The following is a 71,758-nucleotide window of genomic DNA, read 5'->3' as shown; positions in this document are numbered from 1 at the left end:
CTGAATAAGCTAAAATAGTGATTTATTGCACTGCCAGCATCATCTCAGCTTTACAAAAAGCCATGAGAAAATAAAGCCCAGAGAAAACGGTGCAAGGCAATATTTACCTGAATCTGGCGAATTTCTGGGACCGAAGCACAATCCCACAACTCTACATTTGGCCACTGTGAAAGGAGTTGAGCACCAACATGCTCATAGCAGGAGGGCTACCTAACGTACAAAAGCTGTGAGCACTATACAGGCCCAGACCAGACTCAGCACCTCTAAGGTCAGATGAGCAAATCAAGAGTGATGCTTGAATACTGCTTGTGATGGGTCATGAGGCAGTGCTGAAGGACTGTGCCGTTTCTTGTCCAACCCACTGCCTAACTTGGTGATTGCTTTCCTACTTTTAGAAGGAGCTATCACCTGGCTCCAGCAGCCAGACCTCATGTCCAAGCAGAAATGGGGCTGCTTCTAAGGTACAGATGGAGCAATGCTGCGGAAGAAGGTCGTTGGCTCCTTTGCACCCAGCTCACTTCAACCAGCTGAGAAAATTTTGCTGGTTCTGGCAGGGCAGGAGCAGGCAACATGTCCTGCACAGCCAGCAATCATACTGGACAGCCAGACGAGAAGAAAGCCCCCAGGCCCTGGTACATGCTGCCCATCTCTCACACTTGCATATTCCTCACTCCCCTGCCTGAACTTTCACTGCCTCTCCCCCCTCCATTACACACATTAGAAAAAAGGTTAACCTGTTATGATTTTTTTAATCCCTTAGCAATCTTCTACAGCCATAATTCTCTCTCTCTCTCTCCAGCAGAAAAGCCTGTGCTGAGCTCTCTAAATGCCAATAATCCAGGGTCCTGTCCTCTACACTTTACTGTGTCCAGGGACACATTAATAGTTATAAATTCCAGGGTCTTCAAAGTCCCCCAGCCTCGTGGGGCAAAGTCACCTATACAACTCCAGGGTACAGTGGGTGATTTCTGTCTTCGACAGCAGGTTAACACTGTGGCCTATTCCTCCAGTGCTTGTGCTATTTGGGGTCTGAGCTGACCCTGATCCTCTAAATGACCTCTACACTGTAGCTCAGTCTAGCGAGATACAATTCTCAGGGAATGAAAATTTATTTTGCCTCAAAGCTCCATGAGAGGAATGCTATTGCGCACATGACTAGGAAATCCATGGCTTTTGCTGATGAGGTTCTGTGATGTCTCATTGCAGCTGCCATCTGAGGCCTCAGTTTTTCTGCGGCACGGTGCGGTGTAATGGCAGTGGTGTGTGCTTGGCCAGGCAGGTTCAACCAGCCTCCAAAAACACACACAGAGGCTTTCCATTTCCGGTCCTCTCTGCACCAGCCTGGTCTCTTGTTCCTCCACCAGCACTGCAGAACAGAGGCAATACTTGGGAAGGTCACTAGCTCTGATATTACTGCATCTTGCCCAAGGATAAGTCTCCCATGCACAAGGCAGGTGCAGTTCTGGAGACAAAGATGGTAAACCATGTCCTATGGGTATCCATGTGTAGGACATGGTGAGTCTCCATGCACTCTGACAGAATTATGGATATAAGAACAGCCCTTGCATCACCTCCTGAGTGCTGGGTTCCTGAACTCTTTCAGCAATGACAAGGTCCATCAGGACACAGAGCCATGGCACAAGGGAACTAAAGCCTGTCCCAAGCAGCAGTCAAAGAACAAGATCGAGCTGGGAAGCTAAGTGCCAGCAAAGGACACTACCTCAATCATGTCCTGTGCTATAACTTGCTGACACAGAAACTTTATTGCAGGTGTGATGGCAATGGCTCAGCTGCTCTTTGCCACTCTGCAATAGCAATGACAAAGCCCAGATATAAAGAATCCAAGATAATGTGGAAATAACTCAGCTTCATGGCAGCCAGCACAGAGGAGGACAGTTAGTGGGAGAAACAGACAACTAGACGATGAGGCACAACTGCAAGCAAACCAACAGCTACGTATGATCCCTTGCCAAATTCCCTGATGTTACAGGAATTAAGCAAGAAGAAATACTCTTGATCTGTTCTGCTCCTCTGCCATGGCACACAAAATAGCTCCAACTCTTGTACTTATAATTTAGTGCTTCAGTATAGCCCTGTGCCTGGGCACTGCAGCATGTAGAGTAGATGTTTTTTGGATGCTTCCTGGCTAACTATCTATTACTTGCTGCCTACACCTGTCAAGCATTGAACCTGTGATCCGCCTTACCTCTCCCACACCAGTGTTCACCCTCTGCACTCTACTCTATTGGTGCTGGAGACCCAGCATGCTACAGCCAAGGGACAACAGCAATCAAAAAAGATTTACGTTTTTGGCAACTAAAAGTGCCATCCCTGCAGCCTACTACAAGCCTTTTCTTGAAAAGGAGTTGAAAAATCCTCCTTTGAAGAACTTAGGGAGCAATGTGGTTAGGCAGTCCCACCAGATTTAAAGCGAGGTTGATCCTCCAGGCACATTTCTGTGCAAGAAGGAAAAACATCAAGGCCTATGTGAGCAGAAGCACATGACAATTTCCACAGAAGGACATTGCAAGAAACAGCCTTACAGTTTCCATGGAGCAGACACTGGGGCACTGCACCCACACAATGTAGAGAGAGCAAGGATGTGAACCTTTCCCACTGCTGTGTCTCACCTAGTCTTTGCTGGAGGTCTTCACTTCAGGCTCAAAGGTGATCAGACTCTTCCTCAGAAGGATCAGGTACAACCTCATTACATGATGCTGTTTTGTATCCTCCCACATGAAAAGCACCCAACACTTGCTTCTGCTCTTAGTACACCTTAAGAAATGAAGCATTAGATGATTCACAGGGCTGTGTTACAGCTTCCAATACTTTAGTAACCAAGTCACAACTGTTAGCCTCATTGAAGACCATAATGATGAAAATCATTCTCTAGCTGAAAAATAAGAAAGCCAAAAGTCTTGATGTTACATTTCAACAGTTGAATGCTTGGGCATCAGGTAGTACTCAAAACAAAGTAGTTGTCTTTTTCCTCTTCCTACATGAGCTGTACCTGTTACAAATTCAGTACTGGAGAGCCTGGCTCACCACACTGCTTCCCAGGCAGTCTGATAAAGGCAGCTGGAATGGCCTTTGCTCAACCAGTTCTGCTTCAGCTCTAACACACAAGTTACTGCTCTGCTCAGGGATCTCTGCACCCTTCCTACTTACAGACTCATTGCAGCAGCAACACTGGCTGGCCAGAGAGGCAGCGCTCAGGTGCACAGGCCATGCGCCATCTTCTGCAGCATCTCTTCTCCATCCCAGCCAACAGTAAGACGGCAGCTTGCCACCCGTGCACACCTTGCAGCTGCTGCATTTGTTTAAAATCTTCCTGATATAAACCCAGATCCAAATTCTCCCAAACATCAAGGGAATTCACACTGCAGGTGACCTGCATCGCCAAAGGTAACCCCTAAGATTAGAGACCTGCCAAGGAAGCTAGATTCCAATGTCAGATGTTGAATTTCCAGCTCTCTACCACATACAACAGCAGCAAATACAGCATATAGGTCAAGAGGTCTCTGGATCGCAAGGCTTATGCTTTGAATTGCTAATTTCTGGGCTGAAACTTTCCACTTCAGATCTTGGCCTATCAGCAAAAAAAAAATTAGCAGTATTTCGAGGCAAGGCAGCTCAGCCGTTAGCCCGCGAGGGGAACGAAATACAAACATGTTTCCTGCTGCTGGAAATGTTAATAACTTTGTTGTTGTTTAACTTACTGTACAAGAGAAGTAATAACATTTTAGCTCAGCATGCTCTGTGTCCTTTAAGGGGAAAGGTGGGAGGCTCGTGGATATTTCAAAGTTCAGCTCCCATGTAGATGCTAATAAGGGAAGCATTCCCAAGCTGACAGACAGCATGACTCCCTCAATAGCAAAATAGCACATCCTGTTCCAGCAAAATTGTTTTCTACATGTGTAAATAAACAGCTTAAGCCTGAGAACGAGGGCCAGCAGATCTACTTCCCAAGACCCCACTAGGTTAAGGTTTGCTGAGAGAGAATCATAGAATCATAGAATGGCATAGGCTGGAAGGGACCTCAGAGATCATCTAATCCAACCTCCCTGTCATGGGCAGGGACGCCTCTCAACTAGACCAGGCTACTCAAGGCACTGTCCAACCTGGCCTTGAACACCTCCAGAGAGGGGGCATCCACCACTTCTCTGGGCAATTTATTCCAAAGTCTTACCACCCTCGTACTGAAGAATTTCTTCCTAAGATTTAATCTAAATCTGTTCTCCTTCAACTTAAACCCATTTCCCCTTGTCCTATCAGTGGACACTCTTGTAAAAAGTCCCTCCCCAGCCTTCCTGTAAGTTCCTTTCAGGTATTGGAAGGCAGCTATTAGGTCTCCCCAAAGTCTTCTCTTTTCAAGGCTGAACAATCCCAGCTCCCACAACCTGTCCTTGTAGCAGAGAAGGAAGAGAAGTCTTTGTCCCACTGGAACCAAGCACACAACACGACTCCCTCTTAGAGCATGGGCCCTTAGTCTCCATCTCTTTACAAACCAGGAATAGATACCCAAACTCACTCCTTAAAAAATCACCCAACAGTCTCCTGGTTCTCCCTACCTCCTGCATACAAGGAAAGGGGAAAAGGACTATGAGTTTTCACATGACAGGGTATTTACAACCCTGTCATCCAAGGGCTAAAAAACCCAGATGCCAAGCTGCAGCTGGGCTTCACACTGCACTTCCACCTAAGTACAGGTCCCCTTCATTAATTATAATGAAGGATACTTCAATAAGCAGCTATCCTTAAGAAGTAACATATAATCTTTGCCATATTCCATAGTGAGCAAGTGGCACAGAAGATGTTTTATTCACTGAGGGTGGGTGAAGTGGGGCACTCTCGCATCTAATGAGCTACATTCTTAATGGCCATTTAGACTTTGAGCTCATAACCAAAATGTTACTGTAATTCAATGGATAAATAGGTGCCACAGGTCCTAATAAAGAAGCAGCATCTCTTCTGCTGGCTCATTCACTCTCTGTTTTCTCAAGCAAAAGATAACAACACATTCACACAAAAATCCAAGCTGAAAAATGCTATCACTTAGTCTTGCACCAGGAAACTGGAAACGATGATGTCCCCAGCTAACCAGGTGAGTGTGGGTGCATACCCACAACAGGGCCGTGCAGAACTGACAGCTCCTCTCTCTACTTAAAAATAACTTATGGGGATTATTTAGGAACACTGAAATCTAAATTTCTTTTCACATGCTGTTTCAGACTTTCAGCTGAGTTTAAGCTGCCTCTCTCCAAAACTCACTTGCCTAGGAATTCTTCCCACTCTTCTCCTCCTCCTCTGATTAGACAAGTACTACAAAGACTACAAAGTCCCCAAGCACCTTGAAGACCCAGTTGTAAACACACAGCCCTAGTGTGACAGAGAAGTAGCTATCTGATAGACCTGACAGACAAAAGGAGCGTGGGAAGTAGCAAACATCCTCCAACCTCCTCAAAGGGACAACCAGGGGCAATAACTTGCCTAATGACCAAAAGAAGGTTGCAGCAACCATAAAAAGTGAATCCAGTTCTTCAGAGACTCGGCCTTGTCCTGTAGCCCTGAAACCAGCCTATTTAAACCTACTAAAATCCTGAGTCTTGTCTTTGTCTTTCTCCTCTAAAAACCTGAGCATTCCCTTCCCTGCTGCTAGAGGCAGGAATGAGTCTGCTGCATTGTGAAAAAACATAATTAATTTGCCACACTGTATAACTGATCAGTGATAGTGGGAAAGAGCACACTCACCACGCAGTGATAGCCAAGGCGATGCTGTGCTAACTTTTGGCTTCCTTGACGCTTTGTTTCTTATTTTCAGTGTCAAACTAATACCTGTTCTCTGTACTGAATATTCCATCTTGCCTCCAACAAGCTTGTCTTTATAATAAACTCCCAGTCAAAGCACAGAGTTCTCTGGCCTTCTGAGGCTATGCATTTCATAAGCAGGCTGTGTGCCACCTGAAGTCACATTCCTTTCCTTTCTTGAGATGTATCAGAGCAACCTTATTCTTATGCTAAGGGAAACAACAAAGGGAAACAGGATGGAGATATTTAGCTCAACTGAAAAGCTCAGTTTCATCTTTATACACCTGTGAAAATGAGGGTTTTCTGAAGGACTGAATTCTTTTGGTCAGCATGTCTTGTTTCATGAGACTTAAAATTTCTCTTCTATGTTTTTATCATAAAAATATATACTGGAGGCCTTGTATATACTTCTTGTATATATTTCTCAAATAGTATTATAATCAGAAATTCACTATTACCTCTCCAGAACTCAGGGCTTTTGTTTGAACCCATTCATTTAATCTCTTCGCTATCTCACTTTGTTTAGTTTTGAAGAGTCACTCCAAACTGACCAAATTCATTCACGGTTACAGTCCTGGCCAATTTTAACAAGCAGAATTGATCTATTTCAGATATTAATACAGACAGAGATGGTCCTCATCTTAATGTCTTCAATTAACAAAGAGGACCCTGAAACACAGTATCACATCACAGTGCCCACTTCAATGCCTTCCCATCCCAGCACTCCAAGAACCCACATTCCTGGGCACAGTGCTGCAAAACAAGATAGTTTGAAATTGCACATGTATAGTCTGGTCGATTTCCGGAGGTGCCATCACATGCTTGTTGTCACCAGAGCCTTGCCCTGGCCAATTCCTGCAGCAGCAGAGAAAGCAGCTTTTCAGCATGAGGAACTGGCAGGGGAGGATTGAGATGGCACCAGAGCCACGGCAGGCACATGCGCTACACACAGCTGCCAGAAAAACAGAACCTCCCCAGTGCAACTGAGCCTTGTCACTGGGACTTCGCATGGTGTATTGCTGTAGGGTACTACGGTCGGGCAATAAACGTCATTAAACAGAATAATCAAGCAAGAACTCTCATAGCTCCAGAGAGATGGGTAAGCAGCAGAAAGAAAGAAGGTGTGAACAACTTCAGATTAGGGAGCAGGTAAAACACAGACTGACAAAGATTTGACTAGAGATTTTTTACAACACTAAAAACCAAAACCCAAACAAACACTGGTTTCTCCCACAGACAGTACTGCGTTTAAAAGTGTGGGAGTAATTTCTTCCACACCCCTGTCACTACACCTGGGCAATCTCAGCGTTGAGACCCATTAGTAGGATGCTGGTGGAACCCAGCAGGGCTCTACACCTGCGATGTTGTGCCGGGGGGAAGACTGAAGGGAACAGGTTGGACCAAGGACCGGTAATAATCTGTTGTGCAAAGTGGCACTAAACTCTTGTGAACTGCTGCCCAGGCTGCCCTGTCTGACATGGAGAGAGAGGCAGAGTGCTGAGTCCTGGGGAGCAGGAAAGGTCCTGTGCCTCCTGTGGGTGATTCTGCAGCTGGTCAGGGCTGCCCACATCAAGGAGAAGGCCAGCGATGGCAATATAAGGCCTTGAGAAGGAGGAAGAGGAATGAGTGAAAGGGATGGGGGAGAAGCTGGGGGAGGGGAGGGAAGACACATAAAGGAGCAAGGCTGGACTGGGCAGGGTGGTGAATGAAAAGGGCAGAGCTGGGACTAGAGTCTGATCCCAGCGTACTATTCAAGATATATTTGGGTGCCTGCCTTGCCCTGCTGTCTAATCCTCCCAGGAGGATGCTAGAAAGCCACCATGTACCCTGCCCAGAGCAGTCCTTCAGCTCAGGCAAAAATACTGCCCAGGGTAAATAAGCCTTCAGTATGCAAAGAAAGCTGGTGAATCGGGATGCGGCTACTATTGTTTGCCGCATCACTTACAAGCCTCTCCCTGTGGAAATGGTCTTGGCCACCTCTCTTGTTCCCACTGTGTCCCCCTTAATAACACCCTTCTTTTCTCCTCTGCAAGTTTCCTCACCCACACATACATGAACAGTATTACTGTGAAAGCATATATACATGCACACACGCCAAAGAGTGTATTTCCCAGGTTAACCATCTGTCGATATTTCCCCTTTTCCAGCCCAGCCAGGATCTGAGTGGGAAACAAAATTCTGTCATGGCCTACCTTCCAGGTCCACCACGTCTGAGATGTGGGGGCAGCGGCCGATGGGCTTCAGGAGCACGGACTGGGGCTGCTCTGTGAATCAGCAAAGGAGTCCCTGTGACAGGGATGCATGCTGAGGCTGAGTGTCGCTGTCTGCACGCTCCCTGCCTCTCCTCCTCCACCTCCCGCACTGCTGTGTTGCTATGCAATCACATCACCAGGAGTACAGCATCTCTCCAAGCTTGCAACCCTTGACTCGGAAAATGCAGGAGGACCGAGGATTCCATACAGCCCTTTGGAGGTCCTCTTCAGCCAGCAATCTATCCGGAGGAGGGGAGGGAGTGGAGACACAAATAAAGAACAGGCACAGGAGGAGGAGACAAAATACATATGGAGAGGGAGAAGCAAAAGGGAGGGGGAGAGAAACACAAACACACAAAAGGCACTGTGGTCTGACCTCGGGAGACCTGACACAGGCTGCTGGGCTCAGACATGTTTCCCATTGCTTACCAACATCTCCCCACTGCCTTTCAGGACTGGCTGCTCTCATTTTAGGTTAGATGTGGCCCTGCATGTGCCAGAAAATGCCAGACACATTCACCTCCTTTCTTAACCACAATTTGGGTCACTGGCATAAGATTTAATAGCTTAAAAATAGCTGATTTTAAATTAAGTTAAGGAGCAAAAAATAGGATGATCACTTAATTTCAGATACGCTCCCTATTCTTCTTAGAAAAAAAGTAAGTAAAGGAAGAGACAATTCTCCAAGCTGGGGAGCAATCCTGATCCAAGATTTTTTAAATGTCGGGGTATCTCTCTCAGCTTATGACAAACAGAAGGATTTGAGCTGCTAACTTGGCTGAGGACACAAGCAGACCTGGAGTTGGGATTTCAGTCCCATACTAACAAATAGTTTGCAGTTCTTCAGATCATTCTACCCTAGGATTTCAAACTGCTCAAGATGCCAGTGATGTATACCTGTATTACACAAAAAGAAACAGATTTAAATGACTTGGTCAAATAGAGGAGTCAAATCCTATCCCAGCCTTGTGCTAGGATGGTCTAGCCTGTCTTGGCCTCTCCCTGGGAAAACTAAACTTGGGAAACATGGCTCTTCCTGGTCCTTGCTGGAACAACATTAAGGAGCCTTAGCCCTTCTTTTCCCAGAAATGACAGACTAAAGATGTTAATTTCTACTCATACAGTCATGTTGTGCAGAAATATCACTGCTCTTTATAAAGGTTGCCCATTTTTCATATATTTATTCCTGACAAATGATAAGTTGGGTGTACCTGAAAACGCAGGCTTCACCCAGCTTCATTCAGACCCAGTGAATGGATATGTAACAACAACTTCACAATTCCACTACATTCTGAAAATCATTTCTGGCCAAGACACCTCTCTTGCAGCAATGGAAAACACCCACTGGCAAACTGCTCACAGTGGCACTGGGCTTCCCATGGGCTGTGCATTGAGGAATGTTGGTCAAGAAATACTGTTGCGTAGACCAGCAGTGCCCAACATGCCTCAGTTGCCCACTGCTGTGACCAGCATGATGGGGAGGCCAAGTCAAACTTTCAGCCAGTTTTGGGACCTTAGAACAAGACTTTCTAACCTCACACTATTGTTGGAAGGTGGATGTGAACAGATCAAAAGCTTTTCTAGGTCACCAATTTAAAACTGGAAACGGCAGTCAAAATATAGTTGATCTTCAGTAAAATATGTTTGAGAGAGTCCTCAAGAAACCAGTGTCCTCCTCATGGAAGTACCAGCTAGAACCTCCAGCAGGTGGGTGGCTGACCCTGAGGAACCTCTCCTTTCATCCTGGGTAGGTGAACCAGGAGTCAGGAGCGGAGCTCATCAGCACATATTGAGGCAAGATGCACCAAAACCTTATGTAACTACGCTGAAAGAAGATTTTTGAACAGCAACCTCTTTACAGTTGGTTCCAAAAGGAGCAATGCTGAGTCCTAACCAAAGAATATGTACTTACTCTGCACACCTTCTGCTTTTAAAAGATTCTTCAATAACTTCTGCTTTCACAACAGCTGTACTGATACAGCAAAACTCATTCTGAAAAGCTGTATTTGGACAAAAAAAAAAAAAAAGATATGGATAGGAAGATAGAAATGAGCAGTTTCTGCTGGGTTATTTTTGTGCATGCATACACACACACAAATAAGTCCTGGGTAAAGTTAGGAGAGTGAAGGGAAAAAAAAAAACGCAACAGTGCTGGAAGGGCCATCCAGGCAACTCCGAACACATCATTCTACAGAGATCCATGACCAAATCCAACTGCTGCATGCATCTGTCACCAGCAGTATCTGTAAGGGACATAACATGGATAAACCAAGTGAGTACATCAAGCCAAGTTACACACGCACACAAGACAGACATCAGCACAGAGACATTAAACAGACAGCATGGACCACAACATCGAGGTGCTTTGCAGTACGTTGTGCTGGGGTATGTGAAAGGGTTCTGGTGGTGGGAGAGGGGATTCACTCCCTGTCCCTTCCCGGGCTCCAACGGCAGTCGGGCCGCTCTCTGCCCGCTCGGATCCCCCATCCCCTCGGGCCGGGCCGGGCCAGCAGCGTCTCTGCCGATGCCCCATTTAAGTCGGGACAAAGGAGCCGGAAAGGTGGTTTTGGAGCTGCAGGGAGGAGCGGGGAGAGCGGGGGCTGCCCCCTCCCCACCCCGGGCGGCTCTGCCCGCGCCGGGCCGGTGCCACCGGCTGGAGGTGGCCGCGGCGGGAGAGCGCGGGAGCGCCCCGTGCCGGGTGCGCGGGGCCGAGTGACCCGGAAAGGGCGGAGAGCGGAGAGAAACGGCCCCGCGGGCCGCGGTCAGTGCGGGGGGGCGGGAGGAGGTGCCGGAGCGGGGCGTGCCCTGAGCCCGCGGTGAGGGGCGGCGGCCCCGCTGCAGCCGTGACACGCTCGGTGGGGCACGGACCCACCGCAGCCCGGGGAGAGCCCGCGGTGGGCAGAGATGCTGAGCCTGAGGGAGGCCGTGGGGAGTGGGACTCACGGCGAAGCAGAGACACATCTAAAGTCCGTGGAAAAGCCCACGCCGGAGCGGGTGACGGCTCCCTAAGGATCCGTGACTGCGGTAACAGCCCGCGCCGGAGCGATCCGATGGGTCAGGATCGCATCCTGTGGGAAGGACTCACGGTCGAGAAGTCTGTGGACTGTCCTGTGAGGAGGGGATCCACTGGAGCAGGGAAAGAGTGTCAGGAGTCCTCCTTTGGGAAAGGAGCAGCAGAAACAACGTGTGATGAGCTGACCTGCAGCCCCCATTCCCCGTCCCCCTGCGCCGCTGGGGAGGAGGTAGAGCCGGGAAGAAGTGGGGGGGTGTGTGTTTGTGTTGGTTTTGACATCTGGCTTTGTCTCTCCTTATCCTCTCTGAAGTAACTGGTAACAAATTAAATTGATTTGTCTCCAGACTGAGTCTGTTTTGCCCAGGCCATGGTCGGTGGGTGCTTCCTCCCTGTTCCTGTCACCCTCAGCCTTCAGTCACGCTTCTCTCCTCTCCCCCTCCCTGAGGGGGCAGCGAGCAGCGAGCAGTACCGGAGCCACCGGCTGGGCTGAACCACGACATACATGCATCCTAAATTACTAACAGTTTAGATTCAGGAAAATACAGCAGGAAAAAAATCTCTTAGGTCAGTTTAACTTAAATTTTGAGACAAACCACAACCTCTGAGGAAAGAGTTGCTTCCATGGCTGGAAGCATCTTCCGAAGTCCCCCAATACCTTCTATTTTAAGGATATAATTAGGACAAACAGCCAAGCAATTCAGAACTCAAAGGAAATCAAGGAGACAAAATCAGATTTGTCATAAACGCAGACTTTCACATAAGCTTTACAAATTTTTAAACTGTATGGGACGGTTTATGTTAGATGGGATGCTAAACTTGGTGTGCTTTGAGTTCTGAAGAGAATTTAGTTTAAAAAAATCTTCCAAGGAATTCCAGGAACCCAGCTTCCAGGAGAGACAGTAGTACCTACAGTATGTCTTTCCCTAATAAAACATTTCAGACATTTTGTGTTTTACTAAATGGCAAATAGGTACCTTGTTACCAAAACTGAGAATCTCCACCTACCCAACAGGGACATCTCAACAAGCACAATGCTAAATACAGTGTACAAACATACCATACATAAAAATCAAGCCAGGTTTTATAAGGCATGAACATGAAATTGAAATCAGATTCTGATTTACACCAGAATCGCTCCCTTTAAAACACTGGAGTTTAAATCAATTTAAATCATTGAAACAGATTTCAGTTTACACTTGTGAAATCAGAATCAGCCACACTGACTAAACATACAAAGTCACAAAATGCAGAACACCCTGAATACAAATATGTTTGCTGAAAATGACTGGTGAAAACTGTGCTATATGGAAATATACCAACAGCATTTTTAGTTTGAAAATTTTAAAAAGCTAGAAGTAAGGTCTATGTCTGACCTGACCCTAAAGTCTCTGTTATTCAAAGTCAGTATTAATTTGGACAAATCAATTGTAAGCTGGAACATCCATAACACTAAGTATCTTGCATTACCAACCAATAAAAACATTAATTGAAATTCTAGCATTTGCATTTTCAACACAACACTTAAAGTGTCAATACAGTTGAAGGCTATTACTTTTACTTTTTTACTTCCCATAACTTCCCACCCATTAACTTCCTCTTCTAAATAGTCCTTGTCACACAGAATTGTTTCCCCAAATGCACACTGTCTCTCTCCTCTTCAGACAATGCAACTTCTCTCCTTTGAAATCTCATACCTCCTGAAATAGGAGGATCATCTTTCCTCTTGTACAGAAAAGGAAGTACTGTTACCATCTCTTGGAAACTTTGCTAGATTCTTTCCCTTCCTGAGTAAAGCCTAATTTATCCCAATTAAACTATTTTAGAGAACAGTGCTTTATCTGGGAACCTAGCATGTAGATAGTGCGAGGACGATTACAATTTAGCAGTGCGGAATAAATTCTCAAAAATTCCTCATATAGAGCACTACCAAGAACACACACAGAGAACGCAAAGTGAAGAAAGGCTTCAGGGAGCACAACGCAGCAGCAAAGGAAGGCAGTAGATTAGAGCATGTTCATATACCTGTATTCAACTGATCTTTGCTTGCACAAAGTGCCATGGCATTTTGACAAGCGACCTCTGATGAGGAACCCACGTGATATTTCGAGCAGAGAAGCAGCTGGTGGAGCCTGAATCAGCTTAATTCCCAAACTTCCAAGCAGTTGGAATGTTGCGAAGTTCCTATATGCACAAAAAATCATTGATACCCTATCAGCCTCCAAACCCAAACACCTAAACCAAAGAACAGAGCTAAACATTGACTGAGAAAAATATGAAAGCACATCCTTGCTAAAAGGAGAATACAGGAAGAGACAAAAAGAGAGCACTTTCCCAAGAGTCATACACCAACAGTGTCCTTGTGGATTCAGCTGCTGAAGAAGTATTTGGTGAAAGGCCTGTGAGCCAGGAAAATACCTCTTACGGCTTGAAGAAATTGTATTTCGCCCCCCAAAAGCCTACGAATCCCCTGTTTTTCTGGGACACAGGGCTCTCCCATCGGATCTCCTCCTAATTGAAGTAACAGATGAGACTGAGTTCTTGCACAGTCAACCCTACCAAAATGACAGTAATTTGGTTTTGCTGCAGGATCATTGATCTCAGTGGTTACGCTGTGCCTACCTGCAAAGGGAAAGACAGAAGGAGTAGATGTCACACACTTGTCCATCGATTTCCAGTACATTAGAAAGGCAAGCATGCTTCGTGAATAGAGCACACAGAGTCTCTTTCAACAAGAAGGAACAAAACTAGAATTAGGGGCCCTAAATTCAGCTTGAGAAGAATCTAAGAATGGTTGCCCAGATATTGTACCATCTTGTTCCTGTTTTTGTTAAATAACTGATGTCAAATAAATAACTGCACCTCCTTTGCTAGCACCAATAAGCACCAAAAATCTTCCAAGAATAGATTCTACCCTGCTGAAAGCATTTAGAAAAACAGCTGGATTACTTTGTAAAAGCACGGTACCTGGGGTGAGAGAAGAAAACTGATAGAGAACTGATCCAAGCAGACAGCTGACTTGTGCTCAGAAACAGAATGAATCCCTGTTTTCAGTTGTTCCTGCACGGGGATTGAAACAGTCCCCCCTGAATGAGAAATGAGAAGGACTATAGGGCAGAGAGGAAATCTTTTCAGAGCAGCAAGCATTGAAAGAACAAGAGGTTAGTGTCAAAAGGGTGTAAAAGAATTCAGGGCAGAGGTAGAGAAAGAAAAGAGAAAGGAGAAAATGGTAGAAAAGAAAGCAAAAACATGCAGGAAAGAAAGGGAAGGCAGACTGGTGGTTTTCAGGGGCCATTTTTTTTTCTTCAAAAGCTGTCAATGCATTTACAATGTGCTTTCCATCCCCCTCGTTATTTACTGGGCCGTGCACACAAAGGAGCAGGAAAGCAAATGCACAGGAGCTGCTGAAGATTCACTTAGACATACAACAGAGGTGCCCTAAGAGAAAGGAAACTGCTTAGTGATCCATGTACAACAAACCACGATGGGAATGTTACAGGCCTAGAGACTCTAGAGAGAGGGTTGGGAGAAAACCTGCAGAGAGCAGCCTCTTCCTGCAGAGATCACACTCTATTACAGAGCTACAGGCAGCACAAATATTGGAGGACACCAAGCCAAACTACACGGGAATACAGCTGCACATAAAAATGTACATATACACAAGAAGCTTATCACTGAATTCTTTAAAGGAAGAGCCCAAATGATTCAAGCAGAAAATAAATTTTTCAAAAGTATCCATTGCAATTTGCAGCTAAACCCTGAGCCTGAGGCTCAGGAGCTCAGCCACGTTCCAGTGACTTAATATCCCATCACCTAGCCTATACTAGAACAGTTCATTTTGTGCCACATTTCTGGCACGTACCAAAGCTTGCCTGATGCATGTTCAGTCATTAAGCTGCAGAATGGGATCATGTCTGAGTCTACAGATTTCTAAATGCTGTCAAGGATAAAATAGTATTTAGAGCCTGTGTAAGGTACCCACGGCTTTTTTTTTGGAGACCAACTGTTTCAGTTTCTACATTTATGAAAGACTGTAGTGAGACTAAAAATGGAAATTAGATAACAAAATAATGAAGGCATCTTACCCTCTGCTATGCAGACTTCTTACTCCTACAAGACAGGAAACTGAGAAGCAGAGAAATGAAGCAGCATCACAAGATATGCGCTTTACCGAGCATTCTTTATGCACTTCAGTACCTCTCTTGCCAACTATAATTACTTGGGGTTACTTGGCAGTTCTAACAGCTAGATACAGATCTCAGGAATTCTGTATGGAAAACCACATCACCATATGCTAAGAAGGTCATAAAATACATTCTTTGTCAAAAGCAAAGTTTGGTGAAATCAAACCATCATCAGACCAAAATCATTACTTTTACTCCAAAAAGCAGAGCCATAATGAGGGAAAGCCATCGGTACAACATAAATCATCTTTCCTGGAAGAAAACACTTGGAGACTATGTTCTTTCAAGATAGTCATCTTCCAGAGCAAGCTTGTTACAAACATCTGTTGTTCTTTACCCAGACTGGATGTATCCTCTGACTAAAAAGCACATAAAGAGCTTCCTCACACACTCAGGAGCCACAGCACTACAAATAAAAGCAATCCTGTGTGTATTATTAACTGCAAGTTATCAGAGGATATAAGACCACAGCCAGACAGGAGTTCCACTGTGCTGTGATTCTGTAGAGATGAACCCTTAGCCAAGTCAGATGCCTCAGTTTCCTGTGCAAAGAATTCATAGAATCATAGAATCATAGAATGGTTAGGGCTGGAAGGGACCTTCGAAGGTCATCTAGTCCAACCCCCCTGCAAGGAACAGGGATATCTCCAACTAGATCAGGTTGCTCAGGGCCTCATCCAACCTGGCCTTGAACGTCTCCAGGGATGGAGCATCCACCACCTCTCTGGGCAACCTGTTCCAGTGTTCTACAACTCTCATGGTAAAAAATTTTTTTCTAATATCCAATCTGAATCTACCTTCCTCTGTTTTAAAACCATTACCCCTTGTCCTATCACAACTGGTCCTCCTGAACAGCCTCTCCCCATCTTTCCTGTAGGCCCCCTTGAGGTACTGGAAGACCGCTATAAGGTCACCCCGGAGCCTCCTCTTCTCCAGGCTGAACAGCCCCAACTCTTTCAGCCTGTCCTCATAGGAAAGGTGCTCCAGCCCTCTTATCATCTTCGTGGCCCTCCTCTGGACCCTCTCCAACTGGTCCATGTCCTTCTTATGTTGGGGGCTCCAGAACTGGACGCAGTACTCCAGGTGAGGTCTCACGAGGGCAGAGTAGAGGGGAAGAATCACCTCTCTCGACCTGCTGGCCACACTCCTCTTGATGCAGCCCAGGACGCGGTTGGCCTTCTGGGCCGCAAGAGCACATTGCCGGCTCATATTGAGCTTCTCATCCACCAGTACTCCCAAGTCCTTCTCCTCAGGGCTGCTCTCGATCCATTCTCCGCCCAGTCTGTATTTGTGCCTGGGATTGCCACGACCCAGATGTAGGACCTTAAGGAATTGTGATAAACCATTTTGTCATGGCAGCCAGAAGGCAATTGCTCTGCCCTAAAGGGCTTACAACTACTGAGCTTTAACTAAAAGACAAAGAGAGCCAAGTGAGAGGATGCTGGGTAGAGGCACAAAAATCTTAAACATTATATAAAAAAGGGCAAAGTGAATTTTATTTTGGTGCCAGTTAAATGTTATTAGAAAGTTCAGGAGCACACATATCAGCTGTTGTTAGAGCTGCAGTATAAGCCTCAGAGGTTCAATTTTCTGAGTGGCTACAGCTGTATCACCTTCTAAATCCTTGGGTCCTGATTTATTCATGGAATTAAGAATGCAAAATGCAAGCAGAGGGAAGTAGGCCAACAAGAAAATAGAAAGCAGGGACACAGAGGAACCAGTTCCTTCATTGCAGTTGAAAACAGGTTGAAATTATTAACTCTTTCAGAGCAAGCTCTATCTGAAAGGGCAACACAGCCTGATGCATGAAAATTTACAAATGAGTCTCTGCCCACAAAATAACTTCATGATTAACAGAAACACAAAGCAAGCATGGCTTCAGAAAAAGAACGCAGCTTAACCCTAGCCCAAGGCGTTTGCATTTTCAGATGCACAATGCTCAGGGCACTGTATCTGGCAGGGGAGGGGTTAATGGCTTTGGTTCTGTGAACTGTGGACCAGATGTTCAGCTGGTGCAACTCAACATGGATCCATGAGAAATTAGTGGAGCTTTGCCTGCTTACCACAGACAGGATTCTGGCCCTGTACTTTGAAATGCTATCTAATACCCGTTCAGAGGTTTTTCTAAATGGAAAGGCCTCAGTTTTTGGAAGCATCTAAACAGGCTACTAGAAAAGCTGCAGAATGTGGTTAAGCTGAAATGACCACTGCCCTGGCCTGCTTGTAATATTAAAAAACCCCTAAACTGAAAGCACGTAGAAGCCTCCTGAGAAAGGAGGCCAGGCAGAAATTGGAGCAAGTCATTAACTTTTATTCCTGGGGAGACAGGACACAAACCAGCATTCCCTGAGATCAGCTGATACTAGAAATTTGGATGTTGAAACAGCATCCTCTAGAAAGAAAAAACACACTCAAGAGCAGACCCAATAATATGAAAGCATGCACTTTATTTCTAGTGAATTGTATTGAATATAATCCCCTCAGAGGGAGGCTGCAAGCCTGACCTAAACTTAATATTCTGGGGTGTTGGTTGACAACACGATGTGAGCCTTAAATCCTGCATTGTTTCTATTAATGGTACCACAAACAGTCGTTTCTGCTACAGCTTCATAGTGTATATATACAAGTGTGGCACTTTACACAACAGGCGGAAATGGGCACGAGAGGTAAATCAGTGATTTGTCACTTACCAGGAAATGGATGGGTCTTGACTATCTCCATTGAGTCCTCAGAGCAGATGCTGTGGTCAGTCAAGTCTTTGGCCATATGCTTGAAATAGAAAAGGGTTACAAAATTGTGATTAGATGGTAAAGAGCGAGCAGGGGGAGAAAAAAGGAAAAAAAAGGAAGAGGTACAGCACATTCCTCCCTAAAAGGATCATTCTTCCATTCAAGTGGAATATTAGTCCATTCTTCCATCAAGTGGAATGTTAGTGAAGTCAAAATTTAGAGCAAAAAGAAGAAAAAATGTCCATATGTGAAAGAAGACAGGAACTTGACCAAGGTGTACAAAGAGGCTAAAAGTCATCTCAAGTGCCCAGTGATGCTAGGCACACCAGTGCTGCACGGGAAGGATTTTGAACAACCATCTGGACAACAAAGCTGACATTAAGGCAAGTTACCTGCCCTGTCATTTCCACACTTCTGAGCATTCAGCCTGTGCATTTGAATGACAAATTGTACTCAATTTGTTTAAAGACTTTTGTAACACAGGGTATAATAAAAGACCTGTGATGCTGCAACAGTCTTCCATAACATGATTCCATGTTTTCTCAACCAAACATCAACCTTAAGGGAAACTGATCTTAGGGATCAATAACAGTGCTAAATGCTAAAGGATTCTACTATAAGCTTCTTTAAATCCATTTACATACATCACACACTGTCCTAGCTTTAGCTAGGACAGAGGTTTTTTTTAACAGCTAGAAGAGCTCCGTGTTTTGGTTTTACTCAGAGGCTCGCTCTGAGAAGAACGCTGATAACAAGCTGCCAAGGACTTTTCAGTGTGCCGGAGTGCAGAAACATGGCGGGATAAGGGGGGAGCATAGTTGGGACAGGGGGGACATGATTCCCCTTGTGATTTGTGTGGAACTTAAGACTGAGGGCCAAACTGGCCAATTAGTATTCCATATCATGCAGCGTCATGCCCAGTATAAAAGCGAGGGTCAGCCGGGAAGAAGGGCTTTTGCGCTTTGGCTCTTTTGCTCTTTTGCGCTTGCTGCGCTGTTGCTCTGCTGTTTTTCTTTCTCTCTCTCTCTCTTTCTCTCTCTCTGCCCCTCTCTATTTCGGGGCCTCGCGTTCATCCGGGATTGCAGCTTCGGGACGAGACGGGCTTCGCATACGAGGGGGTGGTGAGCAACCTAATTGTATTAAATCATCTGTATTAATCATTCTTATCTCAACCCACGGGTTCCAGTTTATCCTTTAATTCTCTCCCTCATTCTGGGGGTGGGGGAGGGGGAGTGACAGGCTGTGTGTGGGGGGGGAGTTTTCAACCTAACCCACGACAGTCTTAATTGACGCCCAATGTGGGGCTCGAAGGGGTTGAGATAAGGATGTGGGCTGGCCAGAATGCTGTTTGTTATGCTTGCGTACATGTACCGGACCATTTATAATTTATTGCCTTATTTACCCTATATGATGTTAGGTGGAATGTTTATGCGGTTTCTGGCTCTGGGTGTTGGACCGGCATGAAAAGTATGTTATCGGTAATTAAGGGTCTTGCTATACTGTACGGTTGTAACTCTGATAAGAATCATCGGTGCTGGGACCGGCTCAGTCCTTTGTATTCGGCGGTGCAGAGGGGGATGGTGATGTGGAGCTCGTTTATTAATTTTGAGCGTCACCTGGCGGATATTCATCGCCAATTATACCGGTGACTTTTCATTCACAAAAGCTTACGTTGATTTTGATAATGCCAACATCATTGGAATAATTTAACCGGTTTGATGTCCTGCAAGGTCTCCTGAATATATGTTTAATTATCTATATATTCAAAATCAATCGGCCATTTAGGGGTATTATCAATTTATTTCTCGGGTTATTGTGCTTGCCATCTCAACTCCCATGACAAGCACTATAGCTACTCAGACTACAACTGTATCAGTTGCCCCCGTAAGGAAAAGAAAATGTATACAAAAGTTAGAAGATGAAGAAGAGCAATCAGGGCCATCACAACAACCAAATGAGGAAGAGCAACCAGGGCATCATAGCAACCAGACAAAGAAGAGCAACCAGGGCCATCACAATGATGGAGGAAGAGCAACCGAGGAAATGTGTGCGAAAGTCAGAACGCAGAGGAGAGGATGATGATGATGAAGAGCGACCAGGGCCATCACGAGAAATGAAGCGGGAGCGTTCTGTTTTGCCCCAGAGAAAATCCAATGGAGGAGAAGTGACATCATAGATGAGACGATAACTACCAGATCTCTAAAATGGAGCGAGTTGCGAGATATTCGAAAAGGTTATGGCCGTCTTAAAGGTGAGCCCATTGTCTCTTGTTGCTCAGATGCTGGGACATGGGAGCCAATAGTCTGGAGTTAGATGGTAATGAAGCCAGGCAGCTGGGAGCCCTTGCAGGGATGGAGGCATTTGGTCGTTGTCCACCCAGAACGAGCTGAGGAAGGCTATTGTTCCTGCCTAAACGAGGGGGACAACTGCTGCAGTCTACAGCTCCTTGGACGGGATTTGAAGTACTTCATCTTATCAAGGAGTCATGGTGGCGACTCGGAGGAGGAAAAATGTGCTTTCAGCACCCACTCGAAGGGATGTGGGTGTTCAGATCACAGGCTGTGAGGAATGTCACAGCTTATCCTTGGTAGCTGGGAGCAACCCTGAGGATGGCTGCGTGAGGTGCGAGCAGGTTGATGACCTGCTAAGCCAGGTGGCGCTGTTCCAGGATGAAGTGCTGGAGCTCAGGGAGGAGGTGAGCAGGTTAAGAATAATTAGGGAAAGGGAGAGGGAAATTGACAGCTTCTATAACCTGGTTGTGGCAGAGCAGAATGAAGAAGTGGAGAGGGTAAAGGGGATCAGGGAATGTGAGGAATTAGGGGACAAGGAGCAATGGCACAAGGTCCCTGCTCAGCGTGGCAAGCGCAATTGCCTGGCAATTCCCTCGCCCCCCCAGGTGTCCTTATGTAACAGGTACAGTGCTCTGCGAGGGGAACTGGATGACAGGGAGGGTGATGGTTGTCCCTGCTTGGAGGTGTCTCCAAAGACGGGTCGGACTGCCGTCGGTATTAAAACCTCATCAAAAGAAGAAAACATAGACGAGGGCCCACGCAGAGGGTTGCCTAAGGGGAGTCAGTCTGCTCCACGATTTCTGACTGCCTCTGTTAAAAGAAAAAGGAGGGTAATTGTCATAGGTGATTCCCTTCTGAAGGGAACAGAGGGGCCAATATGTCGACCAGACCCAACCCACAGGGAAGTCTGCTGCCTCCCTGGGGCCCGCGTCAGGGACGTCACTAGGAAACTCCCTGGTCTGGTACGGCCCTCTGATTATTATCCATTACTGGTAATGCAAGTTGGTACTGATGAGCTAACAGAGAGAAGTCCAAAGGCCATCAAAAGGGACTTTAGGGCATTGGGGCGATTGGTCGAAGGGTCAGGAGCCCAGCTAGTGTTTTCTTCAATCCCTTTAGTGGCAGGAAAGAACATAGAAAGGAACAGAAAATCAGATTTGATTAACAGATGGCTCAGAGGCTGGTGTCACCGACGGAAATTTGGTTTCTTTGATCATGGGGAGGCTTTCGCTGAACCAGGTCTGATGGCACCGGATGGGACATGCCTTTCTCAGAGGGGAACCAGGGTCTTAGCTCAAAAGCTAGCAGGGCTCATTGGCAGGGCTTTAAACTAGGTTTGAAGGGGGAGGGGGGGAATATCAAGAATGATAAAGATATGGTGGAAGTACCTGTAGAACAGAAGAAGGGAATTCCAGCCGCTCCAGCCAAGAAGTCAGATTCATACTGCTGTCAGCATGGCACCAGTGCCAGCACCGAGGGTCCAGAGGCTGAGGAAGGATCGCAGGTATGTTCAAACGATCTTACACTGCCGTCCAAGAGAACCCCTGTCGCTCCAGCCAGCGAGTCGGCTTTGTCGGAGGCCCAGCTGAAGTGTATGTACACCAACGCACGCAGCATGGGAAATAAACAGGATGAGCTGGAGATGCGTGCACATGAGCAGGGCTACGACCTTATTGGCATCACGGAGACGTGGTAGGACGACTCCTATGACTGGAGTGTCAACATGGAGGGGTATAAGCTTTTTAAAAAGGACAGGAAGGGGAGACGAGGAGGGGGTGTCGCTCTCTATGTCAGCAACCGGCTGGAGTGCGTGGAGCTTCGCCTGGGGTTGGAGGACGAGCTGACAGAGAGCTTATGGGTCAAGATTAGAGGACGGGGACAGGAGAGGGGACGTTAGGGTAGGAGTCTGTTACAGGCCACCTGGCCAGGAGTACAGAGCAGATGAGGCGCTTTATAGCCAGATAGGAGCAGCCTCGCGGTCACAAGCCCTGGCCCTCATGGGGGACTTCAACCACCCTGACATCTGTTGGAGAGACAATACGGCAGGGCACAGGCAGTCCAGGAGGTTCCTGGAATGCGTGGACGACAACTTCCTCCTGCAGGCGATAGAGGAGCCGACAAGGAGGGGTGCCATGCTTGACCTTGTGCTCACCAACAGGGAGGGACTGGTGGGCAATGTGAAACTTAAGGACAGCCTTGGCTGCAGTGACCACGACACGGTGGAGTTCAAGATCCATGGGGCAGCAAGGAAACTATACAGCAAGCTCTGTGCCCTAGACTTCAAGAAGGCGGACTTCGGCCTCTTCAAGGACCTGATGGGCAAAGTGCCATGGGAAGCAGCCCTGGAGGGACGAGGGGCCCAGGAAAGTTGGTCCACATTCAAGGAGCACCTCCTCCAAGCTCAGCGGAGGTGCATCCCGATGAAGAACAAGTCGGGCAAAAAGACCAGGAAGCCCGCGTGGATGAGCAAGGAGCTCCTGGACCAACTGAAAATGAAGAGGTTAGCCTATAGAGGGTGGAAGCGGAGACAGATAGCCTGGGAGGAATACGGAGAAGCTGTACGAGTGACCAGGGATCAGGTGAGGAAGGCTAAAGCCCTGAAGGAATTGAATTTGGCAAGGGATATAAAAAGCAATAAGAAAAGCTTCTATAGGTATGTAGGGGACAAAAGGAAGTCCAAGGAGAATGTAGGCCCCCTCTGGAAGGATACTGGTGCTCTGGTTACCCGGGACATAGAGAAGGCTGAGTTACTCAATGACTTTTTTGCCTCAGTCTTCATTGATAAAGCCTCTTGTCTTACCACCCAAGCTGTGGAAAGAACTAGCAGGGACTGTGAGGATGAACCACCGCCCACTGTACTTGAAGAGCAGGTTCGGGAACATCTGAGGAACTTGAAGGTGCACAAGTCCATGGGACCTGATGAGATCCATCTGCGGGTCCTGAAGGAACTGGCGGATGAAGTTGCCAAGCCACTGGCCATTGTATTTGAGAAGTCGTGGCGGTCTGGCGAGGTCCCCGATGACTGGAAGAGAGGGAACATAACCCCCATATTTAAAAAGGGGAACAAGGAGGACCCGGGCAACTACAGGCCGGTCAGCCTCACCTCTGTGCCTGGCAAGGTCATGGAGCAGATTCTCCTGGGAACCATGCTAAGGCACATGGAGAGCAAGGAGGTGGTGGGTGACAGCCAACATGGCTTCACCAAAGGCAGATCGTGCCTGACCAACTTGGTGGCCTTTTATGATGGGGTGACAGCATCGGTGGACAAGGGTCGACCAACGGATATCATCTACCTGGACTTGTGCAAAGCTTTTGACACTGTCCCGCACGACATTCTTCTCTCTAAACTAGAGAGGCATGGGTTTGATGGATGGACCACTCGGTGGATAAGGAATTGGCTCAATGGCCGCACTCAGAGAGTAGTGGTCAACGGCTCGATGTCCATGTGGAGACCGGTCACGAGTGGCGTCCCTCAGGGGTCCGTGTTGGGCCTGGCCCTCTTCAACATCTTTGTCGGTGACGTGGACAGTGGCATGGAGTGCACCCTCAGCAAGTTCGCCGATGACACCAAGCTGTGTGGTGCCGTCGACACGCTGGAAGGGAGGAATGCCATCCAGAGGGACCTCGACAGGCTGGAGAGGTGGGCCCGTACCAACCTCATGAAGTTTAACCAGGCCAAGTGCAAGGTCCTACATCTGGGTCATGGCAATCCCAGGCACAAATACAGACTGGGTGGAGAATGGATCGATGAGCAGCCCTGAGGAGAAGGACTTGGGAGTACTGGTGGACGAGAAGCTCAATATGAGCCGGCAATGTGCTCTTGCGGCCCAGAAGGCCAACCGCATCCTGGGCTGCATCAAGAGGAGCGTGGCCAGCAGGTCAAGGGAGGTGATTCTCCCCCTCTACTCTGCCCTCGTGAGACCTCACTTGGAGTATTGCGTCCAGTTCTGGAGTCCCCAACATAAGAAGGACATGGACCAGTTGGAGAGGGTCCAGAGGAGGGCCACGAAGATGATAAGAGGGCTGGAGCACCTTTCCTATGAGGACAGGCTGAAAGAGTTGGGGCTGTTCAGCCTGGAGAAGAGGAGGCTCCGGGGTGACCTTATAGCGGTCTTCCAGTACCTCAAGGGGGCCTACAAGAAAGATGGGGAGAGGCTGTTCAGGAGGGCCAGTTGTGATAGGACAAGGGGTAATGGTTGTAAAATAGAGGGAGGTAGATTCAGGTTGGATATTAGGAAAAAATTTTTTACCATGAGAGTTGTAGAACACTGGAACAGGTTGCCCAGAGAGGTGGTGGATGCTCCATCCCTGGAGACGTTCAAGGCCCGGTTGGATGAGGCCCTGAGCAACCTGATCTAGTTGGAGATATCCCTGTTCCTTGCAGGGGGGTTGGACTAGATGACCTTTGAAGGTCCCTTCCAGCCCTAACGATTCTATGATTCTATGATTGATTCTATGATAAAGCAATTGGAAGGCAGACACAAGTCCGCAGCCTCTGGAGACGGCTCCTGGCAGCTATAAAGGAAGGTATCCCTACAAGGACGAGGTGCCATGTAATGTAAGCAAGTGGACCAACATAGAAAAAGCTATTCAGTATCTGAGAGAACTGGCTGTGCGAGAGATGATTTATCTTGACTCGAGAAGCGGACCAAGAGTCGAAGATCCAGATGATGTCCGGTGCACACGACCAATGTGGCAGAAGATTATACGGAGTGCGCCAGCAGCATATTCCACCTCATTGGCAATAATGGATTTCGGAGACGATGAAGCAGCACTATCCGTAGGTGTCTGAGGAGGTCCGAGAATTAAGAGAAAAAGTAGATTTCCCACCACCTGAACGTTCTAGAATTTCAGCTGTCAGAACCAGGCGTTACCCTCCTCGAGAGAGACAAGAGAGACAGTACAGATCACAGGGTGAGCTGTGGTTCTACCTCCGTGATCATGGAGAAGACATGAGAAGGTGGGATGGAAAACCCACCTCCGCTTTAGAGGGCCCTGCCTCCAGCCAGGTGGAGGAGAGGGATAATCGAGTTTACTGGACTGTGTGGATTCGGTGGCCTGGCACATCATACCCCAGAAAGTATAAGGCTGTAGTGGATACTGGTGCCCAATGCACCTTGATACCATCGAACTTCAGAGGGGCAGAATCCATCTCTATTTCTGGAGTGACAGGGGGGTCTCAACAACTGACTGTGTTAGAGGCTGAAGTGAGTCTAACTGGAGAGCAGTGGCAAAAACACCCTGTTGTAATTGGCCCAGAAGCACCGTGCATCCTTGGCATAGATTATTTTAAGAGAGGGTATTTCAAAGACCCAAAAGGGTATCGGTGGGCTTTTGGCATAGCTGCAGTAGAGACAGAAGAAAGCAGGCAGCTGTCTACTTTGCCTGGTCTCTCAACAGATCCTTCTGCTGTGGGGTTACTGAGGGTCGAAGAACAACAGGTGCCAATTGCTAATACAACAGTGCACCGACGGCAATATCGTACCAACCGAGACTCTCTAATTCCTATCCATAAGTTGATTCGTCAACTGGAGAGTCAAGGAGTCATCACAAAGACCTGCTCACCTTTTAACAGTTCGCTTTCACTTGGAGGGGCATCCAGTATACCTGGAATCGACTGCCCCAGGGGTGGAAACACAGCCCCACTATTTGCCATGGACTGATCCAGACCACACTGGAACAGGGTGATGCCCCAGAACATTTGCAATACATTGATGACATCATTGTATGGGGCAACACAGCAGAAGAAGTTTTTGAGAAAGGTGAAAAGATAATCCAAATCCTTCTGAAAGCAGGCTTTGCCATAAAACAGAGTAAAGTCAAGGGACCTGCCCAGGAGATTCAGTTTTGGGGAATAAAATGGCAAGATGGGCGTCGTCAGATTCCAATGGACGTGATTAATAAAATAGCAGCTATGTCCCCACCAACCAACAAAAAGGAAGCACAAGCTTTCTTAGGCATTGTGGGTTTCTGGCGAATGCATATTCCCAACTACAGCCAGATTGTAAAACCCCTCTATCAAATAACCCAAAAGAAGAATAATTTTGAATGGGGCCCAGAGCAAAAACAAGCCTTTGAACAAATTAAACAAGAAATAGTCCATGCGGTAGCCCTGGGACCAGTCCGGACAGGACAAGATGTCAAAAACGTGCTCTACACTGCAGCCGGGGAGAATGGCCCTACCTGGAGTCTCTGGCAAAAAGCGCCAGGGGAGACGCGAGGTCGACCTCTTGGGTTTTGGAGTCAAGGATACAAAGGATCCGAAGCCAACTATACTCCAACTGAAAAAGAGATATTGGCAGCATATGAAGGAGTCCGAGCTGCTTCTGAAGTGATTGGTACGGAAGCGCAGTTGCTCCTGGCACCCCGATTGCCAGTGCTCGGCTGGATGTTCAAAGGGAGCGTCCCGTCTACACACCACGCAACTGATGCCACATGGAGCAAGTGGATCGCGCTGATCACACAAAGAGCTCGGATAGGAAACCTCAATCGCCCAGGAATTTTGGAAGTGATCATTAACTGGGCTGAAGGTAAAGACTTTGGAATGTCACCAGAGGAGGAGGAGGTGACACGTGCTGAGGAGGCTCCACCTTATAATGAACTATCAGACAATGAGAAGAAATACACTCTGTTTACGGACGGATCCTGTCGCCTTGTAGGAAAACATCGAAAATGGAAAGCTGCTGTATGGAGTCCTACTCGACGGGTCGCAGAAGCTACCGAAGGAGAAGGCGAATCAAGTCAGTTCGCAGAGGCGAAAGCCATTCAACTGGCTTTAGACATCGCTGAATGAGAAAAGTGGCCAATGCTCTATCTCTATACCAACTCTTGGATGGTAGCAAATGCCCTGTGGGGATGGCTACGGCAATGGAAGCAGAGCAGCTGGCAACGCAGAGGTAAACCCATCTGGGCTGCCCCGTTGTGGAAAGACATTGCTGCTTGAGTAGAGAAGCTGATTGTGAAAGTACAACATGTAGATGCCCATGTACCCAAGAGTCGGGCCACAGAAGAACATGAAAACAATCAACAGGTGGATCAGGCCGCCAAGATTAAAGTGGCTCAGGTGGATCTGGACTGGCAACATAAAGGTGAAAAATTTCTAGCTCGTTGGGCCCATGATGCCTCAGGCCATCAAGGAAGGGACGCCACATACAAATGGGCTCGCGATCGAGGGGTGGACCTAACTATGGACACTATTGCAGAGGTGATCCATGAATGTGAAACGTGTGGTGCAATCAAGCAAGCCAAGCGGTTAAAACCTCTTTGGTATGGAGGGCGTTGGTTGAAATATCAATATGGAGAGGCTTGGCAAATTGATGATATCACACTTCCACAAACTCGCAGTGGCAAGCGTTACGTGCTTACAATGGTGGAAGCGACCACTGGGTGGCTGGAAACCTATGCTGTGCCCCATGCCACCACCCGGAACACTATCTTGGGCCTTGAAAAGCAAGTCTTGTGGCGGCATGGCACCCCAGAAAGAATTGAGTCAGACAACGGGACTCATTTCTGTAACAATCTTATAGACACCTGGGGCAAAGAGCATGGCATCGAGTGGGTATATCACATCCCCTATCATGCACCAGCTTCTGGGAAGATTGAACGATATAATGGATTGCTAAAAACCACACTGAAAGCAATGGGTGGTGGAACCTTCAAACATTGGGATACGCATTTAGCAAAAGCCACCTGGTTAGTCAACACTAGAGGATCTGCCAATCGAGCTGGTCCTGTGCAATCAGAATTTCTACGTACTGTAGAAGGAGATAAAGTCCCTGTAGTGCACATGAGGAATATACTCGGGAAGACAGTTTGGGTTATTCCTGCTTCGGGTAAAGGTAAACCCATTCGTGGGATTGCTTTTGCTCAGGGACCTGGGTGCACTTGGTGGGTGATGCAGAAGGACGGGGAAGTCCGATGTGTACCTCAAGGGGATTTGATGTTGGGTGAAAATAGATGAGAAAATGAATTGAATTGTGTGATATTAATTGCTGAATAACCCTGTCCCTGCATACCACGATTGCTATGGTTGTCACATTGTACTAGTGCCATTATATTAAGAATCATCCAGGTTAATGAAGAATGAACTTCATCAGAATCCAAACACCCAGCAACTTCTTCGAGATCAACATCTTCAACCTGCAGACAGCGGCTGGATACACCAACTACGAGCTCCAGGCGCCACACGCAACAAAGACTACATGTCATCCATTCTACCGACTGAGCGAATTCCACGTCATCTTTCCTGCCCTGAGAGACTGCTACAACAGATGAAGACACATTTTGGAGCGATGACCCATGGCTAAGGGAATAGTATATATGTAAGATTTGAGCATGACGTGCATGGTATGGAATAAGGGGTGGATACTGTCCTAGCTTTAGCTAGGACAGAGGTTTTTTTTAACAGCTAGAAGAGCTCCGTGTTTTGGTTTTACTCAAGAGGCTCACTCTGAGAAGAACGCTGATAACAAGCTGCCAAGGACTTTTCAGTGTGCCGGAGTGCAGAAGCACGGCAGGATACGGGGGGAGCATAGATGGGACAAGGGGGACACGATTCCCCTTGTGATTTGTGTGGAACTTAAGACTGAGGGCCAAACTGGCCAATTAGTATTCCATATCATGCAGCATCATGCCCAGTATAAAAGCGAGGGGCAGCTGGGAAGAAGGGCTTTTGCGCTTTGGCTCTTTTGCACTTTTGCTCTTTTGCGCTTGCTGCGCTGTTGCTCTGCTGTTTTTCTCTCTCTCTCTCTCTTTCTGCCCCTCTCTATTTCGGGGCCTCGCGTTCGTCCGGGATTGCAGCTTCGGGACAAGATGGGCTCCGCATACAAGGGGGTGGTGAGAACCTATACTGTATTAAATTATCTGTATTAAATCATTCTTATCTCAACCCACGGGTTTCCCGTTTATCCTTTAATTCTCTCCCTCATTCCTGGGGGTGGGGGAGGGGGAGTGACGGGCTGTGTGTGGAGGGGGAGTTTTCAACCTAACCCACGACACACACTCTTAAGAATCTAGGCACCTTTCACAACTGAAATGAAGTCTCTGACAGCACCCTCTGGTCTGACAGGAATGCTACAGAGTTCTGTTCCTTCCACATAAACGTCACATAAACAGCACCCAGGTAACATGAAATCTGCTTCTTTGAGATGTTCTGTATTTGCTCATTTCCCCATTGAATGAGCCTGCCATATACATAGATCTATAACTGGGTCCATGCTATAACTGGGTCCATGTCTTCACCTCATGTTTTCCTAGGACTGTCAATCCCTCCAGCCCTATTCCTACACAGAATCCCAGTGCAGCAATATGGAAGGACAAGTCTGGTCAACAGCTGAAGACAATTGCATGGTGTATGGACAAAAGCTAAGGATTAAGTTGTCTTTAAGGAATGCAGTACACAGGGTTTCCAGCATAAGTGCTAGCATTTCCAATATCTTTCTAAAGGTAGCTTCATAGAAAAATTATAACAACAACCATGGGAGCTCTCCTCCTTAGGTCCTTAGCTGAAACCTGTAAGGAGGTTACGAACAATAGGCAACACTCTGATAAGGATTGCCAGCCAGAGGTGTTGGGATAGTCCTCAGCCAACAAGCTGAGCTGGTCCCAAATAATAGGATTAGCCTTTAAAGGAGATAACTGGTTATATGTGAGGGCCACATCTTGAGACATATCCAACTGGAGGAATTTGTAATTTGTTGAGTTTCCCCTGTTGAGAAAATATAATCAGGATTTTTGAAAATCTTTTTCTCTTGACAGAAATTAGCAAGCAGCACTTGAATTAGCTGGAATAACAAGGCACAATGAGAAAGGGCAATACTTCTGTCTAAGCAGATCTCTCTGCAAATTTATCTTTCAAAGTCTTCAGTGAAAGATTTTCTTATTCTCTGGAGATAATATACATACACACATATAAATATGTATACATATTAACCAGACAATAGAATCATAGAACAGTTTGGGTTGGAAGGGACCTTCAAGATCACCTAGTTCCAAACCCCCTGCCTTTGGCAGGGACACCTTCCACTAGATCAGGTTGCTCAAAGCCTCATTCAACCTGGCCTTGAACACTTCCAGGGATGGGGCAGCCACAACTTGTCTGAGAAACCTGTTCCAGTGCCTCACCACCCTCACTGTAAAATTTTTTTCCTTCTATCTAATCTAAATCTACCAGTTTAAAGCCATTGCTCCTTGTCCTACCACTACACACCTTTGCAAAAAGTCCTTCTCCAGCTTTCTCATAGGCCCCCTTCAGGTACTGGAAGGCTGGTATAAGGTCTCTCTAGAGCCTTCTCTTCTCCAGATCGAACTACCCCAACTCTCTCAGCCTCTCTTCATAGCAGAGGTGTTCCAGCCCTCAGATCATCTTTGTGGCCCTCCTCTGGAACCTCTCCAACAGGTCCACGTCCTTCTTATGTTGGGGGCCCCAGAGCTGAACACAGTACTGCAGATGGGGTCTCCCAATAGCAGAGTAGAGGGGCAGGATCCCCTCCCTCAACCTGCTGGCCACACTTCTTTGAATGCAGCCCAGGATACAGTTGGCTTTATGGGCTGCAAGTGCACATTGCCGGCTCATGCTGAGCTTGTCAACTTCTCAACACCCCAAGTTCTTCTCAGGGCTGCTCTTGATCCATTCTCCTGTACTTGTGCTTGGGATTACCCCAACCCATGTGCAGGAGCTTGCACTTGGCCCTCTCTCAAGCCTGTCAAGGTCTCACTGGATAGCATCCCTTCCCTCCAGCATGTCGACCACACCACACGGTTTGGTGTCATCAGCAAACTTGCTGAGGGTGCACTTGATCCCACTGTCCATGTTGCCAACAAAGATGTCAAACAGTGTCAGTCTTAATACTGACCCCTGAGAAACACCACTCATCACTGCTCTCTGCTTGGACATCGAGCCATTGACTGCAACTCTCTGAGCGTGACCATCCAGTCAATTCCTTATCCCACGAGTGGTCCATCCCTCAAATCCACGTCTCTTCAATTTAAAGACAACGATGTTGTGCAGGACAGTGTCAAATGCTTTGGGCAAGTCCAGGTAATGATGTCAGTTGCTCTTTTCTTATCCATCAACACTGTAACCCCATTGAGGAAGGCCACCAAATTTATTAGGCACGATTTGCCCTTAGTGAAACCATGCTGGCTGCCACCAATCACCCCCTTATTTCCCATGTGCCTTAGCATAGTTGCCAGGAGGATCTGCTCCATGGTCTTGCCAGGCACAGAGGTGAGACTGACTGGCCTGTAGTTCCCTGGGTCTTCTTTTTTCCCTTTTTAAAAATGGGGCTATGTTTCTCTTTTTCCAGTCGGTGGAAACTTCATCAGACTGTCGCAACTTCTCAAATATGATGGATAGTGGCTTAGGAACTTCATCTGCCAGTTCCCTCAGGACCTGCAGATGCATCTCATCTTTGTGTTCCTTAGATGGTCTTGAACCTGATCTTCACCTACAGTGGGCGGTTCTCCATTTTCCCAGTCCCTGCCTTTGCCTCGTGTGACTTGGACACTGCAGCCAGAGCACTTGCCAGTGAAGGCTGAGGCAAAAAAAGTCCTTGAGTACCTGTGGCTTCTCCATATCCTGGGTAACCAGGTCTCTCGTTTCCTTCCAGAGAGGGCCCACATTTTCCCTAGTTCTCCTTTTATCACTGACATACCTACAGAAGCTTTTCTTGTTGCCCTTGATGTCCCTGGCCGGATTTAATTCTGTCAGGGCTTCAGCTTTCCTAACCTGATCCCTGGCTGCTCAGACAATTTCTCTGTGTTCCTCCCAGGCTACCTGTACTTGCTTCCACCCTCTGGAGGCTTCCCTTTTGTGCTTAAGTTTGTTCAGGAGCTCCTTGTTCATCCACGCAGGCCTCCTTGCATTTTTGCCCGATTTCTTCTTTGTTGGGATGCATGGCTCCTGAGCTTGGAAGAGGTGATCCTTGAATATTAACCATCTTGGGCCCTTCTTCCCTCCAGGGCTTTATCCTATGGTACTCTACCAAGCAGATCCCTGAAGAGGCCAAAGGCTGCTCTCCTGAAGACCAGGGTAGTGAGCTTGCCAAGTGCCCTCAGGATCCTGAACTCCACCATTTCATGACCACTACAGCCAAGGCTGCCCTTGAGCTTCACATTCCTCACCAGCCCCTCCTTGTTGGTGAGAACAAGGTCCAGCGTAGCACCTCTCCTCATTGGTTCATCTACCACTTGGAGAACGATGTTATCACCAACGCATTCCAGGAACCTCCTGGATTGCTTATGCCCTGCTGTGTTGTCCCTCCAACAGATATTGGAGTGGTTGAAGCCCCCCATGAGGACCAGGGCTTGGAAATGTGAGGCTGCTCCTAACTGTTTAAGAGGGCCTCTTCCACTCAGTCTTCCTGGTCAAGTGGCCTGTAGCAGACCCCCACTATAACATCACCTGTCCCTGTCCTCTTTTTAATGCTGACCTATAAGCTCCCGGTCAGTTCCCCATCCATCATCAGGCAGAGCTACATGCCTTCCAGCTGGTCACTGACATAGAGAGTGACATCTCTTCCTCGTCTCCTCTGCCTGTCCTTCCTAAAGTCTGTGTACTTCCATTCTGACACTCCAGTCAGAGGAGCCATGCCATCACACCTCCAGATCATAGCTCTGCAGGCACACACACATCTCTAACACTCTTGTTTATTCCCTATGCTACATGCGTTTGTAGATTTGTTATGCACATAAGTTGGGCCCCTGATGAAGTTGACTTACTGGTTGGAGAGGCTGGAATTCCTTTCTGCTGCTCTTCAGGTGCTCTCAGCTTGTCTTGATGAAGCCTGATGTTATCCCTCTCCCCCTTCAAAGCTAGTCTAAAGCCCTGTCAACAAGCCCCAGTAGATGATGAGCAGAGATCATCTATTTGAGCAGAGAAGTATGGTATTCAACTTAGAGGCGGTCTGATTTTGAGAAGATGAAGAGACCAAACACATCCTTAGCGGCTCTGGAGTCACTCTCAGGACTGATTCCTTTACTGGATCAAAGTACAGATTCACAATGCGAAATTCAGTATACTCTGACCCATCTTTCAAGTGGTTACAACTTCATTTTACAGCAGTGAAATAAAGTTCACTCAAATTTTGGAGACTTGAGTTCAGCTGAACTCAGTGTTAAAATGAAATGACAAGATACATTTTGTAGCAGAGTTCCTTCAAAATGGCACGTTGGAAACATTTTACAGAATACAAATTATATATATACTCACAGAATATACAACACATACAGAGCTAAAATCACAAAAAGGAAAGCTACATTTGCACTTATCAACAGAAAATGGTGAGCTAGTGGCAACACTGCTCAAGTGCTCAAATCATCAATAAACTATCAACTGAGAACCAAATTTTCCAGCTGCATTAAAAGAATGTTATCGGCAATGTTAGCAAAAAGTCTCCTTGGAAGCTTCATAACAAAAATGAAGTTCAGGAAGGTCAGTTTGGTCAGCCTGTTAAAAGTCAGTATCTACATGGTACAACAGGGAACCGGGAAACTCAACAACAGGGAACCGGGAAACTCAACAACAGGGAACCGGGAAACTCAACAACGCTCCAGTGCAGTACAAACATGGTATCTGTGAAAGGCTGATTAAACTGTTTCTCATTACTTTCTGTCAAGGAAGGCAATGCAGGTCAGGGATCAACATTACTTATAAATGAAGCAGCACTGCTCATCACAGTTTTTAGATGTAAAATGTTTGTTTCTCAAAGCAGATACTGCAACAGTTAAAAATGAGGATGAAAAATGTGGATGATACATATGAGCTCACCATGTTCAGATCAGAGAAGTTCAGCAGGGACAAGAGGAAGTTCAACATTAGTGAACCAAGTCAGCCTAAGCCTTCCTTCCGTGTTTTCACTTTCCTAAAACAGATGTCAGTACAAAAATGCAGACAATGGTAATTGCTGTTTCTTTCCTCTGAGGAAGGAAGAATTAGTGACATAGTTCATTATATTCTGCTTTCCTATTCCAGATGATAAAAAGGCTCCAGTGAGTCCCAGGGTCACACTTGCACATTCCCTGCTTTACTGTGAGGCCTGGGAAACACGATTGATGCTGCTTTCAATAAAGACCTTCAGGCCCTTTAAACCTTGTGCATAGAGATATTCCAGATACCAGTTCCACTTCTTTCCCTATAAAAAGGAAAGAATAGTCAGATGAGCAGGACATAGCTTTGTCTCCTTCTTAGGCCAATCTGAAAAGGTCTGCAAATACCACCTTCCACAGTTTGACAATATCCATCCTAGTCTGTAGATACCCACAAATATATAGGGTCACATCCTGTTCCCAAACACCCAAAGTTTTCACTTATGTATTACATATTCTTAGCTTGAACATGACAAATTATTGTTTTTTTTTTTTAATGCTGAAGATGTTTATAAATCCCAGTTCAAAAAAGAGTAAAGCCTATTGGATCAACAGTGAAGGTGTCAGGAACCAAATGAACATTGGTATTAAAGCCTTTATTCCAGAAGGGGGAGGGGAAAGGGGGGGGGCGGGGGAAAGCGGGACACCACTGTACTTGCTCAGTGGAGGATGCCTGTTCAAAGCTGTAACAAAGCTACACATGCATCTCAGAAACGTAATATTAAAGTTTATAGATGACAGAAATTCTGCTTCAAGTACACAAACTCCATAACTTTTTCTGGAGCCTGCAGAGAACAATCAACTGCCTTGTCCTGATGCTGCACTGGCTTGTGGAGGAAATATATAAAAATCTCAGATCACTACCCACAGATGGCTAGATACATAACTTCTCAGATGTTGACGTCCTCATATTTGGCCCTATTGAACCAAAGTCTACAGCTGGAATTTTCCCCTTTCAAAAATTTTATAGAGCATTTGAGAATTGATGAATATTATCACCTCATTCTTTTCTACATAGTTGCTGAAAATTGCCTGTTTTCACTTCACTAGAACAAGAAATCTTACCTTAATTAAACTGAAGTTGAAGGCGGTATCATCTGGCCAAGCCTTAAGGAGAGGGAATAAAAGCAGTATCAAGTCAGATAAAAAAAAAAAAAATGTCCAGAGTTGCTGGGCCTCTGTTTAGTCCCCTCCTCAACCAGAAATTGCTGGTGTGCAAAGAAATTCAGAGATTTTTTAATCATGCTTCAGAATGGGCTTTCAGTATCATACTGCCACAAGTGGCAAGGTAATGTGGAGACCCTCTTGTCCTGTGCAGCTGCATTACTGGATAGCAACAGAGAATACTTGTAGGTATGTTTAACCTTTATCTCTTCAAAACATTAGATAGATAATTCCCAGCAATAGGAATAGAAGGAGAGAACCTACTGACATTTAGATTATTCCTTGTGTTCTCCCAGCGTGCTGCAGAGCAGTGCCCTCTGGTGCTCAGCACTGAAGTGTTTTAAAAAAGATGGCACAGCAGCTAAATATTTTTTCCTGTCTCAAGATACATCTGTGATAGCTGCTAAGCAAAATCTCTGTCTTGTTCCTGCAGCAGGAAGAACAAAAAAATTCTCCACCAGAAAGGTTTGGGCTTTTTTCAGTTTAGTGGTGTTTTTTTTGTGCGTGTTTGGTTTTTGGTGTTTTGTTTTGTTTCTTTTGGGGGGGGTATGTGTTTGGGTTTGTGGGTTTTTGTTTGTTTTTTTCCTTACAAAAGTTACAAAGAGGAATCAGGAAGTCTCAGAACAGAAAGGATCTAGACAAAAGATATCAAAAACTAATCCTGCCACAACAGGAGAAAGATCAAGGAAAAGAAGTTGTATATAAGAAAAATAAAATACCCTCTTCTGGCAAAGACAAAACTTGGTTTTAATCAGCAGTAAGACACAAACTACCTAGATTCAGGACACTGAGTATATAAACAAAGGCAAATTTGTGAAGTGTTCCTAACCAGCATTCTTTGCTTCAATGTTAACCTCAGGTTTCCCTTGCTTCGTTCCAGGAGTCACACCTACACACACCTTCAGTCTGCCAGTGTTCCTCACAACAAAACAGCATCTGTGTGCACCCCTTGGAGAGCCTACAAAACCTGATTTTCTCAGAGCAGTACGCACATCTGGGAACAACAACTCTGGCAAGCTGCTCCCTCCACTATTCAGTAGCTGCATTGAACACATGATGGCAACCAGAATTCAAGACAACTACTACCAGAACTCATATCAGACAATACAATACTGCACCATATATCTTACTTCTGTACTTGAAGTAGCTGCTTCTGTTTCTTTTTTAATAAGTCATTCTCAAAAGCTACTGCAAGAGCCAGAAAGCCCTGCTAAAAGTACTGTGCGCACTCGTATACAATTTAACAACGTATTTCTTGATTTTCTAGAGTTTAAATGCTTAGGTCATGCTTCATATTTTGTGGGGCAGAATGCACTATAGGAAGCTTTTACTGAATTAGTCATTTCGTTATTTAGCTATTTCAGTTCTACCCTCAAAATGATCATAAGCACAAATTCGCATCTGAAACTGTTACATTCACACTTTCACCATGCAAAGACTACTGAAATTGTTCCACTGATCTGACGCAAACACAGAATGCCCTACCAGATTTTGAAAGCTCAGTGGACCCTGTAAGTCAGCCAGCACGCTGAGAGACACTTCTCTAGAGAAACCATGAAGATGGAACATCTGGTGCTGCCAAACGCCCACATGTTGGCCTACACCCATTACCTGCTGCAGGAAGAGGATAGCATAGCCCTCATGGCTGGGTGGTAGACAATGTTAAAGCTGGTTTTTGAATTCCTGCACTGTGGTTTTCTTCAGCAGTTCATCATTCATTTGAAGACCTTGAGGATGAACATCCTTCTGGAATGCACTGGATGTCCACAGACAACCCACCATAGCTATTATATACTGGTTGTACTCCTGGTAGTCTGGCTACTGAACTTGAATTGCAGTATTTTCTGAGGGACAAGAAAACAATAATAATAGCATCCTCAAAGCAGTTGTGTGCTCCCTCCAGTCTTTAAAGAATGCCATCAGAACACCTCATCTCCATTCAATTCAACTCCTTGCTAAGGTCCATTCTAGCACACAGCAGGTTTTTCCACAATACCTTTTTACTCAGCTCATTTTCTTTTGCAGCCACCAGGTTGGTTCGATACCTGAAAAAACAAACAAAAGAGAAAGACAGGTGCCTGTAAATTTTTACTACCTACCAGTGTTGAAAAAAGCTGGAGGAATGTATTAAAAGAAAGCTTATTTTGCCCATGAAAGAGATCTTCAAACTTTACTAGTCAAAAAGAGAGATACGAAAAAGAATTCAAAGGGACTCATCACTTGGCATAGACCCTACTTTTCCAGGCAGAGCAGGGAGACATCCAATAATATTCACCTCTTAAATGATTAAGACATGACCAGTTTTGCTTGGGACAGTCACCTTCATAAAGGCAACATGCAAGAATTGGCATACAGCCTTAAAATCAAGCAGAAAAATACAGTGTATTTTAAGGAGAGAGACTTCCATTCGCTAGGCAGAGAAACAGGAGCCACTGAAAGTAATGCAGCTTGACAGTTGTTCCACAGAACAAACACTAGTGCCTCCTATTTCCCAGAGACCATCATGTCATGTTAATTACCCTGCAGACTCCTTAGAGAAAAAGCCACATGGAGAGCCCCTGCACCAGCTGTCAGCAATTGGCTACTCCTCTTCTTCTCAGATGCAACCACTAAAACTAAGACGGCCAAGAACAGCAGCCATGGTGGTGGATCCTGCAGAGAGCTAAACAGGGCTGTCTTTGGACCTGCAGGCAGCACAAGGCAGTCCCTAATTCCACTAAGTTTGGAGGTGGCAGAAGTGCTTCCTACTCAACACATATGGAGACTGTAAGGAAAAGCTCAAGTCTAGTGGTCAAAGCACTGGAGTGAGGAGTTGTATAATTAACTACTAGCGATTCCAGCTGGCTGACTTAAATTCTCTCAAAATAATATAGCAACTCCTTCCTTCACATATCAAAGATATGGAAACGATATAGGAAAGAGGTCAGAATCCTGCTATTTTGGATAACAGACTGAGAAAAGAAGAGTAGGAACTACAGCTATGAATTCCTCTATTATGAAAGCTGGGCACAACTGCAACTTTCACCTTTGTCTTACATGGTAAGAAAAAGTAGATCTCAGGTTTTACACCAAAGTAATTTTATTTCCAAAAGACTGAAGAGACAACAAGAAGTCCCTACAGCTCACCCCATTTATAGTACCTGTACATAATATAGCAGAGCTGATTCAAGCTGACAGAATCCATGCTGAGAAGTGCTGGGTAGAAAACTCCAGCAGGAGGCATAATCAACAAAGGCAGACTGTACCTCAGATACACGTCACACACCTGCAGGAACAAAGCAAATCCAAGCAGATTATTACTGCCATTAACAAACCCCGAAGCATCTAAGAGCAAAAGAGGGCATGACACTCCATTTGAGCCAGCTCCATCAACTTGACCTAGGAGGAAGGCCAGGGTGAAGCAATTCCATTTGTTTCTTTCTCAGTATATGTTCATCAGTTCATATCTCAGTCTCTGCTTCAACGTTTAGGTATACCAGATGTTTTGACATGGTTACTTGTTGAGTCAAATCTACCCAGATCTCTGTAGCAGCCAATTTTTCTGATCTTTTAGATCATTCCAACATACATAGCTGGGATTGCATTAGACCTGACCTTGTTCCTAACCTAGTTTGCTGATAGCAGCAAGCCAAACAGACCATACATCTCTTCCAACTGGGAAATTAAATCTATTTGACTTTGCTGGAATTGCAGGAACACACAATTAAAGTTTTGCTCTAAGACAAGATGATATGGCCATAAAACATGGGGTTATTATCAGACTCATGCTTAGAATTCAAGGTTGAGTTTCGAGTAAAAAAGATATTTTAAAATTTCTGCAAATTTAACAAAATCTTCAGCTATAATGATAGTATGGATAAATAATTGAAAGTAATATTGCTGTAACTTAACACATTACTGTCCTCTATAGCTCAGCCACACTAAATATTCCCACAGGTATGCTTTTGAGGAAGGTAGGCATTGTTCTCAGAAGAGCAGTGGTCTAATACACGTATCTAGTTAAAACAGCTCAGACCATAAAAAATTAAGCTGTGACAGCCTCCATACCAAAGATGAATACTTTTTACATTTTCTTAATTAGGCGAACAGTTGTTTTAGGACTCCTTCCCTTAATCTCATTACAGACTTTAGTTCACTCAAGATTGTTTGCCAGACCTTCACTTTTCCCTCTTGCCTTCAGTACAGCCATACCATGTAAGAGACAGGCAGGTATCTGTATGTAACTGAATTACTGGTATTTTCAGAAATCTGGACTCTTTACTTAATCTCAGCTGCTTGATTTCAGAAATCTCTAGAGTTCTGAATTCAAATCCTAGATGTCTGCTAGAGCACCAATAATCATATATCGAAGGGTGTATGATTCTCTGTATGTTCCCATTAAATGAGCATTTACTTATTTTAAACACACTGCCTTACACAGATGTTGTTGCCCATTAGTTTTGTGCATTTTTACTGGACAAGTTTTAGTTACAAGTAGATCCCAGAACTATCATTGTTTTTTCAAATCTTCACAGTTTATCCAAATCATAGGAGCAACAACAGCATGGCTGGAGTTCACATGGCATTTAGCACATCTGCAGAGAGTATGTGAGGAAGCTAGAGAATAGGCTTAAGCCTATTTGGTGCTGCTTAGTTTGTTTACAGGACAAACTGGGAAAACAATACCATTTTTTAAGAAAACATTTAAAGAAAAATTCAGGATATGTTTTTTGAAATTGAACTGAACGTTGTTCTTTTCTATAAATTAGCATTAAAAAGCATGTTATGCCATATTGTTTCTTCCCTTTCCACAGTTCACCTCTGACTTAAGAGAAACCACTTTCTAGCAGCACATTTAGTTCTGCCTATGGATGCAACAGCAGCAGCTATCACCTGTAGATCTCGCAAGTATTTGGAACATTCTTGCATTTAATCACAAAGTTCTGTAAAATATAATGAGGAAGCTGTTTTAGCTTAAAAAAATGCAAACAGCCTTAGAGTACTGGGATTTTGAAAGCCAAATGAATGGGATACATACAGTCTCATAGAAATCCAAGATGAAGTACAGCAAGAAAGTAGAATTGTTTTCCAAACGCAACGCAACAGTAGAGATCCATCCAACAAAGTGGATCAGTTTCAGCCACCACATTCACCAGTCCAGAAAGGGTGGTATTCCTGCAGCAATGACATGATGCAACATTAGTACATACACCTCTTCATGAATGGTAAAAAAAAAGAAACTGAAGTTTATCCTTCCCCCTCGCCAAGCATTCGGCAACATGCATTTGTTCTTCAATATACCAAGTAACAATATGTTACCAACATTATTACAAATGTGACCCAGCTGTCAGTGTTACAAGGATTTTGACTTCTGGACATTTCAGTGTCTTCCTCTTCAAAGAAAAGAACAGGATTGACAAGGTAGCTTACAATATAGCAGAAACATTACAGCATTATTAACCTTCCAGTCAGTCTTTATGCTAGGTAATGGGGCTATAATATATACCTAAATACGCTAGTGAACAATGCCTAGAACACTGAATTGCATTTATTTCAGACAAACTTACAAGGAATGGAATTGAGAGTCAGACTCTGAATCCAGATTACTTACATGCCAATTTAACCAGTTCTGCAACAGCTGTTTCAGGCTCTCGGAGAACACTGCACTGCAAGAGGCAAAAGAAAATGGGTTGATGACAATTTGCACAAGTGAATAATACTAAACAAAAAATGCCATGACAATTGACATATACAAGGAAAGATATCAAGAGTTTCTCAGGACCCACAAAGAGCAGTGAGATAATTGCATGACCCCTTGAACTGAATGTATGCATTACACAGTATTTGAAACTCTCATACTCCAGGAAAAGTTGAGTTAAAAGTGCAATAAACCAAACCAACTATTGTCTTGTGTACTATCAGTTCTTTTTATTTCCAGTGCCCCAGTTTAATATTTTCAGTGCCCTAGTTTAATTTCAGTCAAAAAAGAAAATATATTAAAGACACTTAAATTCCTAAGAATTTAAGTTGTAAGTATGTATTTTACCCTCGTTGGGCACATACTTCCCCAAAAGAAGTCCACTATACAATCCCTAAGACTGCTACACCTGACAAGCACAGATAATAATATTAACTAGAAGTAAACAGCCACTGTAATCACTTAAATTACCTTAAAGTAAAGGGACGATGTGAAAAAGAGCTGTGCCAGAGGATCGTAGAGATGTGGACTTCATTTCTGAAACAAATGAGAAAGCAGTATATCTCTGCACAAATTCTATTCCCCAAGATCAGACACTGTCCAGTCTCACCCAAAGGATCTGCAACACATACCAGAGAAGCTGCTGAGGGGGATCCAGCTCACAAGTCTGAGGATTTGTGATCGGCAGCAGAAGCCATCCCAGAGAGGAAGGCTCTTGTACAGAAACTCTTCACAGGAAGAAAATCCTTCCTACAAAGCAGAAGATGAACATTCAAAAACTCATTTCATATGTCTGCACCTTGCCATGCTCACTTCACCCTGGAGCAAGAAAGAGGCTTACACCTCCTTCCTGCCATGACAATTTACCAGGACATTCAAATAATCACTCTCAATACCATTCTCAAATTATCTTTCCTGTAGAAAACAAGGCCATCTCCAGAATTTGACTCGCTATAGGAATATGTATTTTTATTACTTGAGATACTGTCGCTTCTCAGAGATACTGCAGGAAACAGGGAAGTCCCAAAAGTACTTTAATGGAAAGACTTTGTGAAACCCTTGGCTTCCACAAAACAGGTACTTACCTGCAAGAAACACTCTGTCTTGTAGACAGTTTCCAGGAAGTCCTTGAATTCTTCTTCATATTGGTTATTATCAGCCACACACCAGGTGCATTCTAAACAGGAGAGAATACTGTACTTGAATATGAGCACAGCAAGAATAAGAACAATCAGAAACAAAATTCAGTTCTCCAGCAGTTGTTTTAACACTATATGATATCAGTATAGATCTAAATAGGAAAGTACCATTACTGAAAGGTGAAAGCCTCAGACATCCTTTACCTCCCTCCCATGAAAGGTAATACTAAGTTCCTACCTTCCTGAAGAGTCTGCCCCATCCAATAGTAGAGCCTTAGGTAAATAGATTCATCTTTGATACAATTCATGTAGTGAAGCAATAAAGGGTTTGTTAGCACTGAACCCATCTGGGAAGGAAACTGCAAGAGAAATCAAGGAAAATAAAAAGAAAGAAATAAAGAGTTATTCAGTATTTACATCAGCAAATTGCCAGAGAATCTCATTTTATCAGAGCTGTCCAGTCCTTTTACTGGCAACAAGACCATCTCTAGGACTCATTCATCATCCTCAGGTAGGACTAGGTGCTTTGTCAGAACCAGGTAACCCACACACTATTCACATAGAAACAGGGAATAAAGGAATATCCTCTGATCTCTCAGAACATTCAGTGAGCTTACTAAGACCTTCCTGAAACTCACCTCTAGATGACAGATATTTTGTAGGAGCTGAGGAAAAGGTCTGCAGCTGCTCCACTGGAAAAGACTCATTTGTACTGTACAAATCAACATGGTTCTTTTCCTTGTCATCTTTTAAATTATTTTTGTTTGTACTGCTTGCAGGTATAACCAACTGGGTATTCCCATTTCTGTAGAAAAGAAACACAAATGAATAGCAATGACTCGGTTTCCAATGCAATCAAGTGCACTTGTAACCAGTGTTCCCATAAAGATCCTGTTTTGCAAAAAAAATATCCAGGCTTTCACTATAATGGAAAAGTTGCATTTCTATATAGCTACTCCACCCTTCCCAGTGCTGAAATAAAGCTGACTCTCATTATTTGCCAATATACATAATAAAACAGCTTTTTTGGCACCTTCTAGGGTCTACCTTAGGCCCATAACCTACCCTTTTTCGTGACCGAGGTTGAGCTGTGCCTAAAAACAGTGGCTGGGATACTGGAAAATTTTCGTGTTTTCTTCGCCTTACTGCATTGATTGCTGCTTTCCACGGGCCATCTGAATTCTTGAAGAAAGTCTGAAAACATAAATCAGACATCTATGCAAGAAGCCAAACTAAGACAAAGCAACAGAAAGATCAGTTTCTACTCTGATAAACGTCACCAGAGTGATGGATATACACTCAGCTCTGCTTGACAGACCAAGAAGCTGGGGTTTCACAGCACAGGACTCTCATCGTTCCTCAGTTTCATTACCATTTGACTATAGTTCAACAGTTACACTTCTATTTCTTTCTGAAATGATGTCCCCTTTTTCAGAACAGTTCTCCAACACTTCTGATTTATAATCCTCATTCAGATCAATCATCAATTCATAGAGTAAATCTCGAGTATCCATTAAAACAAAACATGACCAAGGTACGTTATGCAAGTTACTAGTAAAGCTTCCCAAATCAAGCATCAGTGATATCTGCCAAACAGAAGGATTCAATGAATTCTCAAATTAATATAGATACTACAGCTAAAAAGAAAATTGGAAAAATGAGCCTTTTCTGCACAAAACTTATGTTTTGTCACTTCAATTGCAATCAGTCTTTAAATACTAATTAAGTGCCAAACCATCACAAAAGTACTCAGATTGGTTTGGGCTTAAGTAATCAAACTTTTATTACAAAAGTTAACACAGTGTGTTCCTAAAACAGTTGAAGATGTATTTGGGTTTTAGTTGTTAGTTATTTACTTCACTTCCATGCATGCCAAAAAACAAATTCTCCAACAGATGACTGTGCTGTACAATGCAAAGTAGAAATTTACAGAGCAATGTAAGTACACAAGCAAATTGAAATAAAACAAATTTTCTTTTATAGAAACACAACTTGCCTACATATAAATTAAATGTCTCAAAAAAAATCCCTCAAAACTAAAAACCAACAAACCTTACACTTATCCCATTGAAGTACCAAAAGAAAAGTTGTTGCAGGATTTAGGTCTCACCTGCTGCTATTTTTCTGTTATATATTCAGTTTCTGCTACATATATTCTACCTGGTCAAAGGGCTAAGCATACACATAGACTTCTCTAAAAGCAAAGTCATATTTTTTGCTGTTACCTTGAGGCTCTGACAAATCAGCTTACTGCATTTTCCCACACCCTTTTTTTTTTTCCCCTTTCCTATGACATAGGCTTTCCAAGTGGGAAGTTACTTGCCGACTTCCATTGTTGTTTGTACTTGAGAAGCCAGCAATTTGGACAAAGCCTTGTACAAAGAAGACAGTTTGTTTCCTGAAGAACTTTACATTGTGTGAAACAAGTCAAACTCAGCAAGAACATCAAAAGGAGGATTAAAGTAATCCTCATAAGAATAAAGGTAGATGCCATTCCACTTCAAATCACCTCTTTATGCTGAAAAAGGAAACAAAAATCAAGGCGAGGAATCCTCATCTAAACCTGATTTTACTCAGTGAAAAGAGGAAATAGAATTGATTTTCACCACCAAATCATGCTATTGCTTAAATGGAAAGCTTGACAAAAATACTGTCATGAGTACTGGTTCCAAACAGATTTAATCTAATTCCTTACCTTCATTTCCCAGGAAGGGTTATGGTCACCAGCTCAGGACAGAAGAGTTTGTAAAGTGATAGTAGAGCCTGCAGATGAGACTGCATTCCCTGTCAAATAGCAGAACAAAAGGAAAAACATGCAAGGTATGTTTTGAATATAGAAATTGAATGCTGTATTCTAGAAGAAAAAAAAAAAACCCAGTGATTACTAAAAGCTTTAGAAAGCTACATATCAGTAAGTAACCACAGATGAACAACTGAAAATGAAAGGAAGAGCAGAACCTGTGTCAATGAAATACCATAGGAAGGGGATTGAAAAACAAACTTTCTGGAGTCATAACTCTAATAAAAAGGAATTTAACAATCAAAGCTATGAAAAATACAGTCTTCTGCTAAATGCTCCAAACACATAGCTACATTTTTTCTTATAAAAAAGGGAGCAAGATCCTCTACAACCTTATATTCTCTGTCATTTTTTGATACCACTTGAAAAAGGAAGATGAACAGAAAATTGAAGATGGCAATAGATAAATGAAGCTGCCCCTTGCTTCAGAGATTTTACCACACCTAGCCACAAAACGTATAACTTCATGCAGGTCATTGCATGTGCTCACAAAACACAAATGAAACTTAGGGATGAACATGCAAGACAGAAAAGCCCTGGTGCTACGAAGACTACAACCTCCAATTTCAAGTCTAACTCTATCCTGAGACACTAGCCACTTCACTCCATCTTGTAAGGACATTAGTCTTACATACTGCATTAACCACATTACATACATTATTAACCTACAAGATCTGAAATAAACTCACCATTTTTACTTGGAGGTCAAGCAGCCTCCTAATCCGAAAAGGCTTGACTGGAAATACAATTAAGAACATAATGGATTTAAAAACCACTTTATCAGACATTTAAGCAAAAATGCAATATCACTTTTATTATAGAAAGTCATGTCAAAGCAAGCAGAACGAAACAGTCATATTTCTAGGCTAACAGACAGCTTTCCAATTCAGAACACGTTACACAAATCAGGCTGAACCACCACTCATGCTTTCTTTCCTTAAAAGCAATATATTGGCTAGTCATTGTATCAGCTCCATTAGAAAAAAAAGATAGTGCCAGCAAACAGGATAAGAAACAAAACAGTATTCCATCTCATACAACTGGGTAGACTCACCACTTTCCTTCCTGGTCAGCAGGTAAAGCAGGTGGCAGACATAGGGGCACTGCAAAGAAAAGGTCGCAATTAACGATCCTGCTCGTGCAGACTGCTGACAAGGATACACCACAAGCAACGTACAGGCTCCACAGGCTGGTATTGCTTCATTCAGAGGGCTGCCTCAAGCCACCGTGATGTCCCCAATAGGGCAGAGCACACCTTCCTTCCCTTAGGAAGTAGCATGTTTTTTACATATCACATGGCAATTTTCTTTAGAACCCTTCTCTGCACTGTGAGCAGTCCCTACAGTAATCAAGCTATTCAGTGAGCTTGGATCTTTTTTGGAACATGATCTAGATATTTCAAGAGTCAGCAGTGAAAGTACCATTTTATTTTCGAAAATAAAGGCATCTTTGAATCAAAATAATTTATTAGAGCTTCTAACTACAGTTGAGGCTGTAAGGGTCTTAAATTAGTTTCGCACTGACTCTTGTGCACTTTCCAGTTGGCCCATCATGACTGAAAATGCTATTTTAAACAGTAAGAAATTAAATCCAGTTTTATGAAAAAATTGTAACTAATGTTGACCTAAAACCATTAAAAACTTGCAGGAAATATAACTCAGAACTTTAGGAACTTTAGAAATCTTAACCACAAAATATTCTAAACTGAAAGAATATTAACAATTTCCTATCTGTCTAATATGACTGCCAAGATCATCTTAATATGAACTAAACCCAAACACTTCAATATTCTAGCACCTGGATTTTACAGTTGCCATGTAGCAGAAATCTCCTGATAGCTTGTTCTCATTTAAGCTATACTTCAAACCAACTAAGTACAACAGCATTTAGAACTTCTTATCTTTAAATAAACATTGCTCTAAAAGGTTTTCTTCTTTTTGCCTAAGATATGCAAGTCAGTTTCTCCCCAGGAGTAGGAGAGTTCACCTGTTGATGTCTGACATCAAAGGCAATCCCAGAGACTGAAGCATCACGGTTACTCTTGGAAATTTAGACAGTATATAACGTCACTCTATTTATGAAGCAGAATAGCAATTCTTGGAAACATGTTTAAACAATCAGACCACAGCAGTGAAATTAAAATAATCCTACCATACTTCCGTGTTTCTGAATCTAAATTACCCAGCTATCTTAGAATGCAAAATGAAAAAAAAAAAATATAGAATAAATGCCAACCATCAGAAAATCGTCTCTAACCAACAGCTACTCCAGACTAATTCTAGCATTAATATGCATACTACTAATGAACACTTAGGTTTAATTTGTCAATTCCATATATTCTTCATCTCTCCTTACCATCTTCTCATCTTGCAGGAAGGAAAAGAAGAAACCATAGAGGGCATGAAGTTGTTCTTTGTGATCAATGAAGTCAAACATTGTGATTAGCCATCTTAAAAAAAGCAGCTGCAGACAGGAAAAAAGCCATATTAGATTAAGCGATGCACAAAAGCAAGACAGACCAGTCACCGGCCAATTTAAAAGACACAATCATTAGGGATACATTCCCCTCTCAAGGACAAACAGCTACAGATGAACAGTACGGGGATAATTCAGCTGTGGAAGAAAGCCTGCCAAGAGTAGCAACTGCCATATCAGAATGGAAAAACACAGCTCAGTTCTGAATATGTGCTAACCCTAAGATATGATCTGAGGGCCTCTCACTACAAGACAGACATTGAGGAGCTGGAACATGTCCAAAGCAGAACAACGAAACTGGTGAAGGGCCTTGTCAAGGTTTAGCCCAGCCAGGAACTAAACACCACATAGCCACTTGCTCATCCTTCCCCACTGCCCAGGAATAGGGAAGAGAATTAAAGGGGAAAAGGGAAGGAAACTCGTGGGTTGAGATGAGAGCAATTTAATAATAATATAAAATTAAAAGTAGCAGTAGTAATAATAATAATACATGTGTGCATATATATGTATAATGATAACATATACAAACAAGCGATGCACAGTGTAATTGCTCACCAACCAGTGAGCAATGCCTGTCCCATCCCAGCAACGATCTCAAAACAGGTAAGTCCTGACACCACAATCCTAGATGAACAAGAGGCCGGAAAAGAGAACGAGAGAGAGAGCACTCAGAGACTGAGAGTCCAAGAGCCCTCAGAAGAGCAAGAAAGTTTTTTCCAGTCAACCCCCATCTATACACTGGGTATGACATTGCATGATATGGAATACTCCATTAGTGAATTTAGCCCTCAATCCTAAGTCTAAGTTCTAAGGGGAGCTGTGGACCCTTTGTCCCAGCTATGATGTTCCCTCGCAGTCTGCCGTGCTCCTGCACACTGGCAAGAACACAGGAAGCTGAAAAGTCCTTGAGGTCTCAGTACCAACTATAAACCTCAGTGCACTATCAACGCTCTGCTCATAATGAGTCCCAGACTAAAACTCAAACACAGAGCTCTTCTAGCTGCTAAAAAGAAAAACGAACTCTGTCCCAGTCAAAACCAGGACAGGTCTAGAGCACAAGTCTGATGAGGAGCAGCTGAGAGAACTGGGGTGGTTTAGTCTGGAGAAAAAGGAGGCTGAGGGAGACCTTATCAATCTCTACAGCAATCTGAAAGAAGCTTGTAGCAAGGTGGGTGTGAGCCTCTTTTCCCAGATAAAAAGTGATAGGACAAGAGGAAGCAGCCTCAAGCTGCACCAGGGGAGGTTTTAGATTGGATATTTGTAAAAATTTATTCAAAGGGTTATCGAGCATTGGAATAGGCTGCCCAAGGAAGTGATTGAGTCACCATCCCTGGAGGTATTTAGAAGACAAAGACATGTAGATGTGGCACTTAGGGACATAGTTCAGTGGTGGACTTGGCAGTGTTAGGTTTACGGTTGGACTGGATGATCTCAAGGGTCTTTTCCAACCTAAACGATTCTACGATTCGATGATGCAAACATTTGAGCAGACTACACAAAATGAAAAAAGACTATTTTTAATTCATGCTGTCCTGGCCAAGGGACAGAACCTAAGGGATACCTTGCTGAGGTTGGTGAAGAACACCTCACATAGCCGAAGTATTTCACAGAAATATTGGTGGAGAAACAATTCCTAAGGAATTCAGAGATACAAGACAAGCAGGAATTCTGCAAATTTCCACTCACACTTAAAAAGTGTTCCTGAGTTCCCACTGCCGTTCCAGCAATGGATGTGTCTGTCAATCTTTCTAAATGACAGTATCTTATGTAAGAACCTTGTACATCAAGACCTCAGGATTTCTGCTTCCTGAAAATAATCTGTCCTCATCACTCCTGTGCAGAAGCAGTAACTACTGTAAACATTTACTAAGTTACCTGGATGTTGCCTGAGCATTTGCCAACACAGAACCAAGATACAGATGAAACCACAGAAGTTTCTGGTATTACTGAGGCTGGAATCAGGCTCTTCAGTAAACGAGTATTAACTGTATCAGCTGGAAAACAAACAATTTAAAATAAGATGGTGTTCATGTACCAGGTTCTTTGATATGGTTTTGCAGCTTAGGTCAAAATTCCCTCTGGACAAGATTATTTGGAGCTTCATTGCTTAAAGTAACAGTGCACAAGAATCTAGTAGGGATTTACCTATACCTCAAAAAATTATGAGAAATAATTATTTCCATCTTAAAGAAAATGGAATATTGAATATTTTGGCACTGAAACAGACAACCAACAGAACCACAAATTTCTGGTAATATTAAACGACCAATTCCTTCAACAAAAGAGTATATGACTGTCGTTCAATCATCAGCAGATTAGTGTTCTGGAGATAAACTAGTAATTTTAAATCAAGAAAAGCACTAAACTACTTGCATAATGAGGAAACAATCCTGTGTGCTCCTCTTCAGTTGGAGGGAGGGGAAAGTTTAGAGTTTTTTTAATTTAATATTTCATTATTTAGAAGTATAAATGGTGGCCACCATTTCTAAGAAAACAGCAAGAGGGCTGCAGTGACATTGCTGAATCGATTGTTAGGATGACATTTTAATTTTAGCAAATTTCACTAATACGACTATGTCAGCTCGTTCAATTATTTTGATCTTGGGCAAAAGGAGTTTACACGAACAGTTACAACAAGGAAAAGACACAATGGTTGCTAAGGTCACACTTTAAGCCTTTCAGAGGCCTGCAGTTACGAATGAAGGAAATAAGCTTTTAAAAAAATATTTGCCATAATATTTTTCTGGGTATCACTCCCCTGTAGCAATAACTGAGGTTATGAACTCAGAAATTAATCTTTCTGGCATCCTTCAATGTAATTTTACTCTAAAGTACCTAACAATACAGTCACCACAAACACATTATCTCAAACAGGTTTGGTTAGAGGGGAAAAAGATGTTCAGAGAAGACATGCTAGCAGTATATAAACATTTTACCAAGTTTGCCACTGAGTGCCACATTTAGCAAAACATCAAATCCTTCAGGGGGTAGTCCCCTTTGCAGGGCAATGCTTTCCACAGTAGTCAAGTGTTTCTGCAGAACATTGTTAACATTGTTCTTTTTCAGTGAAACATGGTCTTGTACTAGGACAAAAAAAAAGACAACAAACATAAGGATGAAACAACCTCTGAACTGAAAATGACCTATTTTAAACTTCTCTGAACTGTCCCTACATATATTTTTTGTTGTTGTGTTCTTTATATAGTGAAAGAAAGGGGAAAATCTTTTAAGATTAAGGAATATTACAAAGTTCATGCATTAAAGAGAGAAAACAGCAGATAAAATTAGATTTATTATTATTGTTGTTGTTGTTATTGTTATTATTATTATTAAGAATTCAATTATTATCTTTTCAATCCTAGGTAGTCAACCTTAAAACTGCTCTTACCTTTCTCAAAGTAGCTCAAAGCTTGCTCAAGGGAGTCTTGCTTGCTGTCATTTTTCTGATTGTTAGGAGACTGATTATTCTGGACACTTTTCTCAGGGTCAATTCTCCCTCCTTTTTGCCATGAAGAGAGATCAGTTTGATTTTTATAGTGAACTTGCAGAGGCTGCTTTTGGGTCTTAGAACTCTGTCTTCGCTTCATCTTTTCAGACTCCCAGCTGAGACTGGAGAATTTTACTCATTTGTCATGTGAGTTCCAATCCCTCATCACGAAAAGGCAAGAAAATAGATCAACCAAATAGAGCTGACGAACATCAGACAGTCAGTTCCCTGCAAGAAAAGAAAAATTTATTTTCCTGAAAAACAGATTTTAGAAGGATCCTGCATAACGTTATAGAGTAACTTCAGAGGAAATAATTTAAAGCCACCTGCTCACAAAAAGATGAGATAATATACTTAAAAGATGCACAGACAACAGGGTATCAAAACTCCATTTTTCTTTCATTAAAAAGGGAAGAAAAAAACTCATAAGTTAACACAAACTCTTTTCAATTTAAAAATTACCTGATAAAATTTTATATAGTATTTTGATGCAAAAATTAATATAAGCAGAAAGTTAGCAAAACATAATCAACAGTTTTCTTCTGAGATTATTCTGTGCATTATCAGTTTCATTACTTGTATTGTGTATGTCAGTGTAATCAGTCAACAAGTCATGATTACCTGCAAGGTAATGCCCAGATTTTAGAGAGTCAAAACAACGCTTTTTTACAAAAATTAGATTCTTCTGCAGCCTTTGTACCTAGCAGCTAGGATTGAAAATATATTGAATGCTCAAGTGAAGCACGAGAGGTACCAATGCTGCAAAACTGTCTAGCTCTGGGTGAAATACAACTGTGAGAAGTGGCATTTTCTCCTCAGTATGCTGGAGAGATCAACCTTTTATCCACAAATCTGAAATTTTGCTACAATTTCAATTTGGTAGAGTATACATGCATGTCTCTGGACTGCTGGAGCCTATCTTTTGCTTCCCAGGTTTTCTGACACAACAAACCAGAATGATTTTCAATTCATGCTCCCTCTTCAGCTCTCACTTCCTTAAGACGTTAGAATCATCCCTATTTTCACAGAACCACAGAATGTTAGGGATTGAAAGGGATCTCAAAGGATCATCTAGTCCAATCCCCCTGCCTGAGCAGGACCACCTACATCAGATCACACAAGAACGCATCCAGGCGGGTTTGGAACATCTCCAGAGAAGGAGACTCCACAACCTCTCTGGGCAGCCTGTTCCAGTGTTCTGGTACCCTTACTGGGAAGAAGTTCTTCTTCATGTTTAAACGGAACCTCCTATGTTCCAGCTTATATTCATTTCCCCTTGTCCTATCATTGGATGCCACTGAGAAGAGCCTGGCTCCATCCTCATGACAGTCACCCTTTACATATTTATAAACATTAATGAGGTCCCCCCTCAGTCTCCTCTTCTCCAAGCTAGAGAGACCCAGCTCTCTCAGCCTTTCCTCATAAGGGAGATGCTCCACTCCCTTCATCATCTTTGTGGCCCTGCGCTGGACTCTCTCAAGCAGTTCCTTGTCCTTCTTGAACTGAGGGGCCCAGAACTGGACACAATATTCCAGATGCGGCCTCACCAGGGCAGAGTAGAGGGGGAGGAGACCCTCTCTTGACCTACTAACCACACCCCTTCTAATACACCCCAGGATGCCATTGGCCTTCTTGGCCACAAGGGCACATTGCTGGCTCATGGTCATCCTGCTGTCCACCAGGACCCCCAGGTCCCTTTCCCCTGTGCTGCTCCCCAGCAGTTCAGTCCCCAACTTGTACTGGTACATGGGGTTGTTCTTACCCAGATGCAAGACTCTACACTTGCCCTTATTGTATTTCATTAAATTTCTCCCCACCCAACTCGTCAGCCTGTCCAGGTCTCTCTGAATGGCAGCACAGCCTTCAGGTGTGTCAGCCACTCCTCCCAGTTTGGTGTCATCAGCAAACTTGCTGACCATGCATTCTATTCCCTTATCCAAGTCATTGATGAATATGTTGAACAATACTGGTGCCAGTACTGACCCTTGAGGGACTCCACTGGATACAGGCCTCCAACTGGACTCTGTCCCATTGACCACTACTCTCTGGCTATATTTTCCTATAGGTTTGTTTGTCACTAACTTCCCTGTGCTGCACACCAAGAAAAAAATGTCTGGCTGGCTATGTCAAGACCTCCTCTGAAGCACACACTGATATATCAACACAGGGCACTCACTTTTGCAAATGAAATCCACTGATGTCAGATGAAACGTTCCCCCTCAGTGCTACAGGACAATCCTAAGTACATCGGAACTCCTACCAAGATGCTTCTGAGCATCTAATGCTCTGACGCTTCTGTTTTGCTAAATGTGGCACTCAGATGGTGACTGAGATGCTTCAAAACACTGAAAATTCCTGATAGCAGCTACGCCATGCTTAGATTGACACGAGCTGGGCTGACATGTGAGAGCTGCAGAAAACCCCAGGTGCTCTGGAATCCTGCCTGTTCCATCCTGAACCATCCCAGCACAGTGTCAGCACCTCAGGAAGCAGATCGCACTCAGTCCTCGGCCACCACACTCTGGAAGGACAACAGCAGCGTTCCCACGGGTTCCTCAGTACCTGCTCCACCTGATTTTTTCCTTTTGCCTTGCAAGAGCTCTACCAGAGAGGTCTGGTGGGGAAGAGCGCGCTGCCAGACCTTAAAACGGAACGAACATACAGGCTGTAACGTCGGTTGTCACTAACAGCGACCCGACCATTGCACAGTTGTACAGTACCAGACATTTCCAGGCGGACACTGGGCACGAACATCCCTCCCACTCCTCCCCAGACCACGCCCGCCCGCCCTTCTCCCTCCGGCTCCCGCAGCGGCTCCCCGCGGACGCCCTCGCAAAGGCCTCTGTGATGCTCCGGCCGCCCGGCGCCAGGAGCGGCCCTGCGGGAACGGAGGGAGCCACGGTCGGCCCGGCTCGGGCCGGGCCGGGCCGGCCCCGCCGCCGCACTCTGGCATACCGGCTCCGGGGCCCCAAGAGCGGCGGCAGGGATCCCCCGGGGAGGCCCATCCCCAGGGCCCTCCACAGCGCGCACCGCAGTTACCTCCCGCCAGCATCGGCTCCAACCGCCCCGCAGTTCAAACCTCCGCGCCACACAACGCGCATGCGCAAGCAGCCGGCGGGCCCATCTTGCCCTCCTCCTGCTCCTCCTCGTTCCGCGCATGCCCAGCACAGCCCGTTCCGGACGGGAACGGCCGCGCTTCCGCCCCGTCCCGGGCGTTTCGGAGTGTGCGCGATCCCGCGGCGGTGCCGCTCGGAACGCCCGTGGGGGGTGGGGCTAAGCGCTGGGAAATGGAGTCGTGTCGGTGGAACGCAGCGCTCTTTTTCATCCTTTTCATCCCTTTTCGTGAAATTATCGGTTTGCCGATAAAAAATAGAAAGAAAAGCGCGGGGGGAGGGGGGGGGCGGGGAGGGAATAGGTAGAATAAATTAGCATTGTGGCCTTAAAAAGAACTCAATCAGTGCGTGGCGCCTCACCACCTCTAGCAAGCAAAGGTGACCGGTAGCTCCCAAAATAGTTGGCTGATGCTGAGGGGCAATGATGGAGGTCCACCCATTACAGATGAATACGGAATTCTTGTTACCGGACTTAAAGAAGCGTCTTGTCTGCCCCTGTAGTGAAGAACATGTCGCCGCTACTGCAGAGCAGTAACTCAACTGTTGCAAATGTGGAAAGGGGGAATTTATTAACACGCTGAAGTTTTTGCAGGTTTTACGTTTTGTATCTTGGCTCCTATACAGGTTTCAATGAAGAGTGTTACAAAAGACAAACATTTCCAAAAGTTTACTGAGCTGGATGCGCATGTGAGGGGCAGCTGGCCAAAAGGTGTATGAATACACATCATGGTGTGGTTGGCAGTATTTTTATTTGGTTTTGAATTAAAAAGTGATGTAATACCTCCAGTCAGGGCATGGTAGATGAAGTGTGTCTTTTGGGAAGTGAAGCAAATTCTGCATACATTTGGCATGACCTTGAGGTAATCTGTAAAGATGAGAGATTGTCCATCAAAGGTGGTCCATTGATAGTTTCCTGTGTTCAGGGCACACATCTGATAAGATAAATAGTCACTCTTTGGGGCTCTAAGAGGAGATTTTTCAGCATGTATCTATATTTACAACTACACCTGTTTTAGCAGCAAACTTAGGAAGAAAACTGGATATGTTGCATATGAACATCATCAATTTTTATAAAGACATAATACTCACATGTTACTGGTGTTTTAATATCTTTTCTCGCTGCCACATTGTACTGAAGCAGAAATTTATCTGAGACTGTTTCATGAAAATGTTCAAACATCTCTTTTAAATGCCTGTGGTTATTAATATATAGCCTGGTAGTGTTCATATGGCTTCCATCCTGCATCATCTTGTCTTTCTCTGAAATTCCCTTGACATGATTCTGCCATTTTAGGTGCAGTGTTTGAGCACAGGAAAAATATTTTCAGATGTGTCTCTTAAAAAAGACATTTGTTTCTGTCAAGACATTTTTCTCCAAATTTCAAAAAGTTTATTTTCATGAATAAGTAAGAAAAGAAGGAAAAACTGAAAACAGACATACATCAAGAAAAACAAACTCAGAGGTAACACATGCTTCTTATGACGCTCTGTAAGATTTCAGATACAACAGATGGATTCAGGCTCTGGTGACAAGACTTTACCTAGCGCACTGAACCTGTATGTGGGATGAACTATGAGGTACCTGGACACGTTCAGAACCTCATCTATCAACAATAACTGACAATTCTGTAAAGTTGCAGTAGTTGTGGAAAAGAATGTTTTTCTTGCAAGGAAATAGGGAGCATGATGCTATTTTCCAACAGCAGACAGATATTTTGGAGTTCTTTGGGCAGTTCTGCTCCTCACCCCCTCATGAGGGAATCCGTACTCTCTGCCAAGAGGGATAAAGAGATGCCATTGCCTTGTGTGAAGCAGGCAAAAAATTACTGTTACTAGGCCACTGTCTCAGTTTCAGAGCCTCTGTAAAGTGTGGAAATTGAGGAAGAGGCAAATAGTGCCTCCATGTTTTCCCTGGGTAACCAGTTGAAAGAAAGGACTGGGCACAGAGACAGCAAAGACTAAAGGATCCCATTCTCAAACACAACAAACAGCACTTTTATGCTCTGTAAGGTCCTTTCCCCCCTCGACTATGGAAAAGGAAACAGATTTGTAGATGGGGCTGCACAAGCCAGTACAGGGACACTATGGTTATGTTCTACCCAGCTGCTGTTGCCGAGACTGCCACACAGCAGAAGTGCATCCAGGGTAGGTTTCAACTCCTATGGGGCTTGAGGCTGATGCTCAAGGACTAACTTCCCCTCTGCAGCAATGCCGAGTTAGCATGACTACCTGCCCAAGTCTTCGCCTATGCTCTCAGGCTGGTTTTGCGGCTCCTGCTGAGGCCAGCACTACTTCAGCCAGGCTGCTAACTGCCTCCAAGCTGTCCTGGTTAAAGCTAGCTTGTATTTTTCTACCTTACAGGGCAGCAGCAAAAGCAAGACTACAGTGTAGACATACCATGTGTGTCTCAGACCCCAAGTGCAACTTTATTTAGACAGACAAAAAATATAAATATAAATAGGTAAATAAAAAACAAATCTTCTGGGTGATTTTGGAGAGAGCTGCCTCGAGGGTCTGTATTTCTCACACACACTCAACTAGGATACCTTCATTTTGCCTTTCTCAGGAGCTGCTTCATGGTTGATTGGCTGCTCATCCCCATTGACTGAGAGGATCCTCTTTTCTGGCAGCTGCTCCTCAGGCTGGCGGGCAATCAGGAGACGACAGGTAAGCAGGATCCCAAAGACTAGGGCATGGGCATAACGCTTGAGTGGATCCCCCACTAGCTGGTGGAAAAAGAGCACAGCCAGCACAAGGAGGAGGAGGAGAAAGTTGGCCACGTCTTTGGGGCGACCAGGCACCAGTGTCATGACAATGCCACACACCACTTCTAGGGCACCAATGCTCTTGCGGAGAAGGATGGAGCTGACTCCCATCTTCTTTAGCATGGGGAGGGCCCGCACGTAGCTTTTATATGCTCGTTTCTGAAATCAAGCAGTAATAGTGGAGAACACCATAATGTGAGAGAATAATGGCAAAGGTGACCTCCAATGAAATAGATTGATGTCAATATGACCTAAAGATCACTTCATTCGTCACAGACCCCTCTGGCACAATATCCAATCTGTACCCCTAAAGCTTCTGTTGGAGGGATATTGACACCATCAATGTGGAATTCCCTCTTTTTAAGCTGTTGTCTCCTCACTGGAAAACAGTTCTGCAATCTAGCACCTGTCTTTGGAGCTAGGACTAGGCCAGGTGTACCTTCTCCTGAAATCTGAAGTTACAATTGCTAGAATTAGCAATGCAGAACCATGTTGTTAAAAAAAAAGTCCCTCTCTCTTTTGCATCTAGTCCCTGTAAAGCCAAGGCACAGCAAGAAATACCAGAAATCTATTTCTACCTCAAAGCAACTTAACACCATCCCAGTGTTTATGGGCAGTACAGTCTTAGCATGGGACTATACATCGTAGCTGAGCTTCACCAACCCTATCCTGTGCTTACATATCTTTATGATCCTTTTTCTCCTCAGATGAAAGCAAGCTGACATTTGACATCCTTTGCTCCCTGGTCTATGCTTGATTTAGATGCAGTACAAGTTGGAAGACTCAGCCTCCTTACACAGCTGCCTCATTGTTTAGGGAAGAAACAACCTTTGTGCTTACACATGTTCAAGTTCTTGCATTTGAATGTTAGATGCTCGTAGGTTTATTGGTTTTGTGTGTTTTATTTTTCTTTTTCAATCAAGCATTTCCCTTTTTTTTTATATTTTAATAAAGCTCCTAGTAATTGGAGACACTGAAATTATTTCTGCTTACACTTGGGTATACTATCTCTGCAGATATTCTTGCTATTATGTTCTCTGCTTTCTAATCAGGGAGAGGGAAATGGAAGCCAAATCTCACATAAAGAGTTGTTAAGCTCTCACAGTTGCTGATCAGATTGTAGATTTACTTCCATGTGATTTTGGAAACCCGCACTACAGGCATACAGAGCTTCCTTGCTTCTCTAAATTTTTCTGCTTCCTTCTAAGAGGAGCTGACACTGCAGATGTAGTTGAAAAATATACAGCACTGTCATTTTTCCTACTAAATAATTGAAGATCTCATGACACATTTACTCTTAAGTGTATGCATTGTAAGGATGCATTTTAAACCTTCAGTGAATAAAACCTCTGAGAGCAGTGTATTTTTAAACAGTTATAAAAAATACACCTTTACAAAGAAATGTACTATCAGCATGTCCTACAGTACTCTGGTATTTGAAGTATTTTAATAGACAAACTAGTGTGTCTGGTTTTTTGCTGAATGAAAAACTGCAGGTTTGGTGTTGTGGGTAAATGACAGAGGTTCTCTATTTGCGCAGGGAAAGAAGCCATGCTTATTGATTGGCAAGATCAGGTTTTCACTGTCTCCATTACATGACAGGCCACACTGGTATGCAGCCCAGCAAAAGCATGAAAGCCTAGTGAGCCGTGAACATGTTACAATATGCGCTATTAAGTATGATGGTGCTGTGGAGTACGTGAGTGTCTCTGCTTTCCCTTTGTAAAAACGGAGATCATTCGTACATGGAGGCTTGACTCTTGATAAAGCAGAAAGGGCCAGAGAAGCGAAATATTTTACAGAGCACGGACCTTGCAATGCTTCTAAAGTCTCAGTGCTTTTTTCTGTCCCTTATGTAGCAAAAGCTTAATAGCTTTGTTTTCTGGGCATTTTATCTCAGTCTCTTGCTCTAGAGTTACTTCTTGGTGATTCTTCTCTGTGAGATCCCTGTACTGGGCTGCAGACGAGGCACTGCAATTCAGATGTTATTTGAGAGCTAGGGAAAAGCAACTGGGCAGATGGAGCAAAGGGAGAAAACAGAATGTGCTGGAAACTTCCAGAACTACTTTTTCAGGGGCACAAAAATTATACCATTGCTTTTTAGCAGGGGCAGCAGGGATGGCAGCAGGAGAATAAACAAACCTAGACAAGGAAGCAAAACGTGGCAGCCAGTCCCTCACCTGCCTGCAGCTTGCAGCCAGCAAAGCTGTATTGCAGGGTTAGCCCTGGGCAGAGGAGCATAAACTAGCTGAGAAATGCATACAGTGACTTCTTCCTCTCCCCACCCCTTTCCCACTAGGCAAGAGGAGGAGAGGCTCATTTCACAGGCTAAAGGGAATAATAAAGTGACTATTAATAACATCTTCTTCTGCCAGCTAAGAATCTAAAAGTGTTTCATGGTCATGAATTAATCCCTGCACAAGTCTGGTGACGTAGGTACAGTCAGTGTCTTACCCTTGCTTTGAAGCACAGAATTTGGAGGATGATCATCTCGCTGCCAAAGCCGGCATCTGCTTTTCCTACCCACAGTCCAGGGGGTAGGTATTCTCCCAGGGATCAGCTGTACCTGCCTGCTACATATATGGCACTTTTCAGACCTTGCTTTTCAGAGATCCTTGTGTCCTCATATTTTTGCAGGCATCAGTGTGCTGTGCTACCCCATCCTGTTCACCTCCCCTCCCCGTCCTTATCCAAGAGGTTTCTCCATGGATAGGCTCAGACAGAGCCCAGGCAAAGGCTGCCAGGATATCCTCGGCACTGTGCATTATTTGTTTCTCTCCATATCCATCAAATAAGGAGACAGATAAGCTTCTTCCCTCTCCCTCCCGTTGCTCAGGGCTCCAGAACGGTCACCCTCCGTGTACCCTGCTGCAAACACTGCTTCTGCTGCAAGGTTGAGAGGAGAGAGCCCTAATATGGCTCCCTTCATGCTGCCAATGCCATACTCACCATCTCATTGTAGGCATCTCTGCTGAGCCGAGGGGTCAGTTTGATGGTCCCCATAAAGATGAAGAAGAGCCCCAGGGCCACCGAGAGGGCAACGATGGTGATAGTCCTGGGAGATGCCATGGAGCTGCTGGGAGCCGGTCCTGGCTGCCAGCCCAGGCGGCAGGTAGTCCGTCACCATTGAAGGAGATGAGGAATAAAGCTGCAGAGGCAGTGAGGATGACAGCGGGAGGGGGATTCAGCCTCCTCCACTCAGCAACCTCCGGGTCCTAATGCCCTGCAGCCGTGCAGCCGGAGCCAGGCAGCTCTAGCACCTGAGCGATAAGCATTCCCACTGCTCGTACCGTTAAGTCATCCTCTGTTTCCTTGCCTGTTCCATTAATTACCCACAAAAAAGCAAAACTGAGCCAGTTCCAGGGATGCAGGATGGCAGCCAAATGCATAGCACAATTGCTCACTAGTGAGAAATTGAGGACAAGTTAGCAGAGGGCACGGGAGTAACATGCTATGGAGAAAAAGTGGTCAGAGGTCTCTTGTACATAGGCAGCTTTCACTTTCAGATGATCAGACGCTAATACACACCAGACAACATATTGCTTAATGTATTTGCCCCAGAAAAGCAAAAATGATGTCTTGCCCCTGTGGCTGTCCTGGAACCTGATTCCCAAAAGGGCCACTCTCTCCCATTGCAGATAAAGCCTGTCCTGTATGTTCAGCTCTCCAGAAACTAGTGGAAAGGTTTCCTGATCTATTACTTTCAGATGTAAAGTCATTATCTTTCTCCCTCTACTTTGCAGCAATTTTCCTCTTGACAAAAGCATAGCCAGGCTAAGCAGAAATCCATTCAGATCTCACAGTGAGAAGCCAAGGTATAATTTTACAATACAGAACTGCTAGAAAACTGCATCCCTCGCTATGAACTGAAAACAAGAGTCTGTAACACTGCATAAATCTTACACTCCTGGGGTAGTACAAAAGTGACGCTTCCTGTGCTTGTCAGGAATCTCCCCCATGACCTTCCTTTCTGGTGTATAAGTCTCAAGTCCTAAACTCATGTATTTTAAGCCCCCATGGCTTGAGAACTGGTGGTTGTCATTATTATTCCAAGCTCAGGGTTCCGTAAGACTGGAGTTAAAAGTCTGAAAAAATATAGGCAGCTCTTCCTGTTTCCTTGGGAGTTTATCAGCCTTGATTCACCCAAATCAGACAGGAAACTCCTCTTTCAGAGGAAAGAGTCAAATTTAATAGCCTGACTATAGAAACATGTTCTGCAACTGGTCTGACCCAGATGACCAGGATACATCAAAGGGTAACTTCAATACAACATAAAAAGTAAAAATTAAAAATAAAAGGAGCCCTCAAAAAACCCTGGAGTTCACAAAACACAAGGGAACTCTGCTTACTCAGACCTACCTCCAGGTTGTAGCAGTTCCATGAAGAGCTGGAGAGAACTTCGTATAACATTGAGGCTCACAGCTTACCAGTCAGTGAGCATGGCAGGACAGATACAAAACACATCAGATTTTTGAATTGGCTACTGCAGAGCAACCTGATGAGGAAATAACTTGTTGCTGCTGACCTTTTCACAGGGCATTTCATATTTAGGTATCAACAAGCATTAGTGGAGAAGGGAGGGCAGGTGTGGAAGAAGATACACTGAAATATGTTCTCTATTTTGTTTTATAAAAAAAAGTAATTTTTTTCTCATTGCCTCCAACTTACCCACGCAACTGACAGCAATTCAATATTGGTTTTGGAAGTTTAAAAAGGAAATATTTCCCTGATCCTAAAAGTCATTATTTTCCCAGTGAAGCATGAGGATTTCTAGTTCCTATGGTTTCTTCATATTAAGTTCACTATCAACTTGAAAAACACTTGAAATATCCTTGAAGCAAGCAGAGAACTAATGGCATGGCACTATTAGAAAGTACAGTGGATTTTAGTATTCATATATTACATATATTCACATATTATATTCATATGTATTCATATATTGATGGTGAAAACTCACAACGCCAGGGAGAGAGTATTTCCCAGGCTGCTTTAACCAGCAGCCCAAGAAGAGGTTTGCAGGGAGGGAAGGGTGATGAAATGCTACAGAGGACTTTTTCAGCCCAGAAATCTGAGTGTTTCTGTACAGAAAAGTGTAGTTAGACAACCCAAAGTAAGAGCAAAAGCAAAATTATTTATTTTTATACAATTTTCAAGAAAATAAGATAAAATCCTAACTACATCAACACTGGTCTTCAGAACAGTAGGAGGTTGCTTCCCAAGCTCTCAGAACTGGCATACTTATCTCCTTGTCAGCGGGTGAACAGCAGCACCAGCTCACAATGAACAGTATGAGGAAACATGTCAAAAGGTATAGCCAACATGGGGGCAAATGGCTCTCCTACCAGCTTCTTCCCTGGGTCAGATGGGCAGCACAGCCTGTGGAAAGCAAAGAGAGCATCCTTTAGACCAATAGCAGAAACCTTCCCACCATTATCGGTAGCACAATAGCACAGAGGTATGTGATACTAAGGAGGTATCGTGTATTTGGCTAACATCCCTCGGAGTCTGCAGCTGACACTGGCTGAGGTCTGCAACCATCAATACTGAATCCCAAACCAGCTCTGAAAACCTCACAGACAAGCTGAAGAGTCAATGGCTGGTTTAAAGCCATTCCCTTTCTCGCAAGCTTAATACCCTTAGGAAATAATCCTCAGTTTTGCACTACCTTCATAGGTTACCTGCAGACAGATTTATCACCTGCAAACGGACCTGCCCCAGATAAAGACTTAGCTATACGATTAATCCTAAGCAGGTGACTAATCCCCTTGCGTGTACAGGAAAGATGGGGAGAGGCTGTTCAGGAGGGCCAGTTATGATAGGACAAGGGGTAATGGTTTTAAAATAGAGGGAGGTAGGTTCAGGTTGGATATTAGGAAAAAATTTTTTACTATGAGAGTGGTAGAACACTGGAACAGGTTGCCCAGAGAGGTGGTGGATGCTCCATCCCTGGAGACATTCAAGGCCAGCTTGGACAAGGCCCTGAGCAACCTGATCTAGTTGGAGATATCCCTGTTCCTTGCAGGGGGGTTGGACTAGATGACCTTTGAAGGTCCCTTCCAGCCCTAACCATTCTATGATTCTATGATTCTATGATTCTACTTTGTTGGCTAGGGGCCAACATCCCTGCAGTGAAGTCACTGGACTCAGTATCCCTCATCCAGATGCGCTGTTCTGTTGGGGAAGGATGCACAATGCTATTATAGTATGTTTGCATTATTTTCTACTCCTTACTGATGCACTAAAGCATCCTTCTGGAACATAAACCCCAAAGAATACCCACTACCTTAAACCAGTGAGTGCAGCTTGCAGATAAATGCAAAGTAAAGCAGAAACATAAAACACTTCTGACCATGCACTGACTAGTCCTGGATCACACCTGCAGAACTCACCCAGTGATATTCAGCTGCAACCAAAACCTTCCTAAGTGAATGTTCCAGTTTTAGCTGGGACAGTGTTAGCTCTTCTTTTTTTTAACAGCTAGAAGAGCTCCGTGTTTTGGTTTTACTCAGAGGCTCACTCTGAGAAGAATGCTGATAGCAAGTTGATGTTTGTGGTTGGATGTGAAACTCCAAGGACTTTTCAGTGTGCCGGAGTGCAGAAGCACGGCGGGATAAGGGGGGAGCATAGCTGGGACAAGGGGGACACCATTCCCCTTGTGATTTGTGGCGAACTTAAGACTGAGGGCCAAACTGGCCAATCAGTATTCCATATCATGCGGCGTCATGCCCAGTATAAAAGCGAGCGTCAGCCGGGAAGAAGGGCTTTTGCGCTTTGGCTTTTGCGCTTTGGCTTTTGCCGCTTTTGCTCTTCTGCGCTTGCTGTGTTTTTCGCTCTATTGCTTTTCTTTCTTTTTTTTCTTTCCTCTCTCTCTCCCAGTACTCCCACTCTCGGAGTACTATCTCTCCCTCTCTGCCCCTCTCTATTTCGAGGCCTCGCGTTCGTCCGGGATTTTGCAGTTTTCGGGACGAGACGGGCTTCGCATACGAGGGGGTGGTGAGCACCTACATTGTATTAAATCATCTGTATTAAATCACTCTTATCTCAACCCACGGGTTTCACGTTTATCCTTTAATTCTCTCCCTCATTCCTGGGGGTGGGGGAGGGGGAGTGACCGGCTGTGTGGGGGGGGGGGGTTCAACCTAACCCACGACAGTGAAGGTCAGATATTTATGCCCTTGTCTGGACATAATAAGGTCTGTCACTAAGGTCAGTGGAAAGGAAGAAAGAAGATTGCTCACTCAAGGAAGTTCCTCATGGCTTCACCCTCTGGCTTGCAGGAAATGTAGAGCAGCCTTTGGATGGACTTGCAGTTTCGGATGGCTCGCACAACCCTGTAATCTGCAAAAACAGATACCGTGCTTTCGCAGCAACCCACCACCACGAGCTTTCCAGAAGGAATGACTGCTTAGCAAGCATCACAGAACTGCACTGAACTGTCAAAAATACAGGCAAAAAAGAATATACACATTTTGCCATTTCTTGTCTCAGATGCAGGCTCTCAGGAAGCCAGGGATACGACCCACACTGATAACCGCTTAGCTGATTCAGCAGGGTAGAGCAGCTGGAAAAATCCCTCTGCTTCCCAGGGGGATGAAGGAAAAGAATTGTCATTTAATTAAGCAGAAGCACGTAAAACCTTCCACACACGCTTCTGAGACCACATCTGGGCACCAGGACCACTTTGGAACTTCCCTGTACACACTGGAGCGAGTCCAGCAGAGACCACTACGACAGTCAGAGGGCTGGGGCTCAGCATGCATGAGGAGAGTATGAGGGCTGGGGATATTCAGCCTGGAGAAGAGGTGAGCAGGCATCCATTTGCTATCTTAAGGGTCCTCACAGGGGATTATAGAGAAGACAGAGCCAGAATCTTCTCAAAGGGGCATGAGAAGAGGATGAGAGGCAACAGATGCACTGCAGCAAAGGGAAATTCTGATTACATATATTAGGGAAAACGTTTTCAGGAAAGGGTGTCCACCCTTGGATATACTGGACTTTATAGCCCTGTGCAACCATACACAACTCTGAAGATGGCCTTGCTTGGTGCAACTCTGAAGTTGGGAGATTGCACCACAGACCTCCACAGGCTCCTTCTCTCCTAAATAATTCTGTGAGCCTATGAAAGATGGAAAAGAAGATTAAAGCTGTCTGCTTTAAAGAGAAAGCATGATAAAGGCACTGAAACCAGCAGACGCTATGGGATTTTAGCTGCCATCACCAACAAGGTAAGAAACTAGAGACTAAGTGAGCAGCAGGTTTGGAGCCAATATAACAGGTCTCACAGAACTTGTTCAAAATTCTCTGTTTTCAAGATGAAAATAAATAGCATATTCTCTCACGGAGCCCAGCCCGAGATGGGTTCACCACAGCAACAACGGGTCGGGTATCGTCCCATGACAACAGGAGTTGTGGTAGCACAGCCTCTGCCTTTCCACTGTGAAACTCACAGTTTGAGATTCCTGTGAAGCAAAAAGCAACCACATGAAATGATCAGAGTCAGTCTCACCAAACATTAGGCATAACATGAAGGTAACTTGCTGCATGAAGGTAACTTGTTAGGATCCCTTTGATCACTTCTGCTTCCAATTTTTCAGCAGTTAGTTTGAAACTTTCTGCCATAGTGAGTTTGAACTCACCATTGAATGCTGCATTCCACCTGGCATCCTCTATTGCCTTCTCCACCACCTCAATACCAATAATCTTGGACACTTGGTGAGCCAGAGAGAGACCAATTGTGCCTGGAAATGAGGGATACAAAAGTGCTCCTTACATCCATGCTCAAGAAACAAGTCTTTAGATAGCAGGGTTCATTTTTGGCATGCAGGGCACCAGCCCTGGGAGCCAGGCTCACACAGCCACTGCTCACCTGTTCCACAGCAGATGTCGAGGAGGACAGTGTCCCCCCCAGCCTGACTCAGCTCCGCGACTGCCTGGTACAGAACTTCTGCTCCACCTGTGTTTACTTGGAAAAAGGCATCTGGAGAGATGCGAAACTTCAGGCCAAGCATTTCTTCAAATATGTGTGGTTCTCCATGCAGTAGTTGGAAGGGGGACTGCTCGTGCGAGCAGCGTGTCATGGTGCTAGCAGAGCACACAAAAACCAGCCGTTAGAAGGCAGCAGAGAGGCAGCTGATTACCATTTCCATTCCCAAGGTGCTCATGTGAGGGGAGGATGGTTCTCCCCCTGACCCCTCCACCCTTTATTTCATGTGAGCCTTTCAACACGATCAAAGAATTCTGATTCTTTGTAAGGGATCTGTAACTTGCACAGCCTAGAATTCATTAAAAGGATTAAAATGACTTCACAGGTCTGTTCCCCAGTTTTGCTGCTAACGTGATTTACTGTCTTGGGAAAGTCACTGTAGGTTTTTTTTGTTTAGTTCCCAGGCTCATAACTCCCATGAGGTAGAGCCATAGTGTATTCAAGTATTTCAGATGTGGAAAAACAAAGATGTGACCACATCTGCAGGAGGCATCCAAACATCTGTCATTCTCTTTAAGCACTCCTTGAACTGGCAAAATTTAAATTTGATCAGAAAGGTAGGAGAAAAAGGGGGTGGCTTTGTTTCCACTCTTTCCCTGCATCAAGACATATACCTCTCTTGGAAATAAAGTGAAGTCAAGGCACAGGCTGTTCCAGGTCCACATGTGAAGAACTCCTTAAGCAATGCTTTCTGAGTAGCCAGTGCCTCCTGTCCAGAGCAAGAAAGGAAAACCTAGCTGTTTGGGTAATTTGATTAGACGCTTCTCCACAGCGAGACACCCATCAAGCTCAGGTCAGCCAGATACCCGATGCCAGGGATCCTGTCCTCCACGTACTCACCTGGCCCAGCTCCTGGGGGTGGAAGGTGATGATAGCCATAGCGTGGCCACAGCTGGTGGTGCGTACCACGAGCTCCCGCCAGTGTCCACCTTCGTGGAAGAGGATGCAGGGGTCCAGGGGGGAGCAACGGATGAACTCCTCATAGCACTGAGCAGAGGGGAAACAGCACTTGTAGGACAGCAAAGACAACTGCTGTGGTCTCAGCATAACTGTGCACCCCAAGCAGGTGGCCCTTTCACCAGTATCATCTGTTTCTTTCTGTTTGATTTCAATACATTGAGTGAAAGCTCTTTCAAAGTTCTTGGAAGGCAAGATATTTTAATAATTTTAATTTGTGATTCTTATGTATTGTAATAGATTGGCAGGAATTCATTGTCACATGATTAACTTGATTCTTTGGGACAGTTTAGAGGCTACAACATTAACATGCAAGCTTTTTAAAAAAATATTTATCCATCCAGGCCCAACCAGAACCAGGCCTGAAACTTCTCTGAACATGAAAGTGGACTTGAAAATCCACCATAACTAAAAATACAACGTTCTCCCAAATAAGAGTTATGGCAGCCGCTCTATCCCACAGTCTAAGGACAGACATGACATTTACCTGGGCTACTTGTTTGTGTTTTGGCGGTATGTTCTCCATGTGGTCAGCTTTCACACAGACAATATTTCTTGCTGGAGAAAGACAGACCGGTATGTAATTATTTTGTTTCAGGGCATGTAAAACTGTAGCATCTGACATGATAAACTGTGGAGAGACCTTTCCCCTGAATTCTCTCATTGTACAAAAAAAAAGGAAGAAAAAAGAACAAAATGTTATCCAAGCACCCCACTAAATCCTGTGATGTTCTAGGTACCCGCAGTCTGCGGGACTGCCAGGATTCCCTTTGCCGGTGGTTACTGTCACTAACTTCCATGAAGAGGCTGGCGCTCTGGAAGCTTTTTAAATGTCCTCTAGCAACTCCCAAAGGAGTCACTGTACTGTTCTTAAACTAAGGGAGCTAGAGCAGAACAAGCTGGTTTTCTAACTGGAGAATAATGGTGTGGGCTTACAGCAGCAAAGCAGTTTAGGTTGCCTGGAAGACAGCATTCCCACTGCAGTTTAAATGCTAAACTTCTGCTGTCAGAGGTAAAATGCATCCATGGAATTATTTTTTTCAATGAGAAAAGCATACAGCAACCACCGCAGCACCTCTTGCTTTGGATGTTGAGAGGCAAAAGCTACTATCAATGGTGTGAAGGAGTTCACCACTAAGCAGCTTGCAAGGGGCACATAGCTCACATCTTCATTGCACAAAACCAAACTGCCTCACACATCCCAAACGCATCCTTCACTTTCCAACATTGCTCTGCTGCCTATGGATGTGCACAGCCCACCATGCTTTCCCGGCTCAGCACAGGCTCCTGGAGCATGTCAAAACCACAGGAACAGCATAATTAAGAAAAACAAAGCTAAATCCTGGAGGGGCTGCTACCACAGCTGTTGTCCTTACTGCTGCATTTAGCAAATTAGAAGCTCGTGTTAAGAAGATAAACTGAGGTTTTAAAATTGCTGCCCCAGACTTTGCGGTGTTTTTGTTGGCATCCATATGTAAAGGGTGACTGTCATGAGGATGGAGCCAGGCTCTTCTCAGTGGCATCCAATGATAGGACAAGAGGAAATGGATATAAGCTGGAACATAGGAGGTTCTGTTTAAACATGAGGAAGAACTTCTTCCCAGTAAGGGTACCAGAACACTGGAACAGGCTGCCCAGAGAGGTTGTGGAGTCTCCTTCTCTGGAGATGTTCCAAACCCGCCTGGACGCGTTCTTGTGTGATCTAATCTAGGTGGTCCTGCTCAGGCAGGGGGATTGGACTAGATCATCCTTTGAGGTCCCTTTGAGGTCCCTAGCATTCTGTGATCCCCCAGGATTCAGACTTCTAACTCAGATGGAGACTGTCACAGCAGAGCTTTGCCCCAACCCAGCCCATGCCAGCAGTTTTCTGTCCAGCTCCTTGTGCTGCACTGACCTCTGCCAGTTCCCACATACAACCCCACGGTTTTGGGGTTCCCATCCGGTCCTCGGTTCACAGAGCAAGTGGATTTATTTCAGTAGCCATTGATGATGGGCTGAGAGAGAAGAGAAGAAAAAGTAATGGAGGAAAGCCAAAACCCAGCCTGGTTGTTCTGTTGGCAACATGGGAACGTGCACACAAACGTGCAAAACGCAGAAATGGAGTTTCTGTGAGAGACTCCTACTACTTCCCCTTGCTAAGAAGAAATGGCTCTCTGTGACAGAATGGTGACAGGTTTATCAGAGAAGGCTTGGGCACAAAAAAGGGTTCCTAATCACTGGGCTTGTTTCACTCTCTGGCAGTCACAGGCTGCAAAGCAGAAGCTAGCAAGGACTGCCACAGATACATTCTCTGCAACCAAGTAATCCTCACCGTGAGACTCTTCAGGAGCCAAGTGAGAGACTGTTGCTGGCTCAGAGGGGACAGTGTTCCCGTGTGATACTCACTGAAGGGACTACAGGCTGAAGAGGACAGCAGAGTCCATCAGGTTTCTGTGCATCTATGCCCAGCTCCTCAAGACGAGATGTCAGTGTCTGCAAAATCTTCCTCTGGCTTTCATACTTCACCTGCAGAAGAGTGATAAGCCAGAAACACTCTCATGGGACCACATGATGGTGGGCAGCTCTTCATTACCCACCTCTGGGAAGGCCAACAGGAGGGAATATAGCAAGTGGGATATAGCCCCAGAGGAACTCTGCCTTTCTCATCACTGCAGCTGCTTGGAGCAACTGGGAGAGAGAAATCCCATGTCCATGGTCCCCAAGCACTGGCCTGAAGCACTTGGTCCAATGTGAAGCCCCAGTGAACCTGCTGTCATGCACTAGACAAGATCACTGTACAAGTGCCCATCCTCTGTGCTGCTAGTGATCACACGCATGACCCACAGGGATCCTCCCAGTTCTATCCTTCACAATAACTGAAGAATTAAAGCAGCAGTAAATGGGGTCTGAAAAGTTTACAGCATTAAGTGACTAAGATGCTAGTGGCTTTGCTCAAGGAGGATAGAAGGGACAGTTGGGGCAACATGACAGAGAAAAGTCCACGTAAGCACATCTTACCTGCAGCTGCTCTTGACAGAGAAGTCTCCACAGTGGAGTCGCTGCATTTGCCAACCTGGAAAGCACAACATCTGGGTAGTGTCCAGCACTACTCACCTCTTGATACTTATGGCATAACATCCTTGCCAGCTGCTTCATGGGCAGGACTGTTCTGGTACAGGCTCTGCACAATTGCTGGCTGTGAACATCCAAACTCTCTTTTCATGGCACCTTCGTGGTGCACGATACTTGTTGCTGGAACAGGAAACCCAGGAACCACAATGACCAGCTCTCCAGAGGAGAGGCTGAGCCTTTGGCAAAAGATTGACCAGTAATGTCTGGGTATCCTGGGTAACCCAGGTATCTTTCTGATCCTCCTTTAGGGGACAGGGCCAGGAACAGCGTTTCCCCCTCACAGGGACCCATGGAGGCCCTGCCAAGCCCTGGGTGAGATCTGACTCTAGGCTGGTAAAGCCAAGGAAATGAGTATTCAAATGTTACTCAGGTCACAGGGGGAAAAACAAAACAAAACAAAACACAAAGTGCAGGCAGAGAACGGAAAAAAAGAGATCAAGTTGTAGCTTCAGATAGGCTCTGTTGCTTTCTCCCACTGAATCAGAGGCTTTGGCCATCCCTCGGTGCTCCGAGGACAGCCTTAGTCCCGTCTGCCTGGAATTTTCCCCTAAAAGAGCAAGATGCTTCTCTCATCACTCGATGCCTCCATCCTGCGTCATCTACCTGCTCACATTTCCAGCTACTAGTACACTTTTTTTGCTAATGCTCTACTAGATTAAATTAATCACAGTGAAATGCAGTTTGTGTGTGGCAGGCAGGGAATTACAGGCTGCCCACTCTCACTGACCAGGCCACCCACACAGTGGCATTTTAGAGATAAACCTCAGAACTTGACACTAATTGTATTTGAGGCAGGGCGAGCCAGAACAAAACACATAAAAGCCAATTTAAAAAAAAAAAGACGACAGAGTAAGGGGAAAGGTTGATAATGATCCAAACTATTATAACTATCCATCAACTATTGACTCACTGAGCCCACGGAGAACCTCTCCTCATAGCTGGATAAGGTGTTGTTACTGCTTACTGGAATTTTTGGAGCTGCTTCTAAAGCATCCAGTGCCAACTACTTTCAGGTACGGAACTGCAAATCAAGTGCACTATTACTTTTCACTTGCCAGTACAGCAACTGCTCTGCTCCTGATCCTTTCTTCTTAGACCTTTTCATTTATCTTTTCCATTATTCCTATCCCCAGGCCAAGTTCCAGGAAAGCCAGCTGAGCCCTGGCTCTTCTATTCCTACTGGGGAGAGCTAAGTGGAGGTGAACCCCCCCAACCCACTGCTTTAAACACTTCAGGTGCTTAGTGCTTAGAAGAGTGCTTGGTCATTTTGGAAGAGTCATACCTCTCCTCCCAGAAGGCGCCCGGCAGGCTGCTGCCCTCTCTAGCCGTCTTCTTTTCCTTCCGCTTTCCTACCGTCTTCTTCGCCGTCAGCAGGCTGCGGTACCGACCCGGCAGAGTGCTCAGGAGAACACTCGAAGGGCGAACGTGCCAGCACGGCAGCCTCAAGGCGCAGGACAGAGCCATGGTGGGAAGAAGAGGGGACGCGCCCAGGCAAGAGGCACAGCAAGCCCGCCGTCAGCCTCCCACAGAGCAGCACATCAGCTACGCACCTGAAGCTGGATTGAGAAAAACACCATGCTCGTGGGCAGCTCAGCTCCAGAAAATGAACCACTTCGTTTAAAACTACCCGCGGCCAGTCCGACCCAGCGGGTGTTTCACTTGCAGCGCAGCGAGTGCCCGGCTCGGGCCGGACGGGAAGCACGGGCGGCAGAGGCAGCTGAACGCGGAGGTTCCTTCCTCAGCCGCTGGGAACCGGTCTCCAGCAGCACCACCCGCTACGCGCCCCGCTCACCCCAGGCCCTGCCGGTGCTTTCATGGCGCAGCTCTTCTCTCGCGTCACGCAAAAATCGCTCCTTCCGCGCGCGGCCGGCAGCCTCCGTGGGTGTTCGGGTCTCCCGGGGCGGGATGCAGCGCGCCGCGTTTGCGCCGCGCTGCGCAGTGCTTACG

General features: G+C 45.0%; 3 protein-coding genes across 3 annotated transcripts; all 3 read right to left on the bottom strand.

The window, feature by feature from the left end:
* Nucleotides 1-34,298: 34,298 nt before the first annotated feature.
* Nucleotides 34,299-50,982, bottom strand: CENPI (centromere protein I). The gene is given in 28 exon segments (XM_086619903.1): nt 34,299-34,406; nt 35,206-35,247; nt 36,916-36,941; nt 36,944-36,974; nt 36,976-37,118; nt 37,121-37,148; nt 37,301-37,349; nt 38,445-38,569; nt 40,322-40,417; nt 40,419-40,458; nt 40,851-40,936; nt 40,938-40,949; nt 41,453-41,506; nt 41,508-41,518; nt 41,614-41,731; nt 42,067-42,158; nt 42,359-42,479; nt 42,759-42,794; nt 42,796-42,918; nt 42,920-42,925; nt 43,186-43,314; nt 44,827-44,904; nt 45,610-45,656; nt 45,975-46,023; nt 47,276-47,383; nt 49,271-49,389; nt 50,332-50,478; nt 50,784-50,982. Coding segments are annotated over 28 exon segments (2,223 nt in total).
* A 5,524-nt stretch (nt 50,983-56,506) lies between these two features.
* On the bottom strand, nt 56,507-59,829 carry TMEM35A (transmembrane protein 35A). Its single transcript, XM_009988530.2, has 2 exons — nt 59,710-59,829; nt 56,507-56,919 (listed from the first exon to the last, which is right to left on the bottom strand). Exons 1-2 carry the CDS (start codon nt 59,827-59,829, stop codon nt 56,533-56,535), a joined length of 507 nt encoding a protein of 168 aa, XP_009986832.1. The 3' UTR covers nt 56,507-56,532.
* Nucleotides 59,830-61,850: 2,021 nt separating this feature from the next.
* Nucleotides 61,851-71,492, bottom strand: TRMT2B (tRNA methyltransferase 2B). The gene is given in 12 exon segments (XM_086619700.1): nt 61,851-62,136; nt 63,999-64,098; nt 65,100-65,219; nt 65,397-65,498; nt 65,627-65,841; nt 66,358-66,452; nt 66,584-66,730; nt 67,188-67,258; nt 68,595-68,694; nt 69,086-69,205; nt 69,698-69,752; nt 71,094-71,492. Coding segments are annotated over 12 exon segments (1,434 nt in total). The 5' UTR covers nt 71,276-71,492; the 3' UTR covers nt 61,851-62,009.
* Between the last annotated feature and the right edge of the window lie 266 nt (nt 71,493-71,758).

The sequence above is a fragment of the Tauraco erythrolophus genome, chromosome 13 (assembly GCF_009769465.1).
Source record: "Tauraco erythrolophus isolate bTauEry1 chromosome 13, bTauEry1.pri, whole genome shotgun sequence".
In the NCBI taxonomy this organism is placed as follows: Eukaryota; Metazoa; Chordata; class Aves; order Musophagiformes; family Musophagidae; genus Tauraco; species Tauraco erythrolophus.
The sequence above is the reverse complement of the archived record's forward strand: the minus strand, read 5'-3'. Positions and strand labels throughout refer to the sequence as shown.

Excerpts from the sequence above, each read along its gene's own strand:
- TMEM35A (XM_009988530.2), bottom strand. The coding sequence starts at position 59,829 with ATGGCATCTCCCAGGACTATCACCATCGTTGCCCTCTCGGTGGCCCTG. Across the intron at positions 56,920-59,709 it reads GAGATGCCTACAATGAGATG|AAACGAGCATATAAAAGCTA; the intron begins GTGAGTATGGCA and ends GCTTGATTTCAG.